Source organism: Centruroides vittatus, unplaced genomic scaffold (assembly GCF_030686945.1).
Source record: "Centruroides vittatus isolate TY-2023 unplaced genomic scaffold, ASM3068694v2 scaffold_1172, whole genome shotgun sequence".
Classification (NCBI taxonomy): Eukaryota; Metazoa; Arthropoda; class Arachnida; order Scorpiones; family Buthidae; genus Centruroides; species Centruroides vittatus.
In genome coordinates this window covers 227015-287061 of record NW_027122672.1, presented here as the reverse complement: position 1 = coordinate 287061, position 60047 = coordinate 227015, and the positions used below count along the sequence as shown (strand labels likewise).

General features: G+C 33.0%; 1 protein-coding gene across 1 annotated transcript; it reads right to left on the bottom strand.

The window, feature by feature from the left end:
* Positions 1 to 18727: 18727 nt before the first annotated feature.
* Spt-I (serine palmitoyltransferase subunit I) lies at positions 18728 to 59235 on the bottom strand. Its single transcript, XM_067284362.1, is given in 15 exon segments — positions 18728 to 19355; positions 19982 to 20096; positions 20164 to 20218; positions 20875 to 20971; positions 21054 to 21125; positions 21127 to 21150; positions 27848 to 27955; positions 30261 to 30350; positions 30460 to 30589; positions 31038 to 31170; positions 31312 to 31384; positions 32331 to 32424; positions 33077 to 33171; positions 35441 to 35545; positions 59068 to 59235. Coding segments are annotated over 15 exon segments (1584 nt in total). The 5' UTR covers positions 59116 to 59235; the 3' UTR covers positions 18728 to 19010.
* Between the last annotated feature and the right edge of the window lie 812 nt (positions 59236 to 60047).

The window sequence follows — 60047 nt, the reverse complement described above, 5'->3', positions numbered from 1 at the left end:
GCTGGATAGATGTGAAGTTATCAGTTTTAGTATTTCCTCTCCTTCTGTAAGACATCTTTATCGATCAGCCACATATTCTAAAATATCACAAAGTGTAATAATCATCGTGACTTAAACAACTACGAAATCAACTAGGATTAATGTGGGATACAAATGCGAATAAAACGTTTTGACTACAGAGAGAAAAGTTATTAAAAAGACAACACACAAGTAACTCTCGTACGTTGTCAAGCATGTTATACCCTTTGTGGCAGCCATTTTGGTCGACTCATACGCCACCTATATTTACTGGCACAAGCGATTTACAGGCACAGATGCGGTTTTTTGCGTTTTTGAGGGAAATCGAACATATTTTTAGACGCATTTAAAAATTCTCTAATTAGTCTGGAAACAGGGGTACTTGATTCTTGAATTCTGTGAAAACGGGTAAGATTGGCTATATTGTAATAATCTTAATCTTCGCTATCGTTACTTTTTGCCCGTTAAATAACAGCAGTAGAACCCCCACTACATTAGCAATCTTGATATAATTTAACTAATTTTATAGCTATTAAAATGATTTAATATTTCATTTACCAAAAAGTAGCATGAAGTAGCCCATGAAATTACAGAAGTAGCCTTAAAAGTAGCAAGTTGCCCCAAAAAAAATTAGTAGCATGCTTTGTTGAAAAATAGCCCAAGCGGCGACTTTACGCCCTTCTGGCAACACTCGAACTGTGGTCTGCCGGGTGTTTTGAATAACAATAATCACGTGTTAGGAACGAGACTTCACTCACTGCTGTATCAAGCGATGCCGGAAACACATCGGAGAGATTATCGTGCGTCCGTAGGTTAACCGTTCTTTGTTTTTTGGTGCGTGTTGTCCGGTTCGATGAGGTGTTATATCGGAATTAAGGATGCAGGCGGTTGTTTCTTACTAGGAGATTATCCTCAGGTGAGTGAATAACAGTTTCTTCCTGGTATCTTAATAACTCTCGGAGTTGGAGAGTGGAGAGTCAAAGTAGCCTAAGGCTTGTAGATTTTGGGTGAGGCTTCTTCGGTCGGCCATGGCTTGTCCTGTTCTTATAGATACAAAAGTAATATTAAATTAGAGTATAGAGATTAAAGTTTTGTCCCTCGGGTACGTTGGAGGTATGCACGGTTTTACAGGTTATTTAACATACTCTCTCTCGGGATAATTAAATAAACTAATAAAAATAAAAAGGGTTAAAGAATAAGTATTAAGAGATAACCTATTTCCGTTAGTTGGAAACGTATAATAAAATAAGGGTTAATGTAAAATTCGCGATATTGTATGGGTTTATGAATGTATAAAAGTTGTGAAAGTTTACGCAAGGAAATAATTAAAGATGGCGGTTAATAAGTTTGAACAATGGAAGCTTGAGTAGGTCGGGGTTTGGGTTCTTGGAAGGAAGTGGTTTCGGCCGTTTGCGGAAGTGGCTTGGGTTCTTCTATCTCGTTGAGGGGGATGTTTTCCGATTTAATTTCTGCGACGGGCCGTTGGTTGGTTGCTCTAGTTCTTCGTCGTCGCAGATAATAACAAAAGATGCAAGGGGTGCAAATTAACAATATGGTCGTACCCAGACAACTAAGGAGTATTGTCATTAACGCTGAGTTGGATGTTGATGGAGGTTTTGTTGATATTCGTAACAAATGGTCGAGATCATACTGGACGTGTTTCAGTGAACGATCTGCTAACTGGATGTGTGTATTTCCAGATAATTGTAGTAGGTCGGATTTGTGAGAGGTTACGAAATGGTTTTGTAGTACTCGTATTTCCGTTTGATTGATGATTTGCTCGATAGGTGGAACGATTACTTGTTGTTCCATGGTTAGGTGTATTGTAGATTGTCTCTGGAACTGTGGCGTGAGGATGATTCCGGGTAATAGCTAGTACATGCCTTTGGGAGTTTAATTATTCCAGTGCCGTTTAATTTACGAGTGGTCGATAAAAAGGTGACTTTTGATGTCGTGTCGGACATTTGATCGTTAGGGTAAGTGATTTTGGAGTGGAATAAATCCATATGCTTTGTCGATCTATTTTCCTAAAGATCGGCGTGTATTTGGATTAAGGCTTCCAAATAATCTAGTGATTCGGCGACGAATTGTATTTGTTGATTGAGCTGTTTGCAAGTAAAATCATTAAGTCCAATGACTGGAGGTCATGAGGAAACTTCCTTGGTGCAAGAAAATTACTCCTTTTGTAAAGGTCATTGGTTCTGCAGGCGTTTCCAATGTAGCACAGCCACAGCATAGATAGAGGATGCTGATTCGTAGCTAGATAATGGCGATCATTTCGTTTAAAAAGTTTTCTCCCTAGCGGAGAGTATGGACTTTTGTTCTTCGTCTGTTTCTGATTCGGAGACTTCGCTTTCTAGCTCAAGTTCATCGCGGTCGTCGTCTGGTAGTGAAGGGAGTATGGAGGCTAAAACAGCTTCATCCCGAGGGTCGGCCGTTATTGTATCTTGTCCCAGCAATAATATAGATTGGTCAACGGTCTTGCCAGTTTCAGGACGAACTTCCTTTTGGGTGATTGTCGATCTGCTTCGGTTGGTGAAAATATTTAAGGTTCGTTTCAATTGTATGTTCTCGACCTTCGAATTTGTTTGGAAGCGAGTCGCGGATAGGTCGAAGATTAGTGGTTTCGGTGGAAGGTCTCTTTTGGTTAGTCGACCCTTTCTGGAGGCTTCCTGGGCCTCTTGGTTGGTCGCTTCGTCTCTGGTTTTTCCTTATGCCTGCGGGATCGTGTGATCCTTGAGGGTATTCTCTCGCTTCGTGCCCTTTGTAAGTCCGGTCCAGGGCTTTGGCGCATGAGTCGAATCACATTTATCTTGGGCGCACGAGTCGGTTCACCTTCTTTTCTATATTTAATTCTCTTTTGTCTTTTCCCCTGTTTCTTGTAGGGTTTAGAAGGGGAACAGATGTGAATGGATTTCCCATTTGGTAGCGTAATTTGCTCCTTTGCATAATCAAGAATGAGGCCTTCCTCTTTTATCAAGTCTCGCCCAATTATTCCTTCACATGGAAAGGTAACTGCGGATCGGACGATTCTACAAGCCCTGGGGAATTTGTGTCCCTGTAATTTAAAGGTGGGAACCGCTTTGCCTATGGTGGGGACGGATTGTCCTCTCGAACCGGCTATCTTCCCTTTGGTCCCAAATTTAACAGGTTCTTTACTCTTTATCTTATTTGCTACCTCGTTTGATATTAACGTTTTGCCGACTTCCAGATCAACAGCAACCTTGACTGGAATATTGTTAATGTAACATAGAATCACTGGCTTACATTCCTCGGGTATATACGTTAGTCCTATTTTGCCTTTCCACCATGTCTCGTTCTCATCTCCCGATGAATCTGATTGAGGAGGAGAAAAAGTTCTACTAGGATTTCCTCTAGGTCCCTTGTGAGATCGTTGACTCCTGACACACCTTCAATTGGCAGCTCCAGCAATTTTGATCCTCTGCTGGAGACGGAGATCTGAATCGTACCCTGTTTGTATCATTTCCTATGTCGCGATTGTGATTATATCGATTCCGAATTTGATCAGGTCGATCGAATCGGCGACTAGGAGAGTTCGAACAATATTCGCCTTGCCGGAAGGGCGGATTATTAGAGGTATTATTAGCATAGCCTCCTCAATTGTTTTGTCGATTTCTCGAGCGGTTTTGCGGTGCGTTTCGGATTATATCGTCCATTCGGGCTTTTAGCTCCTCCATTGCTGATGTTAGTTGAGCTATATTGTCCTGCGAGGGGTAATTTGTTGATCGCTCATGTTTCCTGATAGTGCGCATGAATCCTCGAGGATGGGCAGTGAGACTTTCAATCGTCTCTTCACTAATCGCGGCTTTGAGTGCATCATCAAATGTCTCCACTTCCCTGCTCATCACGCGCTGCCGGATCCTGATATCTATCCCATTTAAAAATTGCGCCTTTAAGCGTTCGTCTAGCTGCTTTTCTCTGAACCCGCTGGATGATAGCAGTTTCTGCGACATCCGCACCGGGTTCCGGTGTGATCTCAATTTCTATGGCGAGTGCCTGCAGCCGGGCAGCATATATTTGTACATCCTCATCCCTCCTTTGCACGCACGTATAAAATTTATTTAGACGAAAGGAAAAAGGTTCACGTTCAAAACGCGCTATCATTATTCATTTAAATTCGTCAAAATCATCTACCTCTTTAATCCGACGGTCTTTCTTAACAAATTTCCGCTTTATTCCGGTAAGCTTGAGTTTCGCTACGGCCAGCATTTGGGCCTTTGACCAGGCGGCTACTCTTGTTACATCCGCCAATGAATCGAAAAAGTCCGTAACTCTTGTGCCTCCTGTTTCTCTGGTGAATATGGGCAGTAAAGGAATTATTCCGCCCAGACCTCCTAGGGTAAGAGGGTTTGGAGCAGGATTTGGACCTGGATGTGGGTTCGCTGGTCCTGCCGCTGGTTGGGTACCGTTCGCCATTATGTCTACTTCCTACTCAAATCTAGGTGGTAGGTTAAGTCTATTGGTTCCCTGTATCTACTAATCCGGATTATGGAGATCCTATTTCAACTAGACTTGGTCCCCTTACTCGAATATGGCCTTTTTCGTCTTATCAATCATTCGAGAAGTTTGAACCCCACTCCTGAAAAACCAATTTGTGGGTTCACCGGGAGGTCGGACAGAGTCGGACCTCCTTTTTCTCGGTCAACAGGTCGGTAAAACCTGCCCACAGTCAAGGATGGCTGTCCAGTCTGGAACTAATTGCTTGTCAGGTCGAGTGGAGAAGGGGAGTGGGCTTTTCGATAGGACAGAGGCGATATTCGAAAAAATGACACCAGTTAAAACAACAAACAGAATTTATTACTAGAAAATAACGAACAGTTACCCATGCTAACATCAATAGCAATATATTATGTACTAATATAGGGGTTTACTAACCCGAGAGAGAGCTTACAAAGTATTGGCCGTCATACCTCGTCAAAGGATCGTCTGTGAAATGGAAGGAGTCCGTTCGAATCAAATCGTCGACGGCGGAGAGGTGTCGGTAGGACTTGCAGGGTTCGAGCTCGGATGGAGGCGGGAACGACGAACGACCCCTCCGTCCTCGCTCCCCTCCTTTTTATTTCGTCCCCTCGTTAATTTTCTCGCCAATTAGGACGGAACTAAAGACAAAATTCGCTGAGTCAGTTTCGAGTTTCGAGGGGAGAGGAAATACAGTCATTCCCCTAAGAAGTGTCTACTTTTGGTTTGAAATTCGGTTGTTGATGTCGAAATTTGTACAAGGAACGGGAAGAAAGTAATAAAGAATAATAGAATTTAAATCTATGTTTTGTTTGTCGATTCGGATTTTCACACTATTAAGTTTTTGTGATTGAAGGTCAAGGGGGCAGGGACATAATGGGAATTGTGTATATATCCAGTGGGGTTGGACTTATTGCTGATTTATTTGTTATTAGCATATACAATTTTCTATAAAACCCATCCCTACCCTAAAAATAAGTGTTTTTGCCATTTTATAATATAAAATAAGAAAAAATCTCATATTTTCTTAAACTGTATAATTACCGAGAGGTATCTTAAGGAAGCAAAATTATGAAAAAAACGTGTAATGAGGGAATCCTGTACAATTACCGAAATAAATTCAACAAAGACTAATAGGAATTATTCATGTTTAAATTATCAATACATAAGTTTTTTTAGCCTTAAGATTTGTATTTAGAAAAAGTTTTGATATAATGTATGTTCCTTATCTCTTACATAATATATTATTTCGGTGAGAAATTCACACCATTTTGATCACGACGCGTTTTAGGATCTTAATAGCCAATTATTTCTAACACGTCCGGATTTCAACAAATCTAACCAAACTTGGGCCAAAGGTTATACATATAACACATAGGAAAGATGGACGGGAAGCCGACAAAGTCTCACTTGGAACGACTCGGGCCGGTTTTGGTAGCTATGCAGTGCATGCATGCACGCTGGCGGCTGATAGTGCACTAAAAAATATCATTTTTCATATTGTAAATATAATAGATAACGATCAGCAAGAGCCAGTTGATTAACTCCTTTCGGGGAGGGAGAACTTTTTGAATGATGTATAGTTAATCTGGACATGCCACCCCTAAGCTTTCTATATTTGGTCTTGAGTTTCATGTATCGAACTCCGTTCTCGAGATTAAGAAAGGACAGACATGCGGACGGACGGCAGTAGAAATTTATGGGTCTTAAATTTATTCAAATTGCAGTCCGATTTAAATAAACAAAGAGATGCGCACCAACGTTGTTAATTTAAATAAATTTTTATATACACATATTCATATACTAAATAAGAAAAATTTCATTTTAGTTTGCAGCTTCTATTTCATGACGGCGCAGAAAGACGCCTATTATCAACGGGGAGGTTTGATATATATATTAATTTTAATTTTATTCACATCAAATATTTTAATGGATTTTTTTACCCCGTCAACTACACGAAACTATCGATAGTACGCTCTCATGGGTTTGGAATTTACTCGCGATCAGCATTGATAGGGGCGGTCAAATATGTGTAGCACGCAGGTGGCTAACAGTCCAAAACATGTCCTGGTGGCGTCGACAAGAAGAGGCCAACATCTGCCTTCCACATATTGTAGTATTTTCCATTATCAGAAATTGCTTCAACAACAGCTACCGTGAGAAACTAAATTCATTCCATATTAGATAAATGTTGAAAAAACTGAAACGTGAGAAATAATTTCCTCGGGCTACAAAATATTACAGGCAGTCCTCTACTTACGAACATTCGACTTACGAACTTTCGAAGTTACGAACAAAGCCGACAGATGGCGGGTTAAAGTGCAGTTGGTTATTTTTTATGTATAGTCAAATTTATTTTTGAAGTTTTACGTTAAAACATTTACAGTACATACATATGTACTGTACATATTTAAGAATATACATTTTATAATAATAGTTTTAGTTTGGTGTATCAGTTTCGTTTTAGTCTTTTTATTTTATATATATTATCAAGAGCTTTAAAAATGTCTGCGAAGATGTGAAATAGTAAACATTGCAAATTCAGTAATATATTTCTCTGCACTCAAAGCTAGAACTACTTAAAATCAGTAACAAAAAACCTTTCACGCTTTGTTTCTAGTAATTTAAATCACCAAGTACAAAGTGTGAAATATTCAGTAACACAAAAAACCTATTTCTGGTTTAATTTTTAATATTTTAAAATATAACACCAAGAGACATTATTTTCTTTAGTATTTGTTAGTGAGAAACAAAGTCCCAATGCAGATGATATGTTAACTTGCAAACAGTTTGAATATTTAATGTTGGTATTTCAAAACTTCTCGTATTTAATTTATGTATGTTACGCTTAATAATTTTATCCAGAAGAATTCACGAATGACTTTCCAGTATTTGATATTCACAAATTATGTCCCATTTTGTCTATCTTAATGTGTTTTTCAATGAATGACGTTGGGAATTTATATGGAAAACTTTTATATTTCCTATCTAAATTATCTGCTAATTCAGAAATGATGTCATTAGTAGGGTCAAGAACTGATTTATATCATCCCAGTTAACTTGAAAATGCTATTCAACATTTTAGAAATTTTTGGAGTTTACCAGTAATGATATGTCCCAGTTAACGGGCACGTGTTGGTATTTTTTTCTTTACGAATATTATAGAAAATAAAGTTATATCCTAATCATATAAGAATATATGTGTACAATTTACATTATAGTTACAAAATTATGATTACCGACTAATTCTTTTTATAACCATGTAGAGCAGTGATTCTCAACCACTGTGCTGCAAGATTTTTGAAGTGGAGTGTGCCACCGCTGCGAATATACATACATAATGTAAAGTACTATTTTTTTAGTAGCTTAGGAAACCGACTATAATTACGGTCGGTGAAACTTCCGTTAACCTAACGGGTACTTTACGCGGATTCGAGATTAGTTTGCCAGGCCTGGGCTTTTAAGCGTGCACAATTAATAATAACGATAAATACCAAGTCAAAAAGTTCAAATATATTTAATTAATAACTAGAACGTACTACGTACAAATGTCAATAATTCCAAACAAAATTTATTAACGAAAATCAACAAGTCAACCCGACAATAAACTTAGCTACATAGCTTAACTTAATAGTAATTCCCCTTTGAAATTCGACAAATCAAATACTTTGAAACTATGAACAAAATCTCTTACTAATTAAACGTCTATCCGTCACCTCACTATACGAAGAAATTATTTCCTCAATCCTTTCGATATCGTCAAATCGTCAATCAAACTCCTCTTTAACACCTTGGATCGTCCAATTATCAATCTGGACTTCTATCAGAAAATACTTCGCTTTTGAATTAACCTCGCTCTCACAGTCGCCTCGGTTTGGAAATCACCTCTCCTTCTTCGGTTAACGTACAGGTTTTTATACTGTGAGGTGACGTCACACTTGAGCTGGGTTACTCCTCTTATTTACATACTTAGTTGCTAACATTAACTTTCTGTTCTGGCAGCTTTAAGTTTCCGACAAAGCTTATAAACCGTTTACAAAATATTTATCATAATTTTCTGGGATGTTTAAGACGGTTTATCAAGTATTTCTCTACTAGTGATTGTGGGGACTCCCCCCTCCATTTTTTTTCTGCGGACTGTTACTTCCGCCGGGCAGCGCAAGTGCGCAAGATGTTTCCTACGGTGCTTATTTTCTCCGTGAGTTGTTTTATCTTCATTTTTCATTACTAACAAGAGAGTGGTGGGAACCTTCGTCCTAAATAAACATAAACCCCAAACAAAAGATAATAAAATGGAAATAATAATAAAATAAAAATAACGTTCGGACTCAGTTCCTTACAATAAGAGATGTCAGGCAAGTAGTTTAATCGGTTCTACCTTCTTGGAGTGTTTAGAAATTGTAACCGTTGTTACCGGTAACTGCCAATAGTTACCAAGGCGTTTAAAAAATGTGACCTAAATAACCAACTGCGTTTAAAAATCACTGTTACAACATCGCTGGTTGTCCTGCGATACTTACCAAAGTAACCGTGTGCCTCCAAATTTTTAAATTAGAAGTGTACTGTGACAAAAAAGAAGGTTGGAATCACTGCAGTAGAGGTTACAATGATAGTGTAACTCAAATAATATAATCGAGATGGGTTGATAATAATAATAAGTGCCGAGCCGAAACGGTAAGGAGTTGACAGTTGAAATTTGGTACACAGTGTACATTCTCATGAGGTACCCTAAGAAGGGATTTTTTGAGATCCCCCCCCAGGGAGAGGGAGAAAATTAAGGCTTATTCTAAAAAACTCTGTTTCTATTGTACTATTTTAGATACAACTTTTTATTTTTAACTGCATTTTAGTAGGGTACGCCCTGAGAATGCACCCTAATAAAAAATTTTTGGGAAATCCCCCACGGGGAAGAGGTAGAGGGTTAAGGATTACCTTGAAAAACTCGGCTTCTACTATACTATTTTAGATGCGGTTTTTTGAGTTTTTGACTGCATTTTAGTAGGATATGCCACGAAATGCATATTAAGAAGGGATTTTTGGAAATTCATCTCTCCAAGGGAAAAGGAGAAGAGTTAGTTTTAGTCAGTATAAAGTGTAAATAATAATGAAGGGAAGTAAATAGTGGCACATATTTATTAATTTCCAAAATGTATACTATATTTTAATCATTTCCACTTTTCAGGTAACTGAAATCAGTAAATCCAAAATAAACAAATTCGAACAAATATTTGAATTCGTTCTAAATATTCGAAATATAATGTTCCAAACAAGTTTTTTAAATTTTAGAATTTAAAATAAATCATTTTATTCAATTAAGGTTATCATCAAGTACATTAATTCTCCATTATAATGAGAATTAACTTACTTGCCCAACCAACACCAGGCTCATCTGCTAGTTGCATATAATAGGAAAAATTTTTAAATAAAAGTTGGATGTAAGATTTTATCAATTATTATTCGTGCAATTGCAGTTCCAGCTCATACATCGTCGTCTTTATAGAGGAAAATATTAGAGTTTTGGTAATGGCCATCAATTATTTCTGGGTTTATCCTTCTGCCCACGGTGAAGATTTTTTCGGGATTTTAAAATCTTCGCATAATTTTGTAACGTATACCGCTTCTAAAATAAACAAAACATTTTTAGTTACCGAGAAATTGTGTAATATGATAGGAATGAATTTTTTTTTAGATTGATAATTTAAATTACAATTATTAAGCCCGTACTCTAAATTTTCCTGTCAAATGGTCGTGATCCGTCATTACAAATACGAAATTTTATTTGATAGTGAAAACGGTAATGATTAACGGCGTCATTAACATAGATTACCGCAATAAAAGTTGGCATATTTTTATTTTCAACAATTGTTGAACAACATAGGTTTGTAAAACTTGATTTACTGGGACTTCTTGTAAAATTGATTCAAAATCTGCATATATGCAGATAAAACAATAGCTAAATTTCATCCTCTGTCCAGTTGGAGTAGATTCAATCATAAATATCAAAAAGTAAGACTTGTAAAAATATGTTCTCGTGTTCTCTTTGAAAGCCACAGAGGCATCTTTCACAGAATTTTCTTAGAAAAATATGGAATAATTAAAAAATGATGTCATTAATTATTATTTAAATTGAAATTTTCTGTAAAATCAATCACGTAAGGAGACAATGTACGCTCGACACGACTGGAAAAATAAACTACTTGGTATTCAATAATTTTATTTTTAATTTACTAAAAATTTCATTCCAGAAATTAAATCATGAAGCAAAATATTGTAAATATTAGGTCTAATATTTTCAAATAATACAGTAGGGTCATTATAATTTGAAATAAAAGCTTTATTAATGATATTCTTGTCAAAGGAAGAAAGAAAGTCAAATCTGGCAAATTAGTTTTACTTTTTGGTATTAGTCCTACATGGGAGGATTTCCCTGTTTGCAGGGTTCAAGCCTCCCTTTTTGGCTTCCTCTAAGTTTAAAGGTTTCCTTTGGGAATAGATTGTTCTCTGATGATGAAGATAAGAGAAAAGGAGTTGCAGTTGGCCAGACTAATTTTACTTGCGTCTGTTTCTTATTTGGATGCGACTGTGTGCACACAAATCTAGTAGTGAGTGAGAGGTTGCAAGTGTTATAGATATTTGTGAGAGCAAGAACTGACAGTTTGGTGTTTATTGCAACTTGGCACAAATAGATGATGAAAGATATGAGAAAAAAATATTTTTATATATAGATGGTTTATGTATTTCCATACTTTGAAAAATATTAAATTATTATAAATTCTATTTTCTTAATAAAAGTGCCTTAACCTTTTGTGCTTATTATGAAGCAATCTTAATAGCAAAAGACTTTTCTTTTCTAGTAGTAAGCATCATAGTCGAACCGTTTTGATTTTTACTTTCATCCAATGTTCGTGTTAAACTTGCACACTATATGTTGTCATTTCCACACTACTTTCTCCCATTTGTTCATATGGAGTGGTTGTACTGTACTTAAACAGAGCAAAATACGCCGTCACCTCTTCTCACTTGCTCGCACATCATTTGGCAAATTCACTCGCTCACATCTACGTAGTTGCAAACCCTAGGTCGTGTTGCTTAGGGCAGTTTCAGGAGAAGTCACCAGGTTCTCTGCAACTGTAGCAAATAATTTTCACGTTCGGCGCCACTTTCCTGAAGCCTAGAAGTTGACAATGGTGTTTGGAAAGTCAGTGGAATCATGCTCGACATTCCAAATGCCATTGTCAAACTTCTAGGCTTACAGGAAAGCAGTGCTAAACGTCCAATGTACACGTTTTCGCATTTAAAACTTCGACCTCAACCTCGCTTTTTTCTACCATTTTAAACTGGTTAGATGTGTTGGCTAGTGTTTGTAAACACATGACTAAATTTCAAGATATTGATCGAAAAAAGCCCAAGGCCTTACTTGCAAAACTTCTGGAGGAAAAAAATTGCCCAGTTAGAAAATATTTTGGTGTCATTAACTTCCCAAAGCAAAAATTTGGTGCCCAAACCTGTTGGGCGAAGCTTTGTAATGCATCATGTCATAGCTCAGAAACAATACGGTGGTATATACAGGGTGGGCCAGCGAAAACAAAACGGCAGAGTGTTCGTATTCGTCCAAGCAAATCGCTCGGACAGGTCGATTTTACTCTCGAGGGGACATCTTTTGCAATAAAGTTTTTGGGATTCTGAATATTAACTAAACAAACAATTTTTTCGAAAATAAATGTTTGTTTAGTTAATACAAAATAAATGAGTTTTTAAAATTTATTGTTGTCTGTTGTATTCAGAATCGCAAAAACTTTATTTAAAAAGATGTCCCCTCGAGAGTAAAATCGACCTGTCCGAGCGATTTCCTTGGACGAACACGAACACTCTGCCGTTTCGTTTTCGCTGGCCCACCCTGTATAACAAAAGATGATGAGGGTCAGTCAGTCTGGTTGCCTGTCCCAGACTGAACCAATTTGTTATGTTAATCTTGCCAGTTTCCAAAGTATGTTTAGTGTAACAAAAATAATTGACCATATATCAATAGAAACAAAAACCACTATTCAAAATGTTCCAAATGAACTATATGCAAGATATTAATAAAAAAAACAAAAATATGTTAGTGATAACACAAAAATTAAAGAAAGAACTATAATTAGTTCAGAACTCCTAAATACCATTGCCACGGCTAGGGGGGATTCTGACTTAGAGGCGTTCAGTCATAATCCCACGGATGGTAGCTTCGCACCACTGGCCGCTCGACCAAGCACATGTACCAAGTGTCCGAACTGCGGTTCATCTCGATACTTGAGCAGTTTTAAGCAAGAGGTGTCAGAAAAGTTACCACACGGGATAATTAGTTCAGATCAAAACGAAACAAATGTTCACAAAACTTAAAATTAATTCTCCACAAGAACTGAAATTAAATCAGAATTACATTACTTACAATCTAAACTGCCTAACCATCACACCAAAAATTCCAGAAAATCCTTTAATCAATCAAATTCATTTTGAAATTGCCTCACTTGCTCACAGGCATTTCACCTCGCCATCTTTCAGTTTAGGTGAGGTTTTTATCCATCTTAGGTGTGATGTCACAATCAAGTGTGCCAAAGCCAACAAGATAGACAGGCCAGGGCACATAGGCAATTAAGAGCAGTCATGCAATCAACTTATGCTGTGGGATGGATAACATGTATATGTATATACAGAAATGAAACAAAAACTTTAATATGCAATACATATTGAATTTATACCCATATTTCAAATTTATATAATTATAGAAATAATGGACTGTAGATTTCTTAAATATTTTAAAAACATTTTACATACATTAAAACATCTTAGCAGGGGAAATTAATACAAAAAAAATGATATAAATCCCAGTCACATCAGAAATATTACAGGTGATATACTTTTTTCCACATTTTTACAGAAATGCATTCCTCAAGAAGGAATGCAAATAGTCACATGCAAATGATTAAAAGAACAAAGATATGCAAAAGACACCTGTTTATTCGGTAACAAATATGGTTTCATGGGCTGCTATATGAGGCTGTACAGGCCACTATACGAAAAGGCATACTATTAATGAGGCAATTAATGGTTGCCCGAGGTGTCCACTTCAGCATGCGTGTTATCTAAGGTATGTGGTGGTAGTTTCCAGTGCACCTCATGTCAGATGAAGTCCCATAGGTGTTGAACAGGAGAGAAATCCAACAAGGATGCCAGCTGGGGAAGGATGCGAATTGCATTTGGACTGGTGTGATGTGCTGTTAGGCATTATCTTGCCGAAATACCGTGTTGGGTGTGGCTTGCACCAGTAGCCACACAATCTGCCAATCAAATATTATGCCTGGTGTGGGGCTGGTATGTTGCTCGGCAAAAAGGGCCGGCACGTAGTGTTTCCCAGAATACCACCACCCTCATTCTTGACCATCATTCCTCCACAGACAGAAGCAGGATTTGTCCTTAAACAATACCCGATGCCATTCGGTGGTCCAGTTGCGACGACGACACTGCCAAGCATGCAGTGTGTCGAGCAGTTAATGGCACCCATTTTTTCACTTGAGCCTCCGTGCATTTCTTCTGGCAACAAAGAATTGGCTGGCCAAGGAATAACCATTACAAGGTCGGCATTTATATGTCCTTATTCATATGGGGCAGGTCAGCCCTTCCTTCTCATGCAAAATATTACACTCTCCATATCTTCCAGCAACACAAAATGGCGTATTGAAAATCTCTCACACCATTCCTTCCGCAGCAAAACTGTTATTAGATGGGAGAATGTTACTAGAAATATCATTTCCACAGTTAAGCCTACCGTGACAGCAGTGACAATTTTTACTTCCTCTGGCAACAGATGGGGATTGTCTGTTCTTACAACAAACCCAATTGCCAATGCATGTTTTGAATCAACTCAGTGGAGAAATAGTTTAGTATAGCAGTGGAACAACTATCACCATCTGAAACTTTCCTGATTTCATTACCTGATTCACATTCTGATCTTGACACATTTTGTAAATGTCTAAGGATACCTTCAAAAGAACATACAAGTGACAACATTGTTGCATTGATTCAATACAGTAAGATTTATCTCATTAAAAAAAAATGAAGAAAATTTGAGACTAAATTGTTGTTTTTCAGCTAAACAAGACAATTTACAAACAACAGCAGAGGGGGAGTTGATACACCTGTGTGTCAAAGGAATGCATAATTTTTTTCTTTTATTAATAATTAAAATATTTATTGTGTATTTATTGCTTCAAAATATCATCTCCCAGTATTTGGCAGCAACACACACAATTTTCATAAAATGCTAGCAAAATTAATTGATAATAATAATATAGTATAATTGTAGGTTATACTATATTATCAATTAATTTTTCCATAATATTTAAAATACAAAAAGAAAATGGCAAAACAAAATTTTTTGAGGTGTCAGAAAAGAAACAAGACAGGATAGTCAAAACGATCGCTCCCACTGTTCTAGTGTTAAATCAATACTGCAAGATTGATGACAAATTTGGAAAGATGCCAATTAACCCTCTTTATTTAAAACATTGAAGTCAAAACATTGAATATTTTATATTCAATGTGTTGAATTCAAAAAGTTCAATATGACATGGAACTTTTTATTTAAAAGTTACATTATTTAACATCAATCTTTTTTTTAATATAGGTTCTTTGAAAGAATTTCTTCAAAATGACAAAGCCGACATTCCCAAAAAGAGAAGAAAAGAAACTGCCAAACAGGCAGGAGACTCTGAGTAATTCGAGGGAAGAAGGTGGAAGGCGAAGAGATGCCCGAAGAATCCGAAGTGATCAAAAGTAGACTGGTGGAGAATTCCACTTTTTGTAACAGTTTGTCCAGTGAAACAGATCTTTCAAAAACTACAGAAGAAGCAGAGGCGCAGTCCGGTTGTCGGGTAGGGGAAGGCTCCGTCCTGATGCGATTCCAGAAAATAGCAAAGTCTCCCAACTCTCGCCTTCGTGGGCAACAGAACAAGGAACAGGTGTTGCACGTCTACGTGGTGTCACCCAAACATCCATTCGGTTCGAATTCCGACCGCCGGACAAACCTCGTGATTCCTCCGAGGATAAGTTACAAGAATCTTAGCTCTAAAAGTATGGTAACGCGCGGTTTGGAGGTAAGCGGCAGTTTTAAAATTCCAACTTTTGCAATGTACATATTTATACTGTATATATTTGCATTAAATGATGATTATTATTATTTATCAAGTTACTGTAATAAATAAAATTTGATATGTTTTTAGCAACATAAAATTTAATAAACATTTGTAAAAAGAAGTTATATAAATATTAAAAATTATTTTAGTAAATTGTTTGCGATTATTAAAAAAACAATAAAGGAGGAAACCGGGTTTTGTTTTTATATGTATTAAATATGTTCTTTGCCAGAAGCACCTCCATTCTTTTTTTAGATGAGAAAATTATCCATGATAAAATGTGACAGTGCGCCACATTTTCGTATTTACAAACTAACTGGACAATGTTTTTACACAAAAGTAAGGGACAAGTCAAGTCGGGTACTCTAAATACGTTAATGTACATTATCTCTTTTCATTCCAAAGTTTCACACTTATAATGACAGTTTCCAATGATATTGTATAGATAACTTTTTCTGAATGGACTGAAATTCTGAAAACGTTAAAATTAAATTTTCAAACAGATAAGTTTGCTCATATTTTCAGAATTACTTTTCTCTTTGAAGACAAAATGTGTAACTCACCTAATTTATAAGTATTGTAAAAATTGCATTGATTTGAAAAAGAAAAAAAAAAGCTTACTCACGCAGATAAACTGGCAATCTAACAATTAGCAGACGAGTACAATGCTGCCAAGCCAGAATGTCTTCTCTGAAAGTTCTGCAATGCGTACACTTAATTCTCAAGTTTTTTTACTTCAAATTTCTTCAGAATGTTTAAGAAGTGTGCATTCTGTTCAATAAAGGTTTGGTAGGAACTTTTATTGAGCAGAAAACACACTTCTTACACATTATCCATACCAACGACCACATTGCAATACACCCATTCGGGTGTCTGTTGGCCATCTTGGATTCATCTTAAGAGCGTTCAATGGAAAGGAGGATCACTTGTCATAATTTTAGACCAGAATTTCACCACCGAAGTGTGGTTTTTGGTATCCGTAAACCATTCTTTGCCGGTAATAATTTTTTGAAACAAAACACTCTAGTTAGACTGTTTTGTCGTTAGGGCTGAATTTTTTGATGTAACAGATACAGTTTCATGTGATAAGGCTCAAAATAGAGTACACTTTGAGCAGGTTACCTGAGGAATTGCCTAAAAGCTAGTGCATACCAGTGCAAAATTTGCAACATGAATTCTAAACTTGAAATGGTGTCACAAATTTTGAACTAGCTTTCAGGTAATTCCATAGGTAACCACTGGTAGCAGACATACTCCACTGGCATTGCGCCAGTCGGGAGAGACACTTATGGTCAAGATGCACTCTATTTTGAGCCTTATCACATGAAACTGTACCTGTTACATCAAAAAATTCAGCCCTGATGGCAAAACAGTCTAACTAGAGTGTTTTGTTTCAAAAAATTATCACCGGCAAAGAATGGTTTACGAATACCAAAAACCACACTTCACTGATGCATTCACGGTGAAATTCTGGCCTAAAAATACAGAGTGATCCTTCCTTCCATCGAATATTTTCGAGGCAGATCCAAGATGGTCAACAGATGCCAGGAAACCTCATGTCATTAGGCAGTTAGATAAATGTTAAAAGTATCTTCATTCTAAAGATATTTGAACAGACCTGAATTTCAACTTGCCCCATACATTTGATCTTGGATCAAGTGGAATTCCACACCTGCCAAATATGCTATCGTGAATGCACTTAGTTACAACAATTATCGCCTGACGACACCAAATGGCAAATTACTGTAATGCACCAAACAAATTTTTTTTAAGTGGCAAACGTTTCCACTTGGCAATTAACTTACAGACAACAACCTGTCAACATCGGTACAATCACATAATTAAATCAAAGCCAGCGCGTTTCTCATTAATAAAAAATTTACTTTATTTAAAAAATGTTCAGAAACCATCCTTCGTACACCTTGCTCTGGTTAAAGGAGACCGCACACATAAGATGGAAAATTAAGAATCCTGGCATTCGGCCGAATCCCGAAATCTGGTGGCGCGAAAGGTAAAGAATAGAGACAGATAGGAACTGAGAATTTTATCACAAATTTATGCATAATTGATAATTATAAAGAATGGTGTTGTAAATATGAATAAAAATTTACTTAAAATGTGATATTTTTTACATTTATATATATAAATCTTTTGTTTTTTTGATATAAAAAAACTTACAGAACATTTTACCTGCTATATATATATATCGACGTATATTAAATTGCGACATTTCGCGGATTCGATGCTTTGGTACACATGGACGTACAAAAGAAATTTCGTACGATGAGCGATGATCGACTAATGAGAGAAATTTATTACATTAATTGCTACTTTCATTCTTTTATAACTGCTCTAATCCAGCAATTTTGAAAAATTTCTGGCCAAAGCTTAAAATGCTACCAACTTACTTACTTAATACGAGTTTTATCTAAAAAAACTTAAGGCTATAGTGTGGGTGGCAGAAATATTCTCCCAAACAAGCAACCAAAATCAAATAGGAATCCAAAGCGAATGGTCTTAATGCCAATTGGCTTTTTGGTGTCGGATGTACTCGTGAGCTAACACCAACATTGAGTCAATCTGGCCGCAAACGGTAAAAACAATTATGTGGCAGTCACACACGACTAGAACCTCTACTGATTAATATGGCAAAAGTTTTGGGAAACTGGCAACCTCTCCGATCAATTTTACACCCATAAATTAAACTGCGACTCCATTGGCAAGCTCTTTGGTATCTACTAATGGATAATGCGGTTGTGTTGGCTTGTTGCACGAAGCCTTAGGCACTGTTTCATAAAAACTATAATTATTGTATTTAAACCTCTGTTATTTTGAAATTTAAAGGTCAGAACAGTTATAAAAAAAGGAAAACTTTGAAAGGCAAGTATTAATTCTTTTTTTCCCATAACATGTTACCTCGGGAAGCACTTGAGTCATATTTTAGGACATTCTTTTTCAAAATTTTCTAAGCGAGAAATCATAATACTAATATAGTACATACGATACGGACCAATTAAATATGCAGTTGTCGACATATTGCAATATACATGGGCCAATAATTTATTATACATGTGTGTATATATATATTTTTCCTCCTCCTTCAAACTATCGATACAATTCGGTTTAAAAAATCTATATATAAATATTCTTCCAAAAGCAGAACAAAAATATACATTTTACTGTACACGTTTTGTCATCTTCACTTTCACGAAAAACATTTAAAGGTATATTGCGACGTTGCCGACCCGTGTGGGTGCGTGCCCTCACACCTCTCGATGTAAAGTAGTTTTGCAAGCGAGTGACGATCATATACTATGTAATGTAAATAATTAGGCATGGTTTTTAAATGTGTCGGTAAAATGGTCCGATCGTTCCTGTCCTCCGCACCAGATGGTCAGTAGATTTTTTGCGCATAAAACCGTTTCCGCACTTTGGTCGGTCGAACGGAAAAAAAAAAAGAGGCCTGGGCGGAGACGGAAAAGGGCGGTTTCCAGAAAGAAGAAACCGAACGGGAATAGTTACAAAAATCTTCTCTCGCACGCCTTCCGCACACACATCTGCCACCCGCTTTACATCGGCCTCCTCAAACAGGGAATTGACGACCAGTCGAATGCTTGGTGCCGGAAGCGTGTGCTCCTCCTTGTCTAGGTAACGGGCGACGGTGAACGCGATGCCGTTTTGGTATCCCTGAAAATAATAATAAAGAGAATCAAATGCAGAAATATTGAGCAAAATTACCTCGTGGTCGATCAAATCTGTTATTTTTAAGTTTCGCGCACCACCTTTGTCATAATACATCGACTTTTTCCATCTGTTATTTAATCATTAAATCTATTACAGTTATTGTACCGTGTTTATTTTATCATCAGAAATACCTTAGCAATTCGACAACTGCAACAGAAGTCGCAGAACACATTACAGATAGAATCTCCTTAATCCAGCACATTTTTAGTCTGCTGACAATGGTTTGTGGGCCCGTTACTCAATTTGAAGTAAACTAAGGAAAAGCCATGGTATTGAAGAAAGCAATTATTCCTTTTGGTTTGGAAATGTTAATAGTTCCAAAGTTTTTGTGGATTAAAAAATTTTGTTTCTTGTTTTAAGATTAATTCTACATTTGAGAACACCACAATACTTACTTGGAATAAGCAGTTATGTACTGTACATAGTTTCCTTAGGGGGACTACAGAGTTGATTTGTGCAGATTAAAGAGATTTGATCTGTACGCAACAAACAGCATAAAATAACTGCACTTCAAGTTAAATCGATAATTTCGATGCGGTGAGAGCAAAAGATGGGTTTTGCAAACTTACATAATCAACTATCCTCTCAAGTTTCTTGATCTTCTCTTCCCTGGAATAATCGCCCACTATATATAAATGCTTGACTGGGGAAATTTCGTCAGCACTCAAGCTCAACTGAGGAATCCTATTTTCAAAAAATATATTGTGAGAATGCGATAAAACATCAAATCAAAATATTTCTAATGTCGTACCTTTGCAATTCTTTATGCATGAGACGGGCATTCTCTCTCAGAGTGACCAAAACCTCTGAAGAAAAAGAATATTCAAATTAGACTATTTGTAAATTCTCTGATATTAATAGTTCTTATTAAAATGCAAATATCCCACGTCAAAAATGCGATCCAAAGTAAATGGGAAAGGGCAAAGCTAGGTTGGCATAAATGTTATTGCATCTGCTTATATTTTAATATTGTTTGTAAAACCACCAATTGGTTTTCGACAAGGCAGAGGGCTGGCTTGATAAATAACAAGCAAGAGTAAACGGTCACACCATTACTTTTGACTGTTATTTATTGATCTTTCCTTCACACAGTGTTATTCAAAAAGACAAATTGGTTTTTGAGTTTATTTCAAACAAACTGTAAAGAATAGAAACACATTCTGTGCACGAATGTGTTTCTATTCCTGTGTTTCAAATAGTGTGTTTGAATAGAAACAGATTCGTGTTTCTATTCAAATAACCCTACATATTGCAACATAGTATAGTTACAGTATATAATATTCGGCAATTATTGCGTCGGAACATTATATGCAACTATAAATTTGTCACTTAAAACCTCCAATTAATGTCAAATGATGAGTATCAAAGCTCGGTGCCATTTGTCCATTTTAAAAAACAATTACATATTAAACCGACTCGTGTCTCCATTGAGAAAATTTGCTTCAAAGATTTCTTCTCTTACCCGGATTCGACTTCATGGACTTGAGTGCCGCCAGAGCCACAGCCGCCTGTAGAGGAGGCAGAGAGGCAGAAAAACAGTATCCCAACCCAGACAGTCTCTGCAAGCAAATGAAGTTTCTTCATTTGTTGAAATTTAATTATGGTTGCATAGTCTCACAAATTAGGCAGAAAAGTTCTCACCTGATGATCCACTATGTACGAAGAACCGCAGCAGAATCCTCCGTAAGAAGCCATCGCATTCTCTAGACTGGCTCACGATGAGATCCAGTTCATCTACCTGAAGATAAAATTATTTTATTTATTTAAATAATGAAACAAAATGAAAATGCTTACAAAATCCTCATAAAATTCAGATGTTTTATCGATCAGAGTATTTTTATATCTTTTCATCTGACGTTAGTTGTCATAATGGCCAAAATGTTGCCAAGAAAGTTAAGCAACTAATTGCTGAATTTTTTAAAAGTTAGTTAAATTGCTTACAGTAAAATGTATGTATTTGTCTCTTCATTATTCTGCCACAAAATTTTCAAAACATATTCAAATTTTGATACTTTTAGCAATTTAACTAGACTTTAAAAAAAATGCAGCAATGAGTTGCTTAACTTTCTTAGTAACATTTTGTGGCACCATCTGTTACAATATTTTGTTTAAAAAACTTATATTTTTAACTATTATAAAATGGCAAAATGCTTAACTTTGAGGCCTACGGAGTGCTGCCAGAGCCACGGCCGCCTGTAGAGGAGGTAGAGAGGCGGAAAAACAGTAGGAGTGGGTCTTATAAAAAAAACAGTAAATGCTAATAACGAGTAAAATTGTCACCAAGTCCGATCCTACCAGAAATGCACGCCACCCCTTTATCTCCAACCCCGACTTTTAATCGCCAAAACTTAATAGTGTGAGGACCTGGGTGCAAGTTTGCACAAAATTAAGAAAAATCTTAAGCCTATTTCTCTGTTGCGATCGTAGGGAAAACATGGCCCAGGAAATGAATTGATATCACCCATACTATCAACAACTGTCTGAGAAATATAACATCCAAGTCTAAACAATAAACAACACAGTGTTAAAGGAGAAGAAAGTCAATTATCGATGTCTAAATAGACAGAAGTGTACCAAATATGGACATGACAGCTGCAGATGGACGATGTCATAATGTCAGCAATGGTAATCCTTCACTTCACACTTGCAGATTCGTCATCCAAATAGTCAATCACCTGACTATTTTTCCCAAGCTAAAGTGATAAAAGGGAAGTGAGAATCTCAAGTCTAGGTGGGCTCCATCTGGAACCATGCACAGGCAATACCTCCAGCCACCCTGTTCCCAATGGACTTTCTAGGACGGCGATTACAAGATGGACTCCACGACGCAGGAGAAGACTTCCATCCCGTCATATCTGGAATAGCCAAAAGTGGACTTTTCCATAGAAGACGACGGCTCAAATTGCCTTATAGGAACATAAGACTTAGTCCCCAGCCCAACCTCTACAAAAAAACAGAGAACTGCATCTCTCTCTGAGGTATTTTTGTAAACTCTCTCTCGAGCGAATAGCGACTAGAACATGAATGGAGCACAAATATTTTGTCATGTCACCTTATATGTAAATTCCATATTTCTGTAGACGTATACCCTGTATTTCTGCATATTCTGAAATTTAGGCTTTTTATTAAGCTTATATTTTTATTCGTTAACCTGTCTACCTGTTTTTGACAAACTGTGGACTCCTATTGATGTGCTCATTGACCTACCCACTCGAAAAATAGCCCTCCAACTCAACTTTGTTTACCATCCACGAGTTAGGATGTGATTAACTTCATCCTGACGTTGGCCGAGTCTTGCAATCCCGCCAACAATTTATCCTTAAAGCCATCCAATGACTACAAGCCTATCCATGCCACAAGGATTGCCCCAATGAACCCCAGCTTATCTCACAATAGCATTGATTCCTGCAAAATTTCAGATATTTTCAACAAAAAGCATAGGAGTTATTAAGCTTCCGTGAAGTAAAGCAAATTCCTTTAAAGGTCCAAATAAATGAAAATCCAAGGAGGGCCAAATCTGGATTGTACTCCACGCGTCAAATCTAACCAAACTGTGGTTGGCACAGCGGAATTGGGATGTTCTGCAACATCCTCTGTACAGTCCAGATTTAGCCCCGCCCTCAGACTTTCATTTATTTGGATCTTTAAAGGAATTTTTGGCAGGGAAAAGCTTTACAGATCAGGAGGAATTGGAAGACACTGTTCTGGACTATTTCAAGCAATTTGACAAGCGACAGTACCACGAAGAGATGTTCAAACTAGTGTCACACTGGGATAAATGTCTGAATATTTACAGCGATTATGTCAAGAAATACACAAAAATATGTGTTTTGTGGAATGTATTAAATATTTTCTTTGATTTTTCTTCTACAAATATTAACCCTTTGCCCCCGAAGGTACCGATCGATCGTTACCCTGGCTCGTTTAGCGAAACTTCGAGGGTACCGACTCATCGTTACTTTGGTAAATATCGATTTTTGTAAAATTTATCGACAACAGATGTCAGCACTTGACGACATCGTCTTGTCTATTGTCTGTTTTACATATTTTTGTCCAGGTGTTTTGTTGACTTAAAAACATTTTAATTAATGCTTTTTTTCTTAATTTATTGTTTTCTGGCAATTTTTTATTTCATTTTTAGCATATTCATGCAATAATATTACTATAATAAGTTCATTTATGCTATAATAAGTTTATTTAACTATAATAAGTCAACATGTTATAAATATTCAAGTTGTGGTCTTCAGTTTTGATATTTTATATATTTTTATATTTTTTATTTTTTATTTAATCGAAAATATCTGCAAATGTTACATGTATTGCTACTGGTAATCATATTTTTATTACAAAAATATAGAATCTTGTTCAATATGAAGTGAATAAAGTATATTAGTTCATTATATTAGTTGATAGCAGAATAAAATTTTGATTTCAAACACGTTTGATATAATGTGAAATAATTTTACAACGAATAAACGTACATGCATAAGTTTTATATCGAATTGTACAAAACGATATTCTATGTCTTCCTGGCTCAGTGCCAGCAAACAACTAGGTAACTAGACAATGTTAATTTTCACAAAATGTTACAAATTATCAAGTTTGTGTGTCAGTTCTGATATATATATATATATATATATATTTTTCTTATAAATTTTTCTAATAAAACGTATTGAAAAATATCTTATTTAAAACTAAAGATATTAATAAATGTAAGTGATTTTTTTCATATAGATATAATGATAATTTGATTTTTGGTGAATTTTTAAAATAATAATCGCCTGACTGACCTATATTGCCTTAAGAGGGATCTCAAAATAAATGTAAACAAGATGTCGGGGAAAAAGGGTTAATGTAATTTTGACCTGTACCTTTAATATCGGATTCTCCTTGTATATACCATATATATGTACACAGTAGGCAGAAACTTCTTAAACGGGTTCTAACGGGTTTTCCCCACATAAGAAGTCCAATTTCTCTGGTTCCAGCATTATGCCATAAGACACGTGTTAAAAATGTAAAACCAATAAAACAGTTTGTCTTCTTTTTTTAATTTTTCAGAGTAACTCCTGAAAAATAGTAGTTTTAGCAAGCTAACTCCGGATGTTTGCCGTATTGTACTGTATATCAAACACCTGCATAACTAAGGGCTCTTATTGTTATGACCATACGCCCTACCTGCTGTAATCTATTAACTATCGATGCCAGTCACTCATCACCTACTGTGGTCGGTGCATTTTACTTTACTGTGTTACACTATTCTATGTTATATTACCACAATATTGAAATAAAATTTATTATACACATAAATAATTACGTTTTTACAATTGGGAATAGGGAGTCAGGAGTCAAATCTTTTTATGGTAGTCACATATTTTTCCGCTGACTCCCCATCCCCGTTTACAATTCCTGCATAAGAGGTTTTTTCCACTAAGTTTTTTTAAAGTGGTTCCTTTTTAGAGGTTTAGTAAAACAAAAAATTCAAATATTCTTTATAAATGTTTTCCTCTGTTGTGACAATAATTTTCGGTTGAATTCTATTTTTTTATGTAATAGTTAAATGATTGCCAAATGCGAGGCGCCCGGTTCGCTCGGACCAGACATTCCCAAATTGGGCACTTCCACACCCCAGTGAGCAGTGAGTAAATCTAGGAGGGCAAAACGAAGCGAGTGGGTGGCAAGGGGCACCGGAGACGGAATGACGAATGGTAACCATAGATAAGGTTTGGGGTTGTCGAGAACCTTTCCCTTTTCTCCATTAAAATGGATAAGAATCATTGCATTTAATGATTTCCAGATGTAAAGAACAATGTACAGTAAGTGTGAGATTTGTAGAAAAGTTTTTCTAAGAATATTTTCAAGCCTTTTTCACACAAGGGAAAATGGGTTAGGGATGTCAGGTATAAGTTTAGTGAACTGAGGGGGCAGTGGCTCGAAAAAGTTGGGACTTGCCAATTTAGGCTTCATGCTCTTCCACAATTCTGCATTTAACGCATGGGCCAGACCCTGTAATGGAATGGACCAACAAGGGTGAAAGACTGGAATGGAGCCTGATATTTATTGCCAACATGAAAAATTACAAAGTCTCAAGTGGCTCTCGAATGCCAACCTACGACCTATCTCAACCTGCAACTGTCAGATTCGTTCGTAACAAGTTTTTCACAAAAAAAAAATTGGAATTTACTCCATTCTTCAAATTATCTCAATTATCATTGCAATAAGACTTGCGTAAAGTGGAATCACATGGTGCTAAATTCCCCACCCCATTTTGGCAAGTTTCCATTTGGAACAGGTTTAAGTGTTTTTATCTTCTTTCAACTTTTAAACTTTTGTGGAGTCGTGCTGTTCATCTATCTAACTCCCCAAAAAGAGTTAGATAAACAGCATGACTCCGTTGCTAATGAAAAGTATTACATACAGGGGCAAGACACTACTAATTTGAGATGAAGGGCACACATTTTTAATGAAAAAATTATTAAAAATATGATTAAAATTGAGCCTGGCATTGTGACAATGTCGATAAATAATTGTTTGTTAGTTACTAACTGTTCTGTAGTCTGCATAAGAGGAATTAACCGCACTGTGTTACTTTACCAGTTGCCATTTGTTCTCTAGAACTTTATTCCTAGAAATCCATTCGAGCCTCTAAACCCAATTCTTAAACCTAAAAGTATTTGATTCTTTGTCTGTTAATATCAGTCTTTGCTGGAATTAATCAAAGACCTCACATCCATATGTTCTTTGTTGCGGGACATTCGTTTCTCAGAAAAAAAATTCAAAAATTGTTCTCAAAATACAGTTTTGCCACACACTGCAACAAGTTATACCCGGAGAAAACTCCATCTGAAATTGTAAAATCTTAAACTTAATTTTATGCTTTATTTGGATTAAACAGCATTCTTTGTACCCAAAAACCTCTTCCGTTTCAATGTTACACTGGTTTCCGACTTATTGTAAAACTTAACTTAGAAAATCTCTTCATTCCAAAGTTTTAACCCATTTGAAATTTTTGGACTGACACATTTAAATAAATACTAACTGTAACATTTGAGAACATTTTCTAAACAAAAAGGGAAAGTTGGGAGAAAGAGGGATTTGTGCCCTCCTATCAGATCAAGAAAATACATTACTCCTAGAAAATTGAATAACTAGTATTTCCTACGTATATAATTTGTACAATCTAAGTGTGACGAAGGACCAGACTTAATGAAGGAGTCGTCAAACATGTTTTCCAAATAGACAAAGATATACAAATATGCATCCCTGATAAGAAACGAAGATTACAGAACAGATTTCTAAATTTACAGTTACAAATTGTAACAGTAATTAATACTGTGACAGTCCCGATCTGATCCGTCTGTGTAAATTTTGCATGAGTTATAAACTAATTGTATAATTTTAATAAATGTATTAATTTTGTACATGTAATAATTTTACAAAATCAGGTGAAAACAGACACCAAGAAGAGAGGAACATATTTTTCGGCAGATTCACTTCCTTTCGGAGATGACACAGCTTCCTCGTGTGTGTCACCCAGAACCTCCGGCAGAAATTCATCTATTGGATAATTACTGTAAAACATTGAAAAAAAAGGCTATGGAAAGAACCCAGGAGAGCTCCCCTAATAAAAAGGAGGAGTCGATGAATCGAGCAGGTCCTCCAGCTGTCCTTGATCGTGTGTGGGTATCCTGCTCATCTTCGTCGCCGTCATCGCCGATCGTTGAACCGCCATTCTACCGAACTATCCTACCAAAAGCCTAAGGGAACTGTGTGAAACACCGAACAAACGAACTCTAAAGAACTTAACATTGCCTGGACTTCTACGTCAGAAAGGTGCTTATCCTCGCGCAAAATTAATGTAAACTCTCTCTTGTGGTTAAGAGCCACATATTCTAACCTATGTCCAATTTCTATTAGTAAGGTCCTTTTATACAACCTGTAAATTGTTGATTTTGTATAATAAACAGATATTTTAATTTGCGATAAATAGTGGAGCATACTCCTTCCCGAGTTCTCTACTTCTGCCTCCATTCTGAATCCGGTAGCCTACAATGCGACTGCTCACGCAGAGAAAATACGAATTTAGCAACCACTTAGGTTTCTGTGTCTACCTAGAAGACACGGTAATGTCAGTCCTGACAAATTAGTCATTGCAGTCGTTGCCAACGCAATGTCGACCCTTCGGTCCCGTGGTGCCAAAGCACAGGGGGCGCTTCGCACATTGTCACAATACTGTTACAAACTAACAGTTATAATGGAAAAATATTTCTACAGAACGTATATCCTGGTGCAATTCCATCAAAGAATGTAAGAGAATTAAAACACATGTTTTTTAAAAAGGATATTGATATGTAAGTATTACTTCATAAAATTAAAGTTATTTTCAATTTCTGTCTGTACCTTAATTATTATAATATGAAAAAAAACAATCTCACCGGAATGCCAAAATGTTCCGTCACGCCTCTTCCATTCTTTCCCAGGACTCCAAAAGAACAACTTTCATCAATGAATAATCGAACTTTGTACTTTGATTTCAACTCAATCTGGAAAAAAAAAATGACAATTTTAAATTCAAAACCAAATTTCAAAAACACAAGGAACAAATTAATTTATTGTTACAACATTGCATGTGGTTTAAAATGTTTACAATTCTATTTTTTAGATTTACTTAAACATTAAATACAGAAAGGAATAATAATAAAAAGCAAAATGTTTACATAAAATTCTTAAGCTAATTATTACATAATAGTTTATATGATATTTATAAATTATTCTAGTGTTTGGGACGACAGTTTGACATTCTTTAGCCTGGTGTACTGACTCATAAAGAGAGACTAGACAATGTTACATTATGCTATTTGTACAGAACAGTATAAAGTCCCATCATTCTCGAAAGTTTATTTCGAGTAATTGAATAGTACAATGTCCATCAGTCTTATAACAAATGGCACAACTGTAACAAACTTAATTGCCAAACATTAACTAGAAGAGTTATCCGCGACAAGAATTTTTCTTCTCGTAAGTTGTCTCTTATACGTGGGACTTCCAAAAAGTTTCCAGAAAGTGGTTATTATTTGTAAACAGAATGCTGTATTTGTAATTAATTAATGCGAGCATTAACTTATCAAGACTTGTTTTATCAGGTATTCTGTGTATCCCCATCAGACATTTTTACTTTTCCAACCGTTATGTATACATAACAGAGAAAGTACTGGAATTGTGTCAAATTTAAAGGGTCAAATTTGACACAAGACCTCCTGAATCCAAAAAAGTAAAAACAAAGCAAAATAATTCCATGGATGTGAGTGTGCATGTATGCATGAACACATGTCTATTTCACTTAATATCTCAAGATGGGGTAAAGATTAAGAAACAAAATTTGGTATGGTAACTTGTATATGAGAGCCTTTGATGCTATTAAGTTTTGGTGGTTAAAGATCAAGGGGGTGGGGGAAATAAAGGAAATTGTGGGTATCTCCAGTAAGGTCAGATTTAATGACAATTTCACTTGGTATTAACATTCATAATTTTTTATAAAACTCATCTGTATCCTCAAAATTAAGCTTTCTGCCATTTTATAATAATTAAACATAATTAAATAAATTCCTCTAACCTTTTAACCGGTGTCGATCTATTTTTAAAATCACAAACGTTTTCACAGCCCCTCCTGGGCTCTTCTTCAGGCTTCGTCGTATAGGCCATTAACATTTGAATAAATATTCAATTTGAACGGCCTATACAACGAAGCCTGAAGAAGAGCCCAGGAGGGGCTGTGAAAACGTTTGTGATTCTAAAAATAGATCGACACCGGTTAAAAGGTTAGAGGAATTTATTTAATTATTACAAATTCCGGCGTGTAGAGAGATTATAATTAAACATAAAAAAATTTTTATTAAAAAAAAAAATTGCATAATAAAATTGTGGGGGGTGCCACGTGCTATCTGTTAAGATATATTGTAATTAAAATTATAAAAGTTATTTTCTAAATAAGATCTCATAATAGTTGGGAAAGTTATGCAACTCGCTGAATTTTTTTTATTCCCAAATTTAAAAAAAAAAAAAACATTAAAAGCATTTGCTGGCAGTCTATAGATCAAGTAAAATGTTTTGTAGTGCAAGACTATAATCAAAGAGTAGCGACACCGTATGGAAAAATGTTTTAACTTAAGTGGAACACACGTTGAAAAAATCCAGCAAGAGTTGCTTAACTTTCCCGGCAACATTTAAAACTGTGTGGCGCCATGCGTTACGATAATTTATTATTAAATACTTTTTATATTTTTAATTATTATAAAATGACAAAAAGCTTAACTTTGAGGGTAGGGTGGGTCTTATAAACTAACATCAATACATCCAGAAATTACCCCTAAATTCTTTTGCACTTCTCTGTTTCAAGGTCCCAAGCCCAAAAACGTAAAAATCCGGGAGGTGATTTTTTTGCCAGATTGCCATACTTTCCCTCAATTATATATAACAGCCAAGAAAGTAAAACTAAAGTACTTAATTCAATTTGCTGTCTATTTACATTTTCTGGGAACTTTTTGTAACCTTGTATAACATTCTCTTTACTAGACAATGTTTCTTTTTACATCTGATAACACTTATCAATACAAATATCAGTTAGGAAATGCCTATAATGAATCTTTTGATCCTTTAGAAGTTTGAATTTTATTCCAATTAACTATTAAATCTTAACCAAAAATTGCTCGGGACAGCTCGATATTCTTAAAAAGGCACAGACCCGGCATTAATTTTTACGTCTAGGTTTCTTATATGGCAAATTAAATGAAGATATAAATATAACACGTAATTGTTGCAAGAAATTAATTTTAAACAGTAAAACATTACCAGCTTTGGTAGAGGACAGATATCTCCGTGATTCATGTAGAGTCCTTCAACAACAAGAAATTTTAAAGTAACTTTGGCTTTTCGAGGATTCTGAAAAGTCAATTAAAACTTTAACACCAAAACCAAATGAAAAATCAAACTGATCTTCTTTACTTGTTTTTTGTATTTGCTATTTTTGATTAAGTTTTTCACCACTCACTTTGTGATCCAATTCGACTTGTTCCATAAACAATCTTTCCAAATCTTCCATGTCATTGTGCTTGAAAAATCTGATCTGACTGCGAGAAGCAACCAGACCCTTTTGGATGGCAAAACTGACTCCTTCGTCGCTGTAAATTACACGAGTCGTGATAATTTAATGTTTTTGTAATAAATCCGAACAAATCTAATATATTAAATTTAAAAATTTCTTGTAGAGCAGACATTAAAAATTATACATAATTAGAAAACAAACGCCGGCAAAATTTTTGGACAAGGTGCACACTTTTAAATATAATTACAAGTCAAACACAAATTTCGAGTCCTCGCAATTCTTTTCTCACAAAAAAAATCACATGATGATTCTAAATTTGTGTTTATTTACTAATTAAGTACTAGTTAAAATCTTTAATATGCAAATACAGAATTTAAATTCCAAATTCTTATTTTATGTCTATGATTTGCAAAAACTCAAAATGTCAGATTGTTATTATTAGCAATATCATTTTTACCTTACACACACACACACACACACACACACTAATAAAAATTAATTATCTTTAGAAAAACTTTACTCACCAGAAAATTATGTCACCCTGCTTAGAATAAGCAGGAATTGCACTTGATATGGCGGCAAAACCGTACGAATATAATACAGACTCTTCTACCCCCATAAAATCGGCCAGAGCTTGTTCTAAATCTAAATGTATATCTATAGAAAAAAGAAAATATCAAGACATTATTTATACAAAATTCTATTTCACTAATAAAATATTTTGTGGAATCTTTGCAGTAACTGGCTTTTAAGTAACATTTTTTACTTGACTTCAATGGAGTATAAAATATATCTTACCGACAGTTCCAAAAAATCCCCTTGGTCCGCAAGAGCCGACGCCGTACTTCCTTAACCCGATGATCGCTTCTTTCTGTAGTTATTTTTAAATTATTATTTTGGATACTTTCTACAAAATTTTCATTTATTTATTAAATAAAAATTCAAAACGAGACAATTGTTACTATTAAAATTTATTGACTTTTATGATTTAGCAGTTACTTAATTATTAAGATAATCTCTCACTGGGTTTGAGAATTTTATAATAGCACCGTTAATAACTTCTATGTTAAATCAGAGTTGCAGATTCAAATATTGCTCTAAATTATCTTTATAAGAGTTTTCTACATTTAAGTTCTGAATTATTTAATTAGTAATACAGGAAGATTAACGTCCCACCCCTTTTTAACTTTTTCAGCCCCACGAGTACTAAGAGGGCCTTTTTTTTAGCATGCCCATTATGGGTTCGACCAGGCCCACGATAGGATGGCTGGCCGACAGGGAATGGGTCCCGACATATCTGGTTGGACCATCCCAAAAACATCTCTTGGCTTTCTCAACCCATCCGGATTCAAACCCAGGTCCCCAGAGCAGTAGGCTGCCATCCTAACTGCCTGACCATCTGGCCGTCAGAAGATTAATGTCAGTTATCAGTAATATAGAAAGATTGTTAAAAATTTGACTCAACTACTTAAAATTTGATTATTTTAGTGAAGGTTTTATTTAGAATTTAATAAAACAGTATTTAAGAAAATTCCCATACCACAGCATCCATATTTATGACTCCCATTTTATGAATATCACTTTTTCATTACTTTACTGTTGTATATACAATTTAAACTTTATTTCCATTAACAGAACTTCACTTTACAACAACAAACATATGATAAATTAGAGTCTGGTTTAAGGCAGCTTGCTTAACGACATTTTCAATTAAGTCATAAAAGAAAGAAGTATACTAACTGAATGCTTGTTTCATAGATAATAGCATTGTAATTAACAAAGTTTTATAAATTTCAGAAATAGAGAAAGTTCTTTACCTCGAGTTCTGGATTTTCCACGAATCCTAAATAATTGTGAGTGGCTGCATTCAAGCAAATCTTTCCGTCGACCATAACATTTTTACCCAATTTTCTGAAATTATATTTTATAAATCATTAATTTGTAGCAGATGTTTATGTCTATATACAGTTTGTCAATTAAAAGGGAATACTGTTTTAATATATATAGAAGGGTAGTTAAATAAAAAGAAATATTTGTTTTTGTCTTTTTTACTGGGTACTTATTTAACATATATTAGTAAATAAGAGCTTTCTTATAAATCAAAGATTAATATGAATTAATCTTCGATTCATAAGCAGGCATAAATTTATCAAAAATATATATATATGAAATTAATATTTCTTTATTTCAATTATAAAAACTAAATATTCATCTATCATTTCTATACACCGGTTATTCACCTTTGTATATTGTGATCCAGTAATACTAAAGTCAGTTATTTTTAATTTTATATTATTTTCTTCAAATAAAAAGAAACAAAGTCCTTTTATGAAGATTTCTTATTTATCCCAAACAATACCGTGATTTCTATTGTTTAACTTATTCAGTAATAATATATTTTATGCAGATAAAACAATAGTCATAAATTAAAATAACCTACTATATCATAACTCAATGAAAATATTTGATAAGATTAAAAAAAAAAAAACAATTAGTAATACAGTAGTAATTAACAATTGGTTTAATAACATTAACAATTAGTAATAGCAAAGTACAAGTTTACCCTTTCACAATTCGAGGTTTTAAAGCGTAGTGATCTTCGGGTGTTTTCGGTACCAACGCTTCAGGCGTCCATTCACTTATCAGCGATTCTTTCTCCTAAATTTCGTAAACAAAGCTATTTTACTAATAATCTATAAATTTTCAATACCCAAAAGTTAGCAATAAAAGAAACATTTTTATCACAATTATATTATTAAGAAGATAGTTAATATATTAAAAAATTCATAAATTTACTTGTTTATTTTTTTTATATTTGTTAATTTCAGTATATATTTCAACAGGATTTGTTTATTATTTGTTGTATCATGGGGTGGTAATTATCATCTTAGTGACTTTGCCTGTATAAAAAATTAAAATGCAATCAATCAAATCATTTTGACTGACACTCCAAAATTTTATGGATTTCTCTTTAATTATTAAAAAATTTGAGTTATAGTTTAGCTGAAAAGTAAACTATGGATAGTTTTTTCTGTAGGTTTTTGATGTTCGGCAGTATTCTGTATTCTTTGGCAATGTCATACTCTCTAATTTCTTTTCCATTTGAATGTAATTGCTTTGACTTTCTTTTTATCTGAAGATAAACCTTCTGTACATTCCAAGCTTAGATACTGTAAAATATAGTTTAAAAAGTCCAATAACTGTAAAACATGCGGCAATTTCATCCACATTCTGGGAGATTACAGAAGATACATTTTAAGAAATCTGATTTTTGTATCATTTAACCCAATAGAAAGAAATAAAAATATAACAACATATATAAATATCATATATGTACAGAGACAACCCATAAGTAAATATATACCCTGAACGTTAGAAAATGCATGAGGCAATGTGAACTCCGAAAAATAACATCATATTGGAGAAGGGTCTTCATTCAATATTCTCCTCTGGGATGACGGACAAAACATTCACTCCGTTCACAGACAACAGAGCTCTTTGTCATACTGCCAAAAAGACTAATACCTTGTGTTGCCGGCCAATTCTACAAGACATTCAAAGGCACAAAGCTTCTACAGGTCAGTCAATCATCTGACATATCCCATCAAACACATTCTGTAATTCTTAATTTTTTTCTTAAATTAATGATGTTAGAATTAGCATAAATAGAAATTAGTTTACAGCATTATATGCATATTTTCCTCAACCTTCCTTTCAATACACTTGACTATTGTAGATGTTATCTTTTTAAAGAAGTGAATTAGAGGCTGTAGACCTATTTTCAAGTATCTCAGGCTCTTACATTCTGGTATATTGAGCTGCATTGCAATTTAAAACAGCTATCAACTAGCATCTTTAATACAATAAAGAAAATATATTTCTCTTACAGACAATACATATAAAAATGTGTCTTTAATCCATACGTCCTTTCTCACACAGCTGAGGGATAAGACAATTCCACGGCGGAGTCAACCTTTTATTCGAGGCTTCTCTTCCGCCTCCCAATGTAAAATAGTCCAATTCTTCCCTCTTGCAGCGGCAGCACAATTAAAAAATAATTTACAATTTTTAAAAAAGCCAGGACGACGAAATACAATAAAGAAAATATATTTCTCTTACAGACAATACATATAAAAATGTGTCTTTAATCCATATGTCCTCTCTCATGCAAAAAAAAAAAAAAAAAAAAAACAGCATCTTTAATATTTAGACCATCTTCATCAAAAGCTGCCATTTCTCATTAATTATTACCGTATTTTACGGACTATAAGACGCACTTTTTTCTTTGAAAAATTGCCTCCAAAATTCAAATGCGTCTTATAGTCCATAGCGTCTTATAGGTATTTTTTTTTTTTTAAATTGCTTAAAAATTAAGGTGCGTCTTATAGTCTGTAGCGTCTTATAGTTCGTAAAATACGGTATACGATATTTCCTACAAAGAATCATCCTATTCTTTGTCTTCCAGTGTTAGCGAGATATGGAAAAGAAATCTGCTGACATACATTTTACTTATTGAATTCACTCAAAAAAACATTTTATTATATATGAATGAAATATGTTGATCTTTTTAAACTGTTGAAAAACTATTAATATGACATTGCAAATTGTTTATACCTGGGTTTTAAAAATGCAATATGTAAATCAGCTCTATGTTTATGTATAGAAAATAAGCCGAAGGTGTTCAAATTCTGTTCATAAATCACAAAAAATTCTTTATTTCTAATTATTGAATTTAATAAAAAACGATATCCTAACCAAATATATCTTTAGTCCAAATTGTTTAATATTTTTTATAAGTAATTAGCCATATTAGATCTTGATTAAAAATTCAGTGGTATATTTTGATTATTATGAGAAATTACAATGAAATATTTACGACGTTTGACAACAATAAAACACAGACATACACAAGTTTAAAGTAACTAACCTCTGCAGTAAGCTCGGTATTGTCGGGCTGATAGCTTTTATGAAGTAATAACCAAAGCAGCCATAAGATTAAAAATAATTCTAGTGCCAAATGATAACCGGGAGCCTAAAAAAAAAATAATAATAAAAAATTATATTTATAAAATAATTATAATGATTTATTATCATTTTATAACTGTTATCATCATTATAAGATTTAAACATATTAAAAACAATATCAAATACAAATGTGTTTATTGTTTCTATTTATATTTTTTCTATTTCTTTACCTCGTAATTACGCTTACACTTGTTATAATCAGAGATTTTAATCTTAAAACTTACCAGAAATTCTGAAACATTTAATTTCTCCAACAATAGATTATATTTTAAATGCTTCTGGACTATTACACTTTTTTGTGTGAATAAGGGATACCATAATTCTATTATTTGCACTTAGATAAAATATTTGTAGTAAATGATTATAAAAAAAAAATAAATTTCAAAAAATAGTATGAGCAATGTTTAAGAAGTAGATATAATGTAGAACAACATATACAAAACAAAAAAAGTATTGTACAATTCTGTATATAAAAAAAATAACTGAAAAAAAAAAAAAAAAATACAAAGTTTTTGCTAAAATATAATTCATGTTTGGTCTCATATCTTTGAATAGTAATTTTGGGGATACTATAGATTACCACCTATGGAATTTTGGGACTTTGAGTATATTTCTGAACTGAGGGGGCCGAGACGAGTTCAACGATACCCTACTTTTGGACTGGAGACTAAAAATAAAAAAGTTACCATACTTTTTTCCGGCAATTGCACGATGATTGGGAGTTGTGTCGCTCTCTCCGCTAAGCCTATCGCATGTTTAACAGGCAGTCCGGCAAGTTGGCCATATATACCTTCAACAGAGGCAGATGTTGATCCACGAACACACTAATCGTCTGCAGTTGGAGTTAAGTCGTTTTCGCATACCCTCACGCTTCTCGATCTCGGGGCCTACGACCCCTCAACTGCCGACAAGCTCGCTGTCGCTCACGGTTGGCTAGTACTACGTGCCGTTATCGCAACTTGTCCAACAAACCTAACCTATCCCTCCGGGAGATGACCTTCACTGCTAGGTGGCGGAAAAATCTGAAATGGCACGGAATGCACTGTGAAAGGCAAGAAATCGTAAATATTATAACTTTCTTATTTTTCGTCTCTGGTCCAAAAGTAGGGTATCGTTGAACTCATCTCGGTCCCCTCAGTTCAGAAATATACTCAAAGTCCCGAAATTCCATAGGTGGTAATCTGCAGTACAGCCGTAATTTTTAAAATTATGCAAAATAACAATAGTAATTCTTAATTCTAAAAAACTTTAAGTTAAAAACCAAGTAGAAAAAACTACTCTTTAAAATCCGACTTCGAGTGAGTTAAGAAAACAAATAAACAGAAACGAAAAGATGCTATAACATTAATGTTAAACAAACTTGATGTTGCAGGTGTAATTTATAAATTATCTTGTACTTGTCCACAAACGAAGTCTTACGTCGGAGAAACCGGAAGGAAGTTAGAAGTACGTCTAAAAGAGCACGAGGCAGCAATAAGATTAAAAAGAGAAGAATCGCCGTGGTACCTACATTATAAAAATAATTTTTGTAACAGACAGAAATAATATAAAAATACTTTATAAAGAAGAAGATTGTTTAAAACGTAGAATAATAGAACATTTTTGTATAAAAGAATATGCAAATTTAATCAATCTGAATGACGGTATGCAGATAGATGCATGCTGGGAAAACATCATCCAGCATAAAAGGAACGGAGGTTACCAAAACTCAACTACCCACTGATGAGGCTTGGCGAAATGCATTTGGGGAATAGAACCAATAAAATTATGAAAAAAGTATAGCATCTTTTCGTTTCTGTTTATTTGTTTTCTTAACTCACTCGAAGTCGGATTTTAAAGAGTAGTTTTTTCTACTTGGTTTTTAACTTAAAGTTTTTTAGAATTGAAAATTTTACCGATCCCATTGGCTTTTTAAATTATTTGATTAGTAATAGTAATTCTACAACTATAATTAATTTACAGAAAGTAGTAGTAGTAGTAGTAGTAGTAGTAGTATATAGATTGGAGTGTACTGTACTGTACATATGTAAACTCTAATTACTACTTAGGTCAGTGCTTCTCAACCTGTAATCCGCAATGACGAGACAATTTAAGCATGCCTGCAGACCATCTAACAAAGATTAAAAAACTTTGTTCAATGGCAATCCACTTTTAATAGTTTACTTCCAATTTAATTAATTACATTTCCATATGTATTCAAAATATGTTTTTAGATTTATTACTTTACAAATGGCCCAGTACATCCCAAATGTTGGTATAGTAATACCCACATAGGTTTACAAAATTAGGCCGACATAACTTAGTAATCCATTGTATTTTTTCAGACATTTTACTTGTCCTTCAGAATAAAAGATTTAAGAAAAATGTTGATGAAAAGGAAACAGATCCCGTATTCAATAAAAGAATCAGAGAACACTGCAATTCGGTTAACACATATCCAATCTCCACTGTATAAACACTCAATTCTAACAAATGTGAAATTAATAAAAATAAGATTAACATACCATGTTTCCTTGAAAATAAGACCTAGTAGAGGTTTTGCTGAATTGATAAATATAAGGCCTCCCCAGAAAGTAAGGCCCAGCAAAGTTTTTGTTAGGAAGCATGCAGCTGTGATTCTTTTTAGCCTGCCACCGTTATCCCCTACATTCGTCTTCCATTGCAGAGCAGCTGCATGCAGGACATGAAGACTGTCACCTACCGCCAATCCTGATGTTCCCTTCCGCAACCGTCACTTGTAAATGTGCAGGCAAGGCATCAAGAGGCCTGTCGTCTGCCGCCATACCATACGCTGTCCCTGCTGTGCTGTACAAGTGTGCTGTGGTAAGCTCCTCCTGGTGGCTGGAAGCTGCCATACCATACAAAAAATAAGACAGCCCCTGAAAATAAGACCTAGCACATCTTTGGGAGCAAAGATTAATATAGGACACTGTCTTATTTTCGAGGAAACAGGGTATTACATAATGAAACGGATACATATAAAGGTAAATTTAAAGAACATACAAATTAAAAAAACATTTGAAAAGCAAGAGAATCATTAACACCTCAAAAGGTATACAAATTAATAACATTTGGTACGATATAAGAGGGAGTGACGTAAAAGTAATAGGATAAGGCACGTCACGATATAGTAATGTGGTTGTGGTGTCCATATAACTTAATGTTTAAATAAATCTTTGTAATTTTTAAAATTCACTTGTAAGTTAAATAATTTACATAAGTAATCATATAAATTTTTAATTATTTCTTGTAATTTTTTACAATAACGAGTCAAATATCAATTTGTTTAGTTCTAACATGTCAAGATTGGATACTGTGGAATGTCACACGTGTTAAATTATTAGAGATTCTACATAATCTTTATTCATTTGATGTTAAATTTGGGTTAGTTTTTAAACTGTAATTATGCAATTATTCATAGATACTTTATGATAATAAGTAGAACATTGTTTTGTACAGTCCTAGTGCCGAAGAGGGATCAAAATTTTACATTGTTCTGAAATGCACGTGCAATAATAAAATTAGTTAATAAAAATTGTTTAATCATCACAAACTTTTGGATGTTGGAAATGTTGACTGAAATTTTCAAGCCTACTAGCTTAGGATTACAGACAAAGGAATAATTTAAAATATGGTTTTTGGGTTATTTAAGTATCAAAATCTTTGTACAATATTTCATAAAGCATCTTCATTACTATAAACTCATAACCATTAAGGTTCCTTTCACGTTACAAAGCTATTCGCAGTTTGGCCATGCTCTGTCGGTAGTCTGATCAAATATTTGTCAATTGTTACAACATAAATATTTACATTAAAGGTACAAACACTACCACATATTCAAACATGATCCGAACTCTGCAGCAACCCTAGTAGACTGGTTACCAAGTCAATTACCCAACATACTCTCTAATGTCAATCGTAACCAACAATCAACCATTCTAAGGACTGAAGAGGGGTCCAATAAGACCGAAAATGCATTTCCTTTAATAAAATATACATAAATCAACTGTTCCTTGTGTGATGTGTTACTGAAGAAAGAAAGCCACTAGCTTTTAATTCTTTAAAGTCTACAAAAAAAACCAGTAACGGAAACCTAATTAAATAAATATTTACAATAAGTAATCCTCAAGTCTCGGTCAGGAGAGTTATTGAAAAGAATATTTTATTGTAGCAAGATGTACCAGTAATGCAGTCGTTACGTCTTAACGCCAGTCAAAAATTAACAGCCAGTAGTGTGGGTTACATACAATTGACATTTTTACATTAAACTTTTATCTATATGCATTTATATACATTAAAACATTTTTTTTTGGTAGTGTAAGAGAAAACTTAGTCAGAGCCATTCTTATGCTGCCGAATACAGTTCTTTTCTGAGTTACGTAAGATTGTTACTAACAAACATAGAACACAAACTATCGGGCTAATCTTAATTTTTGATAGTGCTCAGAATAATAATAAATAGAGAAATGTTGATTTCATACAAGCTGGAGTATTCGTGATTACAAACTAATCAAATATCTGAAGAGTAATCTATGAGAGCAAACAGAACAGTGTAACTGGACTAAATATCTGAATAGGAACTTACAGATCAAAAACATCCAGCAGAGAAATTTATTCTGAAAAGCCAAAAACCATTGTTTATTGAATAAAGTTCTCTGCTGGAAAAGCACGGACAGTTTCGATTTGTAACGTCATCTCAGTTTTGGCTTTGTCAATGCACTTTGTCTGAATAGGTTGTATCCGACCAGACGGTAAGAAGCTCTATATTGTGGATCGAGCCGAACGTTGCCAATTTTTAATTTTCTTGTATATTGTCTCAACCTCAATTAAATGGTTTCTTGTAATATGGCCACGATAAAATTTTACACATTATCTAACTATCAGTTATAGTAATTTTAACAGTAAATAACTCAAAAACGACACAATATTCGTCACAAAAACATTTATTTTTAAGATAACTTATAACAGAACTCTAAGATATAATGAAAAGAACAGACTCACGACTATGCTCCATTAATATAGTGTTTTAATTAAAAAATAAAACAGCATCAAATCACCATTAGATAAAACCAAGACATACAATTGAGTTCATTAAATTTTTTTAAATTTTATCAATGAACGACAATAAATTTGCTATAAAAAATAATTTTTTTCTTTTAATGAGTAACTAGCTACAACTTTTCTCTGAATTTAATTTTACGATTATTATTTGTGCCTATAATCATTGAAACTCTCCTAACAATTTACGAATTACAGAAATATAATACTGTATTTAAAATACAACTAGAGTTTATAGAATGTTCAGTTGCGTAGCGAGGGGGGTGCAAGGGGGTGTATCACAAACTGGGCACCCTCTGCGAGTGGCACCCAAATGGTCTCCAAGACAAACTATATGTGTTTCTGGAGAGGGGAGAGGGGCACCAATAAAGTGTCGGGTGCCAATTATGTTCACTATGCCACTGAGAATGTTTTCACATTCTATAAACTCTAATTTCACTCTCCAGTTTTACTATTGTCCTTATATAAAAACATAGCGCGATGAGACATTTCTTCTTAAACTGAAAGCTTGCTTGCACGCATGTCAACTGACAGCTATTGAATCAAACGAGATTAAAATTTAACGAGAATTTTACTGGCCTCCGAAAGTCGAGCGCATTCAAATTTTAATCAAACTTATTTAATTTCGTAATTATTATTGTAGCCATTTTAAAGTTTTATTATTATTATCGTATAGGTAAGATGCTTAAGATTTTTTTAATGAAGTTAGATATCATAATTATAAATTAATCTTATAAATTATAGTCAAAATATAACTAAAACCCCGATTATTTCTTTGGCTACAGTTCAGCTAATTATTAATTAAATTACAGAATTAGTCTAAATGTATAGAGAACTGATTAATCATCATCATCATGGACTATGATTAGTAATTACTACGCACGGGGAGGGAAAAACACGGCATAACAATTCTTAAACATAAAGCGAGACCCAAACGAGAGGAAAGATTCATAAGAAAGACAAAAAGAATTATACATAATTAAAATATTTTTAATTTCGAAGTGTATATTGAAGTAGAATTGAGGTTAAATGATAAAATAATGGCAGAAAGGCTAAAAGCTGTACCATTATCCTCCAAAAATACTGCATTTTAAGTTAAAACAATCTCACAATTAATTGATACTTAGTAAAAAGAATCCGAGAATTTAATTAAGAAGATATTTTATATTTATCAATCAAAGAATTGAAATAGTTTCTTCTACTTATGAAACAAAACTGCAGTTTCATGCTGATAAAACAAATTAGATTAGAATTATTTCATATCTATTGTCCTTGAGAGGATATTATTTGAAGAGTTAATATCAGAAGATGCAATGAATATTTATAACATAGTTTTAACTTACATAAGTTATTATTCCCAAGAAAAATATATTAAAATTTATGGATATATTTACATACATTCCATTATAATTATTATTACAGATTAATAATAATTGTTTATTCAAAAAATTCACATATAAATGAAATTTATGTATAATGATACACTTTTAATTATATAAAATTCTATAGATTTAAAATAAATCTTATTTCATAATCTTTCAAATTACTAACTACATAATAAGATTAATTTGAAACATAATCCAAAATTATGGTTTAAATTAACATATTTGCATTGTTAATTTTGACGTGTGTTGAAATATGAAGGTTTTATAAAATAAAATCACGATAATCGGCACGAATAACGAGAATAGTACGGTGTTTAAGTTCATTTAATTAGAATAATACACACAAAGTCGTTACGAGTCTAGGAACTACAGAACATTAAGAAAAAAAATGAATTCACATTTATCTCTGTGCAAGTCCAATTGTATCGTTTAAATCTTGGAATTCTCCGTTCCACAATTGAAATGCTTTCTCGTCAAATTTGAAACTGTGAATCATTCTCAAAATCTGTGCATGGTGCATGTTTGACACTATACCTCCTCACAAATTAACAATCAGGGATGCAATCCCTTATCATACAACTAAACAACTGTCTTACATTGTGTAGCACACTCATAAAATCGTATTGTTTCTCTTAAAATCACACAAATTACAAAGAAATTAGTTTCTCGGACCATCTCCAATCTGTTACGTAACTAGCATTGCCACCATTACAAAATCGCTAACCCGGACGGTAGGTTGGGTTTGTTTGAACAGAAGTTCCTGACACATGCGCAATTCATTTTACAATGTAAAGGAAAACGTGCATGCCAGTTCTAAATCTGTTACAGTTAGGGACTAGGGACGTGTGTAGGAGTAACGTATGTAACCTAAATTAAGAAAGAAAGAACAGATAATTTAGCGCCATAGAAGATGTGTATGGACGTACTGTACAAGCAAAGAAAAAAAAAAGGTTGAGAGGAAGGTTGTACGTTATACGTCGGCATAAACAGACTGACATGGCGAAATGGCAGATGAGTTTCAGTGAGTGTGAGGTCTTTTGCTGTTCAAATGGTGTAAATTTATAAAAATATTTGCAAGAACTTTGTTTCATCGTAATTTTACAATTTCTACGAAATTCCCAGACAAAATTAATAGTTCATCTGGACAGTGAGTCAATTCCTGGACTGTCCGGGTGAAAACCAGACAGATGGTAACACCATACGTAACCATTCAGCTCTAAAATATTGATATCTTCAATCACACAAAAGCTATCAAGAGCAAGGTTTTATATAAGTGGAAGAAATGAAACAAATATCAAGAAACAGTAATTAAAAACTGTAAAGAAAGTACATGATAGGCATGTGTGCAAAATTTGTGTATACTGCAATGAAAGATAATAAACTACAGTCGTTTTCTACTCCAATTTCAATAATAATTTCTTTTCATAATATACTGACTTTCTCTTATTAAAAACAACACGCAGGTCATATTTTTATACACCAATGTATCAAAAACAAACAAATTTATTAAATGATAAAAATGGACGACGCATTTCACTCAAGTAATAAAACACAGTAGAAATTATGGCACGATAATACACATCACAAGTGGGTCCATAAATTACTGTGGATAAAATGTTGATATAGAGTAACTAAAAAAAACACTAATCTCCTGTAAAAAAAACTTATTTACATTAAGCAAACTCAAATAGATTAGAACTTCTCCATCCCATAAAGATATTTCCATAAAAATTGATCTATGACATACTTTAGCATAAACAAAACTTTAAAAATCTATTTAAAATTTATTTCGTATACTAGTACTTTCTATATATTAACAGGACTTATTATACTGGAAATTATGAATGCAGATATTCAGTCTTGCAGATCAAAAGTAATGTTCTTTATTTAGTTCACCTGAACACAAACACTTTAAACATGTGTTTCGGACTTGTTCGTCCCTCCTCGGCAGGCCTTTAAACGACACTTTCTACAATTAACAATAAAAACATTTCTCGGTACAATTATAACTAAAATTAGTTAAAAACACAAACATTTCTCGGTACAATTATAACTAAAATTAGTTAAAAACACAAACATTTCCCGACAATAAATTTAAAAATTCTTACAAATTTCTGTATTTCCGATCTTCTCTACATTTCCGCCTAAACTCACGATCCACAGCAACCATAGAATTTTACACATTCCTAATTTTTATACATTAAAATCAGTTTAAAACGATAAATTTAATTATTATCTAAAATTATTATTTCAATTAACTTACTTCTTTTTGTTTATTCGTTTCTACTTAATTTTGATTCTAATACGTTCCCATCTCATCTTTTATACCTCTTTCTCCCCCCTTTTTATAATGCTTAACCATGATTGGTGGATCTCTCTACCATTGTTGTTATTCATTTTATTAGTTTGCCTAATTATATTTAAATGCTCATACAGTTGTCTTTTTCTTTTTTTCTGATTTTTACCGTATTTAGATCAATTGCACAACCTTCTGTATTACAATGGTCAGCTACTGCCGAATTTGCATAGTTTCCTCTGATTGCTCCGATATGTTCACTTAATCTTATTTTTAATTTTCTTTTAGTTTCTCCTATATATGTTTTCTTTGGATTACAATTACAATCAAATGAATACACTATTCCTTTCTCCTCTGTTATATCATATTTTTCTTCTTTTCTGTAACACAATTGTTTTTTAGTTGAATTTATTTTTTCCTGTATTAAGTTGATTCTATTTTTAATTACATTTTTAATTCTTTCAAATAATTTTGGAACCTATCTTAATTTAATAAATTTTTTCTCTTTATCTATTGATTTTGGTTGTTTGTCATTATCTAGTTTCTCAAGCCATTTTTTATTATTTATACATTTTGGGTAATCGTTTAAAATAAACATTTTAATTATCTCTTCTTCTTCTTGTTTTTGTGTTTCTATTTCGCTCGTTCTTTGCCTTATTTTATTCATATACATTTTAAATATATTATATTTCGTACTGACCGGAATCACAGATTTATAATTAATTATTTTGGGTATTTGTATTGGTTTAACATATTTCTTGTAAATTAATCTATTATTTTTTCTTTCTATTGTTATATCTAAGTAATTTATACTATTCTATTTTTCTTTTTCTAATTCAAATTTGATATTCTCTTTCGTCTTATTGGTCTTATTTATAATTATATTTTCACTTGTTTTCGTTTTACCAAAAATTATTATGCAATCATCCACATACCTGCTGTAAAGTTAAATACCTTCTATATTTTTGATCTTTTCATCTATTTGTATCATTGTTATTTCGGCCAATTTTGGACCCATACGTGTACCCATAGGTATTCCTTCTGTTTGGGTGTAGAATTTCTTATCGAACTGAAAGCAGTTATTTTTAATTACAATTAGGCACAATTTAATTATCCATTCTGGCGTATTTATTTTTCTTAAAGAATTTTCTATATCTTCTATTGTTATGCTAGGATACGTGTTTACAACATCGAGTGATATTAACTTTTTATTTTCATTAATTGTTATATTTTTTAATCTATTTAATAAGTCATCCACATTTTTTATACTATACTGAGAAACTTCTAATAAATTTAATTTATCCTTTAAATTTTTTTCTAAATTATAATACACATAATTTTTAACATCTATTAAAGGTCTATATTTAATAGGATTTTTGTGTGTTTTTACCCTTATGTTAAATTTCGGTGTTCTGTTGTCTTCTCTTTTTATGTAGTTGATGTCTTCTTCTGTTACATGCTGTTGTATTTTTAAATTTTTTAATTCCTTTTCTAACGATTTTATTAGACCATTTACTGGATCTTTGTTGAGCTGTTTATAACTTCCTATAATCTGTAAGACTAAATATCTGCATCCATAATTTCCAGTATAATAAGTCCTGTTAATACATAGAAAGTACTAGTATACAAAATAAATTTTAAATAGAGTTAAAAAGGACAAAAAGGCACAATAATTAAAACTTTAAAAAATTTAATGTATTTATAGAATTTGATTCTTGTTTATATATAAAATATGATGTTTCTCTATAAATACATTAGCCTATATATTTACACTTTTCAGGATATAATTTAAGGAAAATATTTAGACAAACATTAACATTTTCCTGTAAAATTGTATTTCAAAATTTTGTCTATATTAAATATTTCAATGACAATTCCCAAACCTTGGTTACATGCATAAATTTTATACAATCAAATTAAATTGGTGCAAATTTGGAACAACAGATACAGCAAAGAATATAAATCAAACTTAAAATGTTTTTACAGGAAATAAAGATCACAAAACCTAAACAAAATGGTTTCAATTTTAATAAAAATCAAAACTATTTCTGTTCATTCACCTAATTACCAAAAGTACTTGCAATTAAAATTTATGTAAACAAATATGTCTTAAGTCAATTATGATCTTTAACAGTAAAGAGAGCTTATTTTATGTTTAATGAATTTTAGAACTCTTAGCAGAAGGTCTAAATATATCAATTGCAATGCAAGTAATTTTGTCTAATGTGTTGAAATCTGAAAATTTTTAAAGCATACAGTTTAAAAAATGAAGAAAATAGATGAAAATCGTGATGTCGTTGTGAAATGGAAACTGGTTTTCTTTAATTAGAAGCTTTTTGAAAATTTCTCTAACATATTCTAAATATTCAGTATCGAACAAATAAACATCTCAAATTCCAATAAGTTTGTAAAGCCAAACAACTACCAGATTATATCACATGGATACTGGCATAAACAAATTCCAGATGATTCCAGAGCGGTCGGTATTCATTTCATACCAGCTATTTGAAATTTGTTAGAGAAATTTAGAAACTTCTAATGTCAAAAGTAAAATTCTTGAAAATTCTGAAGGTCATCTTTAGTTTTGATTTTATTAACAAAATATTATTGAAGTTATACTGGGTTGGGTTTAAATAAAACATTGCACAGTCAAGCTGGGACTATCAATGCAAATACATATAATTACAAGATTCCAACTTCTTTTCTTTCTTAAAATATCCAGCAATGCATTGTGTGGCTTTCCCAGCTAAAAAGTTAAAGCTGTGCCCAGGGTGATATTTTTGTAACCGCTACAGCACTGCGACGGCTACTTTGGCAATGCCCAAGTTGGGACCAACACCATCTGTAACAAGGAATCCTCCGAATAATTATTGTCGGAAAAATCTTGTTCTTGAGAGGTCGAATCTTTGGGATTCGACCTCTCAAGAGTCAGGTTGTTTGAGAGTGCATTCCTAAGCAGGTGGTAAACTCCACCTAAGACTAAATACGGCCATCACACCGATAGCAAACAAGTACCGTGAGGGAAAGTTGAAAAAAACTTTGAAGAGAGAGTTCAAGAGTACGTGAAACCGCTTCGAGGTAAACGGGTGGGCCTTCGAAAGTCAAAAGGCAGGGGGGTTCAGTCGGGACGCTCGACCTCAGATCAGACGAGATTACTCGCTGAATTTAAGCATATAAGTAAGAGGAGGAAAAGAAAATCTTGTTAATTTTGAAGTTAGAAATGGATTTTATAAAAAATTGCAAATACTAATAATGAGTAAAATCTTCTTTTAAGTCCAAACCCACTCGAGATATGACAGGATTCCCCCTCTATCTCCTCCTTGACTTTTAACCATCAAAAATTTAATTGCATTAATGCCTCTTAATACACAAATCTCCCTACAAAATTTCAGAAATTTTCAACAAAGAGAACAGGAGTTGTTATTAAGCTTAAGTGGGTGAACAAAATCATGCCACATACATACACACTAGCATCCATACATGTAGAAAACACTCCCAACTTTCTGTGCATTTCTCAAGGTTTCACGGTTTCGGAGTCCGAAAACTTAAATATTTAACCAACTGCCATACTTTTTCTCTGTTTTATATTAATATATAACATCCAGGAAAGTAAAATTAAGAAATTTGTAGACTGAAAAAATTTTTAAGCACTTATATCCTCAGATTCTGATGAACCAATATTCTGAAAGACTATTTCAGGTTAGAACTAAATCACATTAAAGTTTTATGTTATAATTATAGAAGGAATAAATATAAATGAAGCTTATAACTGGTCAGTATTTAACAAATAAGCAAATGGTCTCATACCATAAAGTTTATTTTTATTGTCAGATTTGTGATTAATTTAAATCATTATTTCTGATAAGAAATTACTTCTTCAACAAAAGACAGATGTAAACATTTTGACAAGACAATGTCTCGTCTCTAAAATCGCACCGCTGTCAATGGCTGGACACCTTAGAGGTATGAAGGAGTACTGTACATGTCAGTAGTTGCAATTTGGCACAAAATATTTGGTGCCCAAATCATGCACACACAAAAAAACCAGACTTGTAGGTAGTCTGGGAACCGAGAACTGGATCAAAATAAAATACAAAATGGTGAGACTGTTTCTACAAACAGGCGTGAGTGCGAGATTTGCGCATGCGTTGCTCGCACTCTCCAAGACAGTCTTGTCCCAAGAATGGCTTTTTTATTATTATTGTTTTTGAAAATATCTTTTAGATTTAGGCCATTAACTTTTATCTTAATCAGTTTAACATTTTCTTCTATAATAAAACAGACAGTTCTTGACTTACTGTATCAATATATCATCTATTCCTAAACATAATGGAAAACAGCATAAAATAAGGTTTAAAATTAAACCTGCACAAACTAAAATGTATTGTAAAAAATTAAAGCATACGTGTCAATTAGAGAATGGACATTTATCTAACTATTGTAAGGAACAATACAAAACTCCTGCATTATTCTCATAACAATCGTGCTGCTTCAAACTTATTTCGTCTAATTAAATCTTATTATTCTTGCAAACAAAACTTCAAATGAGTAAAAAGAAGAAAACAAATATTCTTTATTTGCCAGAAAAAATTTTCTAATCATCAATGGGGATCAGTCAAACTCCATTAGAGAATTATTAAATCATCGTGGTTATATTTCTATTTGCCCATCGAATCTTGATGTCCAAGTAATTAACCTCCATGTAACTTTCCTGATCTAATTCTAGTGTTAGTCCATAGCTGTTGTTGTTAAAAAACTGTCTAACACCTCCCCTGTATCAGGTTTAGTTCTCCAAATAATCAAAATATCATCCATATACCGGGTAGAACTAAAGATATTGGATTTTAAATTTACTAACGCCAGTTGTTCCGACTTATTAAAACAGATTTACCATCATTTTTCACTAAATAAGGCAGATTAGAGAGACAAGATAGGTATATACTTGTCTGATGGTAACACATTCCAGGTTGTCTCTCATCAGATATTGTGCAGAATATGTAAGAAATTAGTTATACCTTTTGTTCGTTATTAGAAACGAGAGCGATCCGTCCTTTATACTCTTGACAAATGCTCCAAGTTTCATTAAACATGCATTTTCCTGGCATTTTGATGGATAAATGAATTTCCAAACAGGCAAATCACTAAATAGAGGAATGAACCAGTGTAGAGGTGGTGATACTTTTCGAACAAATGAACTGATTCCTTAGTTATTCAAATAAATAATTTTCTGAACTTTGACACCTTGATTCTCTTACAAACTACAATTGTTATTTGCTACTTAAGATTGCTACTACTTTCTTAGCTGTTATATATAACAGAGGAAAAATATAGCAAAGTCAAAAATGATCCTTCCTTCGAAGGTTTTTCATTTTTGGATTCGAGGACCTTGAAATGTCAAAAAAAAATGCAAAACGGGGCTTGTTTCTTTATATATGGATGTTTGTGTGTGGGAGAAACAATTTTCTTCACCCATTTTGAAGCTTAACTCCCATGCCTTTTGTCAAAAATTTCTGAAATTTCTCAGCAAAATTTGTGTACTGGGGGATTGATGATATTAAATTTTAATGGTTAGAGGTCAAAAGGGAGGAAAAAGTTAGAGGGGGGATCATTTATCATATTCCAAGTGGGGTCAGACCTAATGAAGATTTTAGTCGTTATTAGCATTTACAATTTTTTTTATAAAACTTGTCTCTACCCTCAATATTAAGCTTTTTGCCATTTTATAATACAGTAGAGCATCGATTATCCGACCCCCAATTGACTGTCGCATCGGTTAACCGACCGCGTTCTAGTTGTCAAATTCAAATGTCTGCTAGTGATGTGGCGCTGCAATATTTGGCTATGTCTTGGCTACTTTAATATTATTTTTATTAAATTTTTGAGTGTCTTAGCTGGAAACACTGGCTCGACCATGAAAGGGAAACCAGTATTTAAACTGGGCTTAATTTTCTATTTTTTCTTTATTTCTGTATTTATTTTGTGCAAAATAAAGAAATAATTTAACGATGATTATTATTTTTAAAAAAATTTGTTAGGCTTAACATCGATGAAAATTCAACGCAAAGTAGGTTAATAGCGATATACTAATGTGCTTATTACATGGGATATACTAATATACTATACTAATAATGTATTTTTTCATACTTTTCGGTTATCTGACCAACCTCAGTCCCCAACTGAGTCGGATAATCGATGCTCTACTGTAATTAATAATATAAAAAGTGATTGTAGACTATATAATTTCATAAAATCCTTAGAATTTGTTCTGAAGTATTTTCAAATAACAATCAAACTTTACGTAATTGCATAGTTCGACCAGAAAAATCAATAAATATTTATATAAGGTCTTCCTTGAAAAAAAAAAAAATTTATTATAAGACGAGTTTAATTATTTTTATAAATTTTTCCAATTCATTTTTCCATTAAATTTACTAAAAATTTAAATCGAAACATTCACAATTGGAATATTTACACTTGTGACTCATATAGTCAATGAGTCGTTTACAATAGGAATATATTCTGGTAATCCTTTTTTATGGATTCATTTAAATAAACAACTCACTAATAAATCACCTCAGCTCTAAACCATACTGCTCTACTCGTAACTATTACTTCTTGAATTGGGTGTTATTTGAGGACAACCACTAAAGGGAATAAAAATTTGCTAAGTTTATTATGATTGAAACAACAACAAAACACTTAAACTTTATTTGAACATACAGTAAAAAATACATTTCGGTACGTCTGCCAAAATTTCGGCAGTGGTGACGACACCGAACGGAACGTGCAGATTTTCAATTTACAATAAGCCTTATCTTCCTTCAATAGACAATGCACTTACTATTATAGGATTCTATCTATGACTTTTTATAAATATGCTCTTTACGATGCCAAAATTTAGAAAAAGAATAAAGCAAACTGTCTGTCGACATTGAAGTTGCATACTTGCAAAATATTTAATTAAATACGAATACTTTCGATATTACAAAATGTCATCTTCGGTCGAGTGTAATTTGAATGGTATATGCCGGGGGTGGAAAACCTGTGGCACGCAAGGAGAAATCATCTGGCAGGTAATGTATCATACGAATTTGATTTATCGTCTGTCTTTTTCAATCGTCCTTTCGGTTTATCATACGATCGTCCATTTTTCAATCGGCTTTTTTACATGTTTATTTAAATATCATTTTTCCGGGTCTAAAAACTTCGGCACTCAAACTTCTCTACGGCTAAGCGTGCTTACTATAAGGCACACGAGCTCAAAAATGTTTGCCACCCTTGAGGTATGCCGAAAATGACATTTTGTAATGTCGAAAGTATTCTTTTTAATTAAATACTTTGCAAGTAAACAACTTTAATGCCAACCAACAGTTTGCTTTATTCTTATCATAACTTTTTAATCTTGCAACTACACTGTTCATTAGGGGGTGCTTTTTATATGATGCTTTCAGCTTCGATAAATCCAATTGCGGTCACACAGTATATCTGTTTATCCCTGTAAATTTTACAGCAAATTTATTTAGTGTTTTCACACCAACTTAGGATTCGAGTTTACTATACTAGATCTCGTTACCGGTGTTTTAATGTGCCGCCATTAACCCGAATAAGTATGAAATTCGTAATATTTTGGATTTTGTCTTATTAATTTACTGGGTTAATTTTTAAATTTGTTCTGTGAATATTGTGCCACTAGATATTAAACATGACAAATAAAATGAATAATTTTTAAATTTCTTAACCAATGTTTTAAAATTAAATTTTATTAGGCAAATTTTTATGTAATTTTAGCAAAAAATGTGATAAAATTGAGATATTACTATCCATTTTATTTTATTTTTTACATCATCCAAAGTTCTTAAATAATTTTAATGAGTAATCAGATGATTTGTAGCAGAAATAATTGTTATTTATGAAAGGTCGTCAATAACAATTATTTCTGCTGCAATTGTATTCTGAACAATGCTTTGATGTTATCTAATAAAAAAAAAGTACATTCTCCCGACACAGAAAAAAACTTTTCTTACTCCGACGTGTTACGCATCTGAATTAACTAAGTCAAATGAAAATTGAATATGACTACTTATACTAGAAAAAGTTTACAAAAAACTTTTAATTTTTCGAATATTTTAAAATCAAACTTTTAGATTACAAAATCTACTGTACATTTTAAAAATGCTTTATTGGAGCAGAAAATACATCACAAACTTGCTCTCGAGCTCGACGAATGTTTAGTTTTTCTTTACGTAATTCGTAAAGGTACACGTTCTGATAAAAAGAATAAAATTATTTTTCACAAAATTCTTGAACTCTCTCTTCTTTTGTAAAGCCTATTAAAAAAAAAATGTTAGAAATCCAAAGCATTCCACCCTTTAACTTCAAAAAGGAAAATATCAATATTTCTTAGAGTTTCTCTTTTTTAGATTACAAAACCTCCAAAATTATCAATTGAAAAACTACTGATAAAACTGATGTACGTCTTCTATCTACATTACGACAGAAAGTAATGTAATGATAATTATGCCGAAATAACCAAATGGGTCGGACTAATTCCAAAGACTCCCATTAAATCGGTTGTTATAGGAAGAAAACAACTTGGCACAGAAACATGATGCTATTGTCTGTTGTTTTTTCTGAACCTCCCCGAATTTTTTTTTTCAAGTTTTTGATTAATGTGCTGTCCTCTTTAAATCTTGATACACTGATCTTCAGTTGATTTCTGCTATTTCTTTTACTGTTTTGCCAGCAGCATGTTTGTTTTATATTAACCCCTTTTCGGTAAGGAATAAAATCACTTTTCTTTTCCATTTTCTTATACATTGAGCTATTGAAATCATTGCCATTAAAGCATATAAGTTTCCTTATGCAAATTATGCTAAATTATTAATCATAACACCTATAGATGGTTTGTATTAATCTACATAGCTGTATGGGAAACATGGCTAAAGTTTCGAGCTTCTTTAAATCAGTTTGCTAATATTTTGTTCACAGGGCCATAGGGCATTGAATTACTACTACATATTTTAGCATTTATAAGCAATCAATTATAAGCAATAAAACACTAACAGAAGTTTTATCTTTGTTACAAATTTTACAATGTAGAATACAAAAAAAATATATAGAAATAGCTATAAATTTGAATTATTTTACAATTACAATAAGCCTTACTAAACTTATGAGCAGAATTGGCGATGTACTTTTTGTCCTTCTATCACTAACTGAATATGTGAACACTAGGTTTTCGCTCTCAGGAAGTCTTATTACAAATTATTGATGTAATAGGAGAAATCACAGAGATGAACGAACACCGGTTATTTATTGTAACAATGGTATGCATTTCGGACAGTCGATCTGTCCCTCTTCGGCCATTCTTATTACAAGTTGTGAGTTAGTGGTGTCTAAAATAACCTTTTATAAAGTTTACATTATAACTGTTATGATGTATAAAATCGTTTCGGTTAATGTTACCTTAGGTAGCCAAGATGGCAGTTCGTCTCTAATTCCAGCAAGGAAACAGTGGGACGCACGTTCTAACCTAACCTAACCTATTGTAATAAATTACCATAATTATTAGCAACCAAATTATTAGAATAGGTTAGGTTAGGTTAGGTTAGGTTAGGTTAGAACGTGCGTCCCACTGTTTCCTTGCTGGAATTAGAGACGAGCCACCATCTTAGCTATCTAAGGTAACATTAACCATCATTTTAATTTAATTAGTAATCATAACTATTGCAGGATCATCTACAGGAGTGACACATGATTAATTTTGCATTAGTTTGGCCTTCAAAATGTGGGATTACTCCAAAGGCCAACACCACACTCTGAGAATTAGCCTTTGAAAGCATGGCACCCTACAAACTCAGTTTTCCATATACGCTAAAAGTTTTTTCCAATCACAATCATCACTGAAGCAATAAAAAGTGAACATACCAGTAATTTGCAAACTCTCTACACTAATATGAGAATGGCAAATTAATTATAACTCACTTCAATGGTTTATTTTATCTTAAAAAGTTATTCTTGTTACACAGAAGAAAATGAAACTGTATTTACAGAAAGGAAAGACCCTCCAAGTGTCACGCTTCCTAAATTTGTCAACTATAAAAAAGGAGATTTCATTTCAATTTATCACTACAATCACATCCAATATTAAATTTCGCACTTCTTTTTGTCGTAGTTGTGCGATGTCTTGACTTTATTCTTTTTAAGGAACTGAAGGTACTTTTACTGGTGACAGTAGAAACTAGGATGCATAAGGTAATAGCAAATTATGTCAAGGAATGTTTCTTTAATTGTCAAGACATTGGAGACATTATTCTGGTTCATTGACCTTCTCTGTACTTAGTTCTTTCTTGATCTGGTTGTCTGAGTCCAATATTTCAGCTAATTCATGCTGACATTAAAATGACTCAATTATTTGCAAAATGAAATTAAGGAATCCTGACTAGTAGGATATTATGCTTATAAATCATGCATTTCCTTATTGGTCATTAGTTGTGTTTAACTCTCAGTCAAACTTTTAAAGAACATTACAATAACACTGTAGAAATTGAAAGTAAAGTATTCTGAAGTTCTGCAACATTATAATATAATGCTGCAGAACTGCAAGCACATATTATGTGCTTGGAGCCACTGCCATATGACACATTCTTCCTGAACTCTTAAGTTCCTGACTCGCAACCAGTGACCAGTTACAAACTGCAATGAGCATAGATTATACAGTCACATGTCTATTAAAAATTATGGATAGTTGAAGCCTTGAGTTGATTCAAATTGTTCAGTCCCTTCCCCTCCAATCATGCAATAGATTATAAAAGACCTACTACTAAATAAGAAGAAATATGGTTTCAGCAAGAGGGTAGTCCACATTTTACTAGAGATGCAAGTATGCTATTAAACCAAGAATTAGGTCACAGTGGAGGACTTGATCAAACATTTCCATGTTCACCCAATCACTAAATTACTTTTTATGGGTCAAGGTGAAAATGACATTTCTACCATCTACTACAAGACAAGACACAAAACAGAGAATACGAGAAGGCCGTGCTTGAATGACCACCGAAATACACAGAGTTAAATAGTTTTGTAAAAAGAATAAATGTTTGAATTGTTGAATATTTAATACAAACAAAAACAGTGTAATAATTGCATTCTCATCAGTAACATCTGATCAACAGTTTCAGTCAACTCACTTGTCTGTCTGTAACTCTTAATAGATACATCCAGTGGTGATATTCAGCGGGTTTGCACAGGTTCGGCCGAACCCGTTGTTAAAATTTTCAGTTTCCCGAACCTTGTTAAACACACGGAACATTTCTCAGTGGGTTTGTTTTTTTTAAAAAAATATATTAAAATATACGTATTATACTCTGTAATACTACTAAACTAGGGCCTTATACCCCGTTTGCACCGAGCATTTCAATCTAGATTGTGAGCAAGGTCAGGGAGTATGTCTTGGTGCGATCTCTCTCGACCGTTTCAATCGAGGTTTAATTGCAATCAATTCAAGAGTGTTCTTGAAAGTAGATCCAGTCATAAGAGAGATCCAAGAATGCCATGCGCGTGAGACAATACAAGATGGCTGTGGAACACGTGTTGGGCTATGGACAGCAAAAGAAAAAGTATAATATATCTCGAGAGATGATGACATGTGCCTATTCCTAGAAGCGCCATATTGCGGTAAAGAATTTCTCTGCCTTAAAAAAAAAAAAAAAAAAAAGGTTGACAGCTCTAAAATACTATTGTTACCTGGCCTTCTCCCATGGCTCGTTACGTTCTAAATACGCCACTGATTGTTAGATATATGGTTGCAAGAAAAGGTATTGTATTTATTTCTAGCCAAAGCTTCCATTTCGTTTGTCGGTGATTGTCAGGGAAAAATTTTCTGCTAGCGAACCCCTTGTTAAATATTTCGAATATCACCACTGGATACATCATAAAGAGATGCTTTAAATAAAGTCTCTTATCTACCATAAAATTAAAAAATATGCATTTTTCTCTACGATTAATTTAAAATTTCAAAGCTGCCCTTCACAAAAAAAGGGCAGAGAGCAGCAATCATTGTCACAATGCTCCTTTGAAATTATATATATATAAAGACTGTTTGCATGACTCAAGCTGTTAGTTTATACGACTTAACATAGGACATACTTTATATGTATTTATTTAATTAATATGAAGAATCCATAAAAACAAATCCGAGAAAAGTTTTAAAACCTTTAATAAAAAATACATTAAGTGTAACCTAATTAAAATGTAATTTATTCAAGTTGTATTTTGTTATTTATCTATAAATTATAGTATAACGTTTCATCAAAATACATTTACTAACAAGTTAACCGAGCAAACCGGATAATAAATTAATCAGACAAACAATACTATCAATCCGGCAAATGTTTTTGAGCGCATTAAATAATCTTCACAGCAAGAATACTATAACCATTAAACAGAAAACTGTTACAAATTAAGATGCGTGGCATTGTTTTACAAAATGAACGTTAGAACGAAACATTCAGAACAAATATTTACCGCATAAAAATTTAAGAAAAAGTGACGACAAAGAAATTAATTTAAACTTCTTTTAAAATGAAAAATTAATTGTACATAAATATTTGAAATGCATTTTAAAACAGATCAATAGATGTCTTTGTCTTAAATGGAACATAAAATTTAAAAAAATCTTAGAAAGAGAAACATAATTCGAGCACTTTGGATTCTTGTCAATCTCGGAAATGTCGAAATTAAATGCTTTTATTTTTAAATACACCAAAAATTACAGACCATTTTTCTAATTAACATATTTTAAATTAGATTGAGAGAATTTTTTTGCATTGCTTAACCCGGCGATTGAAATCTAATTTATGTTTATTTTTAGATCAAGCGATCCGAGTGGTGAAAGCATCAATGTTCATCTATATATATATATAATCCGATTAAAATATAAAAATTCAGAAATAAAGGATACAGATTATTAAGTTAGAAAATTCTCTTATAAATGTCTACACTAATATTTATTATTCAATTAATTATGTTTTTAATTATATCATAAAATATAATTAATATTTATTAATACTCAATTATTGAAAAACCTATTTCAGTAATAATAATAATACAATAAACATATTTGAATTTTTACTTTATTACTCAACATCACAGAATGACTTGTGTTATAATTGTCATGAATGCTTTTTATTTAAATCTAGCTAAAGCTATAGTTTTTGAGTTTGAAAAATTTAGTATTTTATTTAAAATTCATTAAAGTGATTATTATTTTTTTTAAAAATAAGTATCAAACTAAGATAAAAGATTTACTCTATCCGGAAAAGATAAGGAGGATGGCAAATATAATAATTATGAAAGTAAAGAGCACACCTCCGATAGCCGTACGTCGTAGGGCTAAAATTTGGTAATAATAATTATAAAATCACTAATGACTGCAATCGGAGGTGTGTTATTGCGACGTATCGGGTAGTTAAGACGAAAGTAAAGAGTTGCCGCGTATAATTAATTACGTAAATATATAATTCAAATGCATAATAATTAGCGAAAATGTTACCCGTAGGTGGTAATCTATTGCAAAAACAAAGTTCAAATGGCATAACTAATACATTTTGGAGTTTTAGTGGAAAAAAGAAATGTTTATAATAAAAAAAAAGTAAGCTATTTTTTTATTTGTACATATAAAATTCCTGAAATAAAAAAAATATATTTAATAAATTATTATTATAAAATTTAATTTTGATTTACTACCAAGTGTTTTTTTTACCTATAGCATTTATAGTACAGATCAACAGCCTGAAGGGTAATCTAGCCCACTTGTTGATTCAATTATTGTTCATAAAGTATTAATAAAAAAAAATTTTTTTGTAAGAAAGTGAAAGGAATTTTATCTGTTATTTACCATCGGTTATATAAATCGGTATCATTAATCTTTATATAAAGCAATTATTAAAGATTATCGAGACTATTTTAAATAGTTTTAATGATTAATTTCACATATTTGACGACAGATTTTTAACCAATAGCTTAGTCATTTGATTTAACGATACGACAACAAGATTAACACGACACGTATAATTTTAATGAAATTCACAATAGCTAAACGTTGCAGAGGAAATATGTAGTACAAGTGTAACGTAACAGCTGTTTACGTGTAAAAATCAGCATTTAAAACATCCCGTAATTTAGTTACACGGAAAGTTTTAATACCGTAAAACACTTTGCCGCACCTCGATTATTTCTTTCCGAAAAGAAATTTAAAGAAAAAGATTTTCCAGAATTACGACGACAATACAACCGATTTTACACGATTTACAACTCGTATTGTAAAATTAAAAGCGGAAAAACTTATTCGGCACATTTAATTAGACTGTTTTACATAATTTAATGTAAATATTTTTAAAATTATTATTATTTATCACAGAAAAATCAACAAGTTATCATGTATAAACTGCAAACATTACATTTTATATTATTGAATGATTAAAAAAAAACTATTTAAAATCATCTTGTGTACATTAAATATAAAGATTTCAGCTGTTTAATCATCATCTCAACTGTTTATATTTGAAATATTGATCAAGCCTTTTCCACATTAAATTTATCATCATAATTTATTGCAGAATACTTAAAATTTTTTAAATATTTTCAAAGATACATTAAATATTTCTCCTTAAATCACTTTTTACATAAATTTATGTATTAAATTCCTTTATGTTCGTGTAATGTGTAAACAAATTGCAATTATTAATAATATATAATGGGAGAAATTAATTTAATTTTTGTAATAAATACCTGTAACAAGGCTTGAAACATTTCATACAATTCCCACGTCGTTTCCATGTTTTAATAGTAAATTATAAAGTTTTTAAATATACAAACACGTTAAAGTGCTATATTCTTTCTTCTCAACTCAACCACTCCCATGTGACTGAACCGTCTCTCACCATCTTTATTGATATAATTGGCGACATCTGTCGGATGATGACTTAATGAATAAGTGTTTATTTATGTCTTTAATTTAAAAAATAAGAAACAATTATCGGAAAATAAAATGGGCGATAAATTATAATTAATGTTATTTAATAACGTCTTAAATATTATTTACAGTATTAATATACGTTAATTTGTTTTAAATGGTACGAAAATTTTTTAAAACTTATAACATGGGCGCCATGTTTTACGTTGTCTTAAATGTAAAAATGGCAGATCAATCAATTTAATTTTTTTTAAAAAAAGCTGTACGTTATATCCGATTGTTTTTAAAATTCCTCTTCTTACACAATTTCGTACGTGATTTACTGCTTCGAGTTATCACATCCCGCTTTATCAGTGCGATAAGTTATCGGCATTCGAAACGAGTTTACTGAGGAAAACACTGTTTACAATTGCAAAATACTTTTGATTTTTAATTAACATAAATTATTATCTTACGCCACAAATCGTATTTTGAAGTGTAAATTTTACTTTCCTGGTGCTATATATATTTCTGTGTATATATATATATATATATATATATAACAGGGAAAGTATGGCGAACGGTCAACGCCTAGACTTTTACATTTTTGGACTCGGGGTGCTTTCAAACGTCGAGAAATAAACACTTTTTTTAAAAAATAAAACTCGTCTTTATCCTCAAAGTTAAGCCTTGTGCCATTTTATAATAATAATTTAAAAGTTTAAAAAAATAAACGTGTCTCGTAACAGATGGCGTTATACACAATTTTAAACTTTTTTGACGGGAAAGTTACGCAACTCGTTGCTGAATTTTTTTT